Here is a 60,948-nt window from a genome sequence, read left to right as displayed (position 1 = left end):
CATCCATTTCTTCCCCTGACTAACACAACTTGCAGAATTAACTTTTGCTGGCTGTTGGGGCCGAAGGAGCTTCCAATACAGGAAACTTTCAGAGCTTTCTGCAGCTTTAAATAAGGCAGAATCTGCCACTGGCAGCACTGAATTACTTTTAAAATCCTTCACACTCCTATGTCAAAGACTCTTATCCATTAATTTTTATGCTTGACCAGTCATTAAAACACTTCCTATAATTCTGAACAGGGCAATGACATACCAGTCTTCTCATAGTTGTTTTTGATTTGCGCTGGTTTTTTAAAGAAAAAATCAAAGTACAGGGAGGTCTAATGAACAGAGAATTTGTAAAGAATAAGGCAAGATTTAAAGTCTTAAATAATTTCCAGAGTGAGAATTTCTATTTTCTTTGGGATGTGAGAGATGCTTTAGACATATATATATATGAAGAGTATTGCTTGAATGCTGTAAAATATTAGATATTTCATGAGATATTCTTCCAGAGGGGAGATGTAAGTCTATTAGTTCCATGCACTCTGTAACAACTGATATGATCTTTTTGGAATGTAGTACTAGTTTTTAAAGTTTTTACAGCTGGCAAAAGAAATACAGAGTAGCAAAGATTAATTCACTAAGCCTTTATGAAGAAGCTGATAGAAATTTGTAGTGGGGAGAGAAGCATTGTCTTGACTAGTTAAGTTAGTACCTTTTCTTAAGCAGATGTTTGCTGAATTGGAAGTAAAGATTCTGAGGCCTGATTCTGATTCAGTGTTGGTAAATGCTTGTGCAAATGTGGGAGGAATGCTAGTGGTTTAATTAAACCAGAATTTGACAGAGACTACTGAAATTAATTTTTGCACCGATTTAACTGGTTGCTCATATTCCCAAGCTTTCTGTGCATGGTAGTATACTTGGAGGAATTTGCAGCTGTGCCACACAGCTAAAAAAGAATTGAGAGATTTGAATTAGGCCTTACTCAGAAATTATTCAGAGATGAAATGAAACCCTTTCTTTCCCCTAACATTTCTTCAGTTGAAGTTGAAGCCACTCTTGAAGTTTTTGTTAAAGTATGATTGGAGCTTTAATATTAGCACTCCCATGGGTATCTGTGCCCAAAACAATGGATTTGAGGGTCACTGGATATTTGAGGTCTGTGCAAATGAATCTCCCCATCCATAATTAAGAACCCAAGCCCTTGCTATTTGCAGGCAAGTCACAGACACAGCTGACTCAGCTAAACTCTGGTTGTTTTTCTTCTTGCTACACACGGATGTGATTGGCACGGCACTCATCTTGAGGTGGAGACGAAATGGAAGCAACTCAGCTATGAAAATCCTGGTTATCACCTTGAATATTTTTCTGCACATTTGTCTGATACTTTCAAAAATTGTTTGAACTGCTGCTGAGTAAGAGGAAAAGATATTTTCTGCAAATGCATTCTGACCACACCGCAGAGCTGGCAGCACACTGCTTAAGTAGCTTTTTAGTAGATGGCAAGAAGGCCAGAATATGGCCCTTCATTTAGAAACAGCTCTTTAATTTTTATCTCTTTTATTATTACTTATATATATTTCTTTTATTTCTTGTTATTGGCAGGCACTGACCAAAGTTTTAAACTGTGGAAGTGTTTAATATATTTCAATTTTTATCTCAGCTGTTCAACACTTAATGAGAGGAGGGAGAAATCAAGCTGTTATGCTATTTAACACTAAAATATAATGGAACTTTAAATAGAATTTCAGTATCTAAAACTCCTTATTTCTTTTCCATTCTAATAAAAATAAATGGTCCTCAGGAAAGACTGAAGCTGGTCTTTATGTAGATAGAAAGTGGTGTCACAGAAAGAGAGGACACAAACATTTCAGTGTAAAGCTCATTTTTCCCTGACGAAAGAGGCCTCTTCTACAATAAAATCCATAGAAATGGTAAATTAAAAAATATAGTGGCAGTTTCACTCACTTTTTTTTTTGTTTTGGAAGAGACACCTTCAACTATCCGAGGTGCTCCAGACCTGGCTTCCAAGGATGGGGCAGCCACAGATTCTCTGGGCAAGCTGTGCCAGGGTCTGGTTTTGGATAGAAATTGTCATGCATTTTATGTTGTTTGATTATTTATTTTAGTTCCTCAGCAATTGAATCCATTGGTATATACCTATTTTTATGGGGAAAATTGCAACTGAATATGAGTTGAATATAGCCAATTACTGAGTGGCTATTATTAATATCAGTCCTGGTCTTCATGCAGTATTAGCAAAACTAATGGCTGTGTATGGACAGGTTTTTAAATTTAGTTTTTTGTTTATAATAGGGAGAAAGGACTTAGCAGGGCACATGCAACCCAGTTTTTTTCCCCTCCTATGCCTTCTGCCTCATGCCACCTGCGCTAACACAAACTGGCGCTGGGTTTACGGTTTGTCATTCTGTGCCTTTAAAAGAAATAATTTGAGATTTTTGTCGGAGTTTCTTTAGTTCAGATGCAGAGTGGGCTGGCCCTCTCGCAAGGCTGTGCTTCGATGGCGGGGGCTGAGGGCATTGCCCGAGCCTGAGGGCATTCCCTGAGCTTGTGGGCATTGCCCAAGCCTAAGGGCATTCCCTGAGCCTGAGGGTACTCCTGTGGGCATCGCCCGAGCCTGCATGGCATTGCCCGAGCCTGAGGGCACTCTCTGAGCCTGTGGGCATTGCCTGAGCCTGAGGGTATTCCTGTGGGCATCGCCCGAGCCTGCATGGCATTGCCTGAGCCTGAGGGCACTCTCTGAGCCTGAGGGCATTGCCCGAGCCCGCAGCCGGCCTCGCCAGCCTCCCCTCGCCTCCCCGGGCACGGCTCCGCTGCTCCCCGCCTTCCGCCCTCCTCTGCCCCTTCAGCCCCATCCCGGGCCCGGCCCGCCCTCAGGGCTGCCCGCGCCGCCCCGCAGGAAGTGATGGCGGCCGAGGGAGGAGGAAGAGCCGTCGCGGGTAAGAGGGAGGAGGCGGCTCGGGGAGGCCACGGGCGGCCGCGACGCCGCGAAACACTCGGGGCTGTGCAGGGAAGCTCTGCCCGGTCGCCTGCGGCCATGCCCCGGTGGGGCCGAGCCCCTCACGGCCGCGCTCCCGGCAGCGCCTGGGGGAGGCGGACAGCCCGAGCCCTACGCGCAGGGTCACCCACAGCAGGTGCTGCAGGGTTTATTTTCCCATTTCCCGGCGTCCAGGTGACTTTTCCAGGTGTTCGGCTGGTCCGAGCCGGCCTCATGCTTCCTGCCCGCTGTGGTTCGGCAGGTGATGCTGGGGAGAGGATGATCCCCGAGCTCCTGTTTGGGGTCTCAGCACAGGTGGATCAGATCCACCTGTAGCTCAGTACATCTCAAGTACTCAGCCATTAAGGAGCATTGGGAACACTGCATAAAAATACCCATTTTCAAAAGTACATCAGCAGTTGTTTACCCAAACTGAGCAAAAATCAGGGTTTAACAAAAGCAGCAGGGTTTAACAGGGACAAAGGAGCAGTAAAAACGTTGGTTCTTGACCATACAAAAATAGTTGGACTGGTTTGGTGTTGAGATGTAAAAGGCTTTGTATACTGCAAAGTAGTGTACAAAGTCTAGTATACAAATATATTACTCTATACGTATACTATATAATACCCTTGCTTTTAAAAGTATTCATTTGCTATTGACGAGGTGACTACAACAAGAAGCACATGGACATAGAGGATGAACTTCTTTGTTAAAAAGCCACTCTCCCCTCATCTCCTTTCAGCAGGAGTTGATTTGCTGATGTTTCTGGTAGTGGGTGAAGAGCTGCTCTGCCCAGCAGAACTCAGCCCTTCAGTACCTGGTGGATTTACAGTGCTTTGAAATGAACAGACATTGTGTCACTTCCCAAATGGCCAAGCTCCCAGTGCTTGGTAAGGAACGTGATTTTAGCATAGGTGGATCTCCTGTACATGCTCCACCGTGGATTTGCAGAGGAGTCTGGCATGTGCAATGTTCTGGGTTTGTGTTTGGCTAGGAGGACTTCCAACAATCTCTGTTCATGCACTTGTTTGGATAAGGGCCCATTGCATCACCTCAGTTAGCTTTTGCACTGCTTTCCCTCCTGCTCTGTTTTTATACTCTTCTTTCTTAATTTGTCACGCTAGCAGGTAAATGGAGAGAAAGTGAATTTATCTTCTGAAACACATTTTAAGTTGCTGCCATTTATCTAAAGCACCTACTTCATCCCCTTCAGTAAAATAATGATGTTGTTCATTAGTTCCTCTAGCTGCTCATGGCTAAATGCACTGCAGTCAGATTGCTCTATTTTTCCCCTCCTATCAACCACTTATGGAAGTCAAACAATTGTAATAATGCTGTTTTTTTGGGGGAGTGAGGAAAGATTCTCAGTTCTACTAATTTTCTTAAATAAAATATCTCTAGATGAATAGAATTTGGGTTTTCATGTCCAAGGAAGCATTGCAGTGTTGGGCAGTTCGATTAATGTCTACATTTTTCCCTTTTTCATCACCCTCAGATTGAATGTTTAGAATAGTTGTTCTTCCATCCCCTTCCTTTTTGGGACAGCTGATGTTGTTTTTAGGTGTTGTCTGAGTTTTGGTGAGGTTATGTAATTGCATAGATTATGTTTAAAATAATTATGGAGCAGTTGTCAATAAGCAGGTTGAATATGCAGTACACTTTAAGAGTGCATAGAGTCAGCCATTAGCTCTTGTGCAAATATTGCTTTTCGGTTCATGTTGTGCTGTGATTGAGATGCTACAACTCGGTCTTGATTGCTGTTCCTGTAACTGTTTTTCACAGGGAAAGAATGTTTACACTTCCAGGTTTCTAAACCCCTTTACAGGTCTCAGGCAAACCTCGCTGTTGAGAAGCAGGCCAGCTGTTGACCTAGAACTTGAGGTACTTGTTTTATTCAGCCTTCTTGCAAATTCATTTTGATTATAGAACACCTTGAAAGGCAGATTTGTATGTGAACCACCTAACAGAAACAGTGAACAACCACGAATATGCAGCTCTGGAGCCTGAGAAATAGTGGATGAGAAACCTGTATGTCTAGTTTGGCAATTGCATTAATGAAGCCTTAAATTTCCATCTGTCTCTCTAGGAAGATGGAAATCTCCCTGCCCTCCACGAAATCCGTGTTAATCAGTTTATAGGAAGGAGGTCAACAGCCTGGAAGGTGGAAACACAAAATTCAGGTAGTACATAGGCACTGTCAGGAATGTGGCCTCTGCAACTAAAAAAGCTTCTCAGAGCTCTAAGGTGAGACTGATTAACAGCCAGACTAAAATCTCCTGTATGGAACAGGTAGAATTTTACTCAGACTGTGTGTACATAAGAGGTAAGGGCTGCCATAACATTGCCACAGCTAAGGCAAGTTGTTGAAACCTTGCTGCCTTTAACATAAATATGTAGTTAAGGTCTAGAAAGAAAAGAAATCAGGAAACAAAATCCAAAATACTTCCCTCAAAGGAAAATTACAGCCCAAGCCCAGCAAACAAACCAGAGTCCCTTTCCATAGCAGCATTTCAGTGCACACACTCCTTCCCTTGAGGGGAAGTTTGGGAAAACAAACAGCAGAGGAGAAAGTCTGGCCGGTTTCAGTTTGCAAGTGGGAGGTGTGCAGGCATTATGGCTGCGAGCGCGTTGTGGGATCCTACGTGATGGGGCTGGTATGCGTTTGCCACATTGTGTAAAGGTTGCGTACTGAGAGACTTCCAAACGCCTCGCCTGGCAATTCCCAGCTCGGGCGTGTTGTCTTTGCTGAATGATTGGCAGACCCTCAGGTTGCACATATCTCTGAAGGAAACTGTGTCCTGCTCACTTACCCAGAGGTCTGTGGATGCTTGAAAAGGTTGTGTTTGTAACCTTTGAAACTGCTGTCTGGTGGCTGGGCTTTATGGTATTACTGACAACAGATGGCAAATGGCTCCGCTGATGTAATTCTTGCTGGTGTTTCATTCCTGTGAAGTTGCACAGTTTCAAAATCTCAGAAAGTGCCTCCATATTTTTCCTGCATAATGATTTCAAGCCAAATGAAATAAAAACATTTTCTATTATTCAGATTCCAGTGGTGTCATGTGACATTGTGGTAACGATTGCCTTGCAGCAGTTTCAGATAAATGCACGTTTGGTAGCAATTTTAAGGCCTGTGTCCTTTAAGTAATGCTTATTAGGACGTAACAGATGCCGTTTAGAAACATTATGCCTTTTAATAGGCTCTGCTTTTAGCCTGCATGTTCCCATTGCAGGCAGACTGTGGATAAGGCAGGCTTGGAGGTATGCTGTCGTTTATGCAAAGCCTAAGTCAATTTTCTGCTCTGAAGTCGAGCCATGTGTTTTTCCTTGTTTCTTCCATTCTGGTCATAGCTGCCTTGCTGTGTTTTTCCCCCTAGTCATATCTTTGGCTGATTGTCAAGCAATTGCAATCAAAACCTTTTGCATTTTTAACCACCAGCAGTGGTTTCTTTTGTCCTTACAGAAGAGCCTGTGTAAACTGAATTTGAACACACTGAGCCTCACTATCAAGAGCACAGCAAGCACAGAGTTACCCCTCTGTTGCCAGCCTGTCTTTCCTTCTCTGCTTTTTCCTCCTCCCAAAAGGAGAAAAAGGGAAAAGCAGAGCCATGCTGATTTTGGAGCACCTTCAAAGACGTGTAGAATAGCTGACACAATGGCACAGAGAAACAAGAGCGATGTTTACATATTTCCTCCACTACTGGCAGCTGTTTATTAAAGCAAGTTCTGAGACAGCCTTGTGATAGCTGGTGCAGGTGATGTATTAATTTGCAGCCATGTAATAAATTTAGCAAAGTGGAAATTAGTGGGGGAAGGGATTTTGGATTTTGTTTCTTTCCTTCTCCCCCCCCAACCCAAATTAATTGTTTTATTTTGAAATTATTCTGGCTGTGCAAATTGGTCCTTGCAAGTAATTTGGAGAAAGGCTGCTAGGCTTTCTCAGGCAGACTTATGCTCTCTGCTGGTGGGAGCAGTAGGCCTGTCAGATGTAAAGCATTTGCAGCTCAAATTATGTGGTATTTGAAGCTGGTATCTCTGAAAATCCAGACAGTTATCTCATATTTTCATCACTACTTTTTGCTTGGGGAATATTGTCCTTTCTGATTGCAAAGCAGGGCTTTCAGGTACTCCTGGTGTGCCACATTCTGCTGTGGTTTGTATGAGGTGATGTTAAGGGCTGTGTGTGGCATGGCTTTAGGTTTCTCACACTTCCTTTGGATGATGGTAGTAAAGGGGAAATGTATTTGATGTGGTACTTAAATCCTAGCCCTGGTGCCAGGTTGCAACTGTGTGTGTTCCAGTAATAACTTTTAATTATTCAAACACAGCCATTTTCTGAAAGTGTCCTGTCAGTCTGCCTGGCTTCTCCCTGTGGGATGAATTCATCTCCCTGCTGGACCATTTGTCAAACTCAGTTGTCATTTCCTGCCATTTCACCATTCTGTGCTCATCACAATGGGAGTCATTGTTTTCCTCCTTTCCCTCAAGTTACAGGAGGACTTTGGAGTGATGCATCCTCCTTTCTGCCTTCCATCTTTGTAGAGGATTGAATTGCCACTATCTGCATTTGCACTTGTGCTTCATAAAAGATCTGCTGCTGTTCACAGAACCTTTCCTGCCATTCTCCTTCAAATCAGCCTCTTTCCAGTTGTTCTGGAGAGCTTGTGTATTTTACTTTGTTTAGGGGATAAGCAAATAATTAAGTTGACAAATTCTTGCCATTTGAGTATTTGCTTCCATATGCAAGAAAAGACAAGTTTGACACCAGAGAAGCTTTGGCTGCCCCATCCCTGGAAGCCTCCAAGGCCAATTTAGACCAGGCTTGGAGCAACCTGGGATAGTGGAAGGTTCCCATGGCAGGGAATTGATGATCTTTAAGGTCCCTTTCCACCTGAATAATTTTATAATTCCAAAATCCATACCTCTGCCTTCAGTAGTCAAAGTGAGACTTTTCCAGGAGCTCTTTTGCCCATTTCTTGATTGTTTGAAAACCAGTGTTTATTAAGAACTCGATGCTGATGTTCACAAATTCAGAGGTATTAGCAGCAATCACCCTGAATCATTAGAATTTTCTTTGGGAAACGTGATGTGAACATGAACTTCATGTTCAACCTGAATTAATGGCAGTCCTGAATCTCCTTTTTCTCCAGCACTGCATTTTCCCCTGAATTATTCTGTAAGCTGCCTCTTTCTTTTTTACATCTAAGCTGTGTGAAAAACAAAGTTAAATGTGCAGAAGTATGAATTCTGATATGTCATAGCTATAGCTGGTAGCACTTCCATGGTTTAACAGTATGCTGCAGTTTTTATTTGTGAAGTCTGTTTCTGGGCTGTAATACCTCAGCTTTTTTCAATTACATTGGGTTCAAACTTTTGTGCTAAACATGCCAGTCCAGATGTGCACTGTGTGTGTAATAGGACAGGGGTAGCCTGTTTACACAGATGTATTTTAGTTTATTTGTACTATGAGTTGGATGGGGATTTACATTTGTGAGTGTAACACTGCTAAAGAGCCATCTGAGAAGAAACAGAGTTGGAACCTATTTGCTGGAACTTTCATTATGGGACTAGTGCAGGTTAGAGTGGAGGAAATATCCCTTCAGTATGCAGTCACCATTACATGATTCCCCTCAATATGCACTTGCTTTTCTAGCCTTCAAAACATTTTAATTAATGTGGTTTTAGCTAAGTATTTTTATTTAAAAAGCTAAATAATTAAATCAATTATTTAATTTCCTCGTCTAATTTTTTTTTCATTTCAGAAATTGTGGATTACCTTAAGTTTTTGGGAAATGAAAAGCATGTGTTTTATAGACCTGGTAATAGAAGGTTTGGAAGGCCTTCAGAGCTTATGGAAGAGTGTGAAAATTGAAGGTGTTTTCCTTTGTCTCATCTATGTTCAACTAAAAATATGTATATACCTAAAGCTTTTTTCTTCTCTTTTCTGAAATCAGTAGTGAAAATGTGTTTGTGGGAATGGCATGGCTGGTGGGATAGCAGCCTGTGTTTGCAATGCCTGGGATTTGGTCTGCCCTCCATTTGAGTGACAAAATTTGTGGTAATGACATATATAGCTGAATTCATCTATTTAATCAAACAGGTTTCTTGATTGAGAGTGGGATTTGGATTATTTTTTCCCCTCTGCCTTAAGTTATTAATTCCACAGTTGAAGATTGTTTACAGACAGACTTTTATTAGTTTGTGTCCTGAAGCCCTTCCGGCCGTTTGAGTTGTGATAGATAGTAAGTGATACATGAATGGAAGTTTGGGATTGAAACCTACAACCCTGAATCCTACATCCTGAATATTCCAGGAGTTCTTGTTCTGTTGGAAAAGGGGGAAAGCAGAGCAGTGGGAAGGACACTGTTTTCATGGATGATGTGCAGCACGTGGTGCAGAGCTGCCTTGCTGTGCTGGACAGATACCACAGCACTGCTTTCACCCGCTGGCTCAGCTGCCACCACACGCTGTTCTGATCCTGCAGTTTCACTTCCACCAGAATTTGGGTTTTTGGCATGTATTTGCTCAGTTAAATTCAGGATGTGGGAGTCAGGTTCTGCGTGTACTCCCGGGAGCGTGCCAGAGACCTCTTCCTTCCTTTGAAAGGTTAAACAAATATGGTTGTCTAACGATAACCACATGCCTGGAGCTGTTCAGGCTCATGGGCAGGGAAGGAGAAGAGTTGATGTGAAGCCCCTGCTGTTCATCACAGAGCTCCTGCTCCTATGAGAGGGTGAGAGACAGCACTTCAGTCACGTGTGTATGGTTCAGAAGGGCAAAAAAAAGTAGTTATTCAATCCTGGACACTGTCCTGGGCGTGCTTCTGTAGCATGGCAGTGGCAGCCCATGGAGAACTGAGAACAATTTATGTTATGTGACTTCTTGGTCTTTTCACATCGTGGCTTCAGAGGCACTGATAAGGAAAACATCACACCCTTTGAAGTGGTAGATAAGACACACTTAACTGATAAGGAACCAGTCAGAAGATGCAGTGATTTGTTAGGAGCCACAAAAACACACCTGTGTTAAGAATAAATCTTAGGACTTCTAGTCTCAGTTGCATGGTTTAATTACAACACTCCCTCCTAAATATTGACCTGATATACTGTCATTTTGTTTTGCTGCATGTTTGTCTCATATTGCAAATTGGTTTTTGAAATGAAAAAAAAGGAAAATATTTCTTGGACAGAACCCCTCAGAACATCATTAGAAACACTTTAAAACCTGCTGAAGTTGTTTTTTTGGGTTTTTCTTTCTTTTTTTCCCCTCTTTTGTTATTGTGAAATGTATTGGCATGAAAATAAAGCCAATAAACAAAGCCAGTGCTGCAATTGCAAGCATTAGAAATGGCAAAACTGAATTAAAAAATAATGAAACTTGAAAATTAGAAATGTTAAGTTCTTTTTATCTCTCTTGTTCCTACACCACTAGAAATCTGACTGAGGTATTTTTCATATTTTTACATGTAAAATTATTCACAAATTTGCCCAAATGTACAAAATCCAGATACAAGTCCTGTGGTGACTGATGGCTCTTCTGTAAACACACAGCTCTTAATGGATGCATGTAGTATCCTTCTCTGTGTTTGTAGAACATGAAAAAGTAGTTGTAGGATAAATGATTAATTCACTTCAGACATAACACTTTTCATGCTTCATCTACGGTGAGGTTGATGTATTTTGCTTTACAATCTGGCTGCATCCTAAATGCCCTTACTCTGAAATGGGCATTTCAACAAGTCTGACTTTCCTGGAAGGACCAGCAGTACCTCAGTGCATCTTAATCAGGCCAGTGGTGTGTCTGGTCTGGGAAAAAACTGCATCACCCAATTGTTGGCTTGAGGGAACAGTATTAATTACCTACAAGTGAATGCAGGAATAGAAGATTCTTAACAATTCAAGCAAATACCCCCAATCCCTGGAAGTGTCCAAGGCCATGGACAGGGCTTAGTGGAAGGTGTCCCTGCCCATGGCAGGGGGTTGGAATGAGATGATCTTTACAGTCACTTTCCCAAACCATTCCCTGGTTCTAGGAAATATCTCTTGTTTAGTAAATTGTGTATTGGCTTCATGGTCAGGAATAAATCAGATACTTCAGAGTATGTGATTAGATGGAAGGATGTCCTTTACCTTTGGACATTACAACAGTCTGCAGTTTCACTTCTGGAATTTCACATATGACTGCATGCACCATGTGTTTTCTGTTGTGTTGAGAATAAATTCTTTTGCCCGTGGAAAAATATTTCCTGCTTACTTTAACTGGTAGAACTAAATCTTCCTGAATCTGTAGTGATGGGGGTCTGTCTCTAATCCATAAAAATTAATTCTATGTTAGGGTAGAATATTGTCTCCCATTTTGTGATTCCATTTATGTACCTGATGCAGAACATGTGTGTGCTGGTGAGATATATCTGGATTCCCACACATTGATCTTTTTGGGTACGAAGTGAAGTAAAATTTTTCTGACTTTTACCTTTCAAGGAGGATATTTGCCCACTTGGTGAAACGCCCATGAAATTAGGTTCTCTCTTCTGGAGGAGACAAGGGGTAGAATAGCAGTGGGAGTAGAAAAAGCTGAGTTTAGGGGTCTAGACTGAAGCAGGGGCCTTGGTCTATTTCTTTTTGGCAGAGTTGGACAACGTTTTAGGCTGAGGTTTTAGAGGGTAGAATCTCCTAAAGATGACTGAGTTGTATGGGCAGTGCCTGCTGATATTTATAGCTGGTTTTAGCTGTAGCTTTTCACTTCAAAAAATCAGATTCTTAGTGCAAATTGATGACAGATCACCAGAGTGAGAGGAGATGTACTTGCACATCCTCGCTTGAGAATGTGGCCCAGACTGCTCCATGGAAACAAAAGAGAGAAGCAGATGCGCTGCTAGTTTTTGCTTTAAAATCTCTTCTGCACGCCTGAAATGGAAATGTGCTCGTTGGGTTTCTCATTTATTTGCCTCTAGATAATTTTTCCCTGTGCAATTGCAAAGCTTCCATGTCCTTTGCCCTGAAAGCAGGTGCCATGCAGACAAAGGCTGGTGCCTGTCTGTCACCCCCTCCCTGTCATTGCTGCTGCACCGTCCACCTCGAGGATGCCTTGACCTCGTTGAGCAGCTCTGGCTGTTTAAGGTGTCAGCCCCAATGTCAGGAATCTCTCTGGTGCAGGAGGCCTCTCCTTCTAAATTTCCTTTGTGGTCTCTCCTCTGTGGCTGCAGCAGGAGCCCCTCGGGTCCCCCTTTGTGCACAGAGCCCCTCGCAGGAGCTGCTGGCAAGGTCCTGGCAGGCTGGCTGCCTCCATGTGCTCTTTTGTTGCTGCTAGGTAAGCCCAAATCCAAATAAAATCCTGAAATTCCAATTAGGTCAACAGGCTGTCCTTGGAACGTTGTAATTTTGGTATCCCGAGATGCTGATTGGGCCTCAGACTGAAGTACTCCTGAGGGAACAGCACTACTTTTATTCTAAAGCAAAGTTATTTTGCATTTGTTTTAGCAACCTTTATAACACCCTGTTAGCCAGCAATAATTATGGCTTTAGTTGAATGCCTAGTAACAATAGTTATGGACAGACTTTGAGGGTTTTTTCTTGTGCCTGTGTACAAAAGAAGTGTAAAAGGGACATGTACAGAAGGGTAAATGTTATTTTGTCACTTTATACTGGGAAAAACTGGGAAACACATTAGTTAACATAAAAAGAAATTCAGGTGACACTTCTGTTCCATATTGTTCCTAAACAGCCTGAGTCTTTCTCCCCTGCTGACAGTTTTCTTCTTCACAAGAAATTTTTTGGTTCTGTTTGTATAGGAACATGTGCTCCTAACTCACTTGGGCCTTTTCAGTGTATTGCACAGGAAAGCCAAGTTCACTGGAAATCTAAAAGCATTTTTTAAAGGAAAAGATTACTTCTGTGCAAAGCTGTATTGATGGAAAGTTGATCAGAAGTTTTCTTCTAATGCCTCATTATTTAATCTGTGACCTTATTTTGTCCTTGGAGTGGTCCTTGTTACCTTAGAGTACAAGCATATTGTGTAGCAGAAATTTAATTGCTTTGTTCAGTGAGGAGAGAACATGACTGTGCTGTTAAGTTGCATTGGCTGCACCGTGCCAGGAGGGACCCTTGTAAGCAGCACCTCATGAACAGTATTTATTAGCATGGCAAATATTTTTCTTTGTGCTAAACTCAAGTCTTACACGCTGCTCTTTTGTAAAGGATTAATTTACTAGCAAATTTGCTTTTGTGAATTACCAAAGTTTTGAATAATAATCTTTAATTTCTCTCCTGACATAAGTTCTTTGCTCAATGGTGTTTAAGTTCTGCCTGGGATTTTATAATATGACTTGCCAGTGCTGCAATGCTCTTTTTCTCTCCCATTTTGTCACATACAAACATGCTAGAAACCCATCTACAGAGCAGCTTCTCTTCAGCATTCTGAGTACACAGCTCTGCTGCCAAGCCTCAGGATGGAAGCTGGTTGCCTGCAAAGGGCAGAAAAATAGTGTTTCAAGCATTTTAAGCATTTTAAATTTCTTATCCTTTTGCTGAGGAATCAGATGCTGATCGCTGCTGGAGGGAGAGTGGAGGCACCGTGGGTGAGTAGTCTGAGCTGGTACTACAAATCCCATACTCCTGCTTTTATGTGGAAAGGTATCACTTTCAATATGGTACCTATGTGATTCATGGTTTGTTAATCTTAGCATAGACAGGTCTTGCATTGGTCCTTTTAAGACTTCTTGTCTCAGCCATTTACTGTCAGTGCAGTTATTTCACATTTAATTTACCAAGGGAGGTGCCATGTGAGACCAAACCATCATTAAAAAGGAGGATTCAGAGCTAAGATACCAACAACAGCTCTGGGTAGAAGATTTGGACCTCACTTGGGCTTACAAGGGTTGCAGGTGTAGGTTGTTGATTGAAAGCCTCTTTAATTGAAGCTATTTTATTCCTGTGATAGAACAGTGGCTGGACACCATTTGGTTTACTTACACATTTCCTGTCATGTTCTTTTTCTTGGTGATGAGCCACCAGAAAGTCTGGTCTGTTATATCAGAAGGAGGTTATTGCTCCTTCAGGAACACCAAGTTGGACTTTGCATTTAGGTTACAGGCATCAGATATATATAATTTTTGTTTGCATGCAATTAACAAATACCCTCCAGCACTGAGTCACATGGATTCAGAGTTATGTTGCATAAAAGATGATGTTTCTATTTTGGAAAGACTTGTGTAGGTAAATTTTTTACATTATTTCATTGTTGTGAAAGTGCCCAACTGATGTTAGTCAAAAAAGAGAAGGAAAAAGTTAATGACAGTAAACAGTAAAAGTAAAAAAACCCAAAACAGTAAAATTGTTTACAAAAGTAAACAACAGATCCTAGACTGACCCAAAAAGGGGCAGTCTTCCAAGAAAGCATGGAAGCTTTGGAATTCTTTCCCTGTTATATTTTTGGACAGTGCTAAACTCAGGCTGTGTTTTGAAAATTTTTTTTTAATGTTCTTCCAGCTTTAAAGCAATTTTCTTACACCTAGAGAAATTTGAGACTGTGCTTGTTGAATTCAAAGGAGACAAATGTGAATTGATGCTGTCATGGTTCTGCTTTGTAAAGTTGCATGTCAAGAGGTAAATAACATACAGAAAATAACATACAGGCAGGTTTTTACCAGCCTTACTATTTTAGACTAGGCTTATACAAAAGGCTCTAATGAGATCATTAAGGGCCCAGCCACACCAAGCAGCTGCTGGGGAAATGGAGGTTTTAAGACTTAAGTTTTTTATTTAGTATAAAAAGTAAAAATATCTTGTGTTTTATTTTAATCACAGGTCGACTTTACTTGGTTGATACAATAACAGGAGATCCAGAGGTTCTGCAAGCAGATGCTGAAACATACTATGAAAAACTCTTGAAGAAGTCACTGTCCACTCCTGATGTCTTTTCCATCCCTGGAAGAGGAGAGGTAGGAGGCTGATGTTTCTCATGCTGCAAGTTAGATACTTGCAGATTAGTTTGTTGGTTGTGCTCATGTATGCTAATAGGGGTAAACTGGTATGGCTGGATTGCAGAAAAAAATCAGTAAATCCTGCATTATTCAAATAATTTGCATGCTGTAAATGAGAGATAAGCTTAAACTCCAATTCTGACTGTGGAAAAGGGTTTGAAGTTCTTTGGTGGACTTTGCATCTTGATCTGCCTCCTGACAGGACTGAATCAAAAGCAAATTTTATAGAGATTTACACCATGGTTCTGCTCTGTATTCTGCCTCTGCTGTGCAGTTTACACAGGCATTGTGATACAGCCTCTCTTTTGTTTCCATTCTTTCCAGTACTTATATTGGTAATTTTGAGTGTGGATTTTCCCAAAGGAATTCTGTTCCTAAGACACCTGGGTGGAATAGAGATGACTGAACAGGCCTATTAAACATTTTTACTGCAGTCAACCTATGAAACCTTTACATCTGGCATTTTGTTCATCATAAATGGTGTGCTGAGGTACCTGTTATTGTGCTATCAAAGCAGAAATTGGATTAGTTAAAATGAATGTTTGGAATACAGTAGCTTTTCTGCAATTTAAGAAAATAATATGCAGTAGTTTCCAGAAAAATGCTGTTCCAGGTGGGATCAGCTTCGGCTTTGAGCTGGGAGTGTAACGGGGTTGAAATACTCTTTTAATGCCCTCTAGTGGAGCCTGTGGGGCTAAATACAGAGTGAACATGCAAAGATCCCCCAGTTTAGGGCTTCTGTGTCCTTGCCTTCCATGCCTGCTTGTACTTGCAGAGGTTCATTTGCTGTTCCAGTAGGAGGAGGAGGAGGTTAAAATCCCAGGCAGTGCTCTGTGTATTCCTGCAAAAGCCACACACTGAGATCAGTTAAAGGTGGACTTCTGGCTTTTGATTCACAACTGTCTTGATTTTGTGGCTTGTCACCAGCCCTTAAATATATCACATGACTGATTTGAGTCTCATAGCAACACATTTCTCTTTGCATTCATTTAATTCAGGTCTAATCGAATCTGCAGTCAGCCAGTCAAGGGCATAAGTAATGGTAGTGTTCTTGCTGTATTGTCTCTTTCCTTAGAGTCTATAATAAATAGCTCAAAGAATGTTGATGTTTTGTAATTTAAAATAATTCAAATGTAATAAGGCAAAACTCCCATTCCCCAGTGAACATCCCAGCTAACAGTGTCTATTATAGACCCAGAACCTGAGGGATGAGGGGTTTGGTGTTTGAATAATGGCTGCATTACCAAACGTTTTTTCCCCTTCTGAATTAAAGCAGGTTTGAAGTGGCAGGACTGGCAACAGTGAATAATTATTTAGCAGGAGTTAAGTGGCTGTCAGCCCCTTTGCTGGGGTCACAGAACTTCTTTTTGGTATGGCTTGGTCAAGCATTCAGGCCACAAATAGCAAGGATTACTGCAAGTCAGGATGAGAGCCCCACAGGCTGGCAGCAGCCACACACAAAGCTGTGCTTGGCTCATGCTGCTCTTGTTAACACCTGTGAAAGTGCACATTAGCTTATCAAACAAAATAACAATCATGGCAGTATTGGAAGTAGTCCTGGCCTCTTCATTATGGAAATGCTCCCAGGTGCTGTAATGACATTGATGCTGTTATGTTTGAAGCATGCAAAGAACAACTGAATCCCCAGATTTAGGCAAGCTCATGAATACAGATTTCAAGCAGTTTTCAAGTTGTTTTTTTTTTTTTTCCTGGAGTCCAGTGTTTGCATAGATGCTTCCAGGATTCTGGCACTCATCAACTACTGAACACTGGTTTCAGCTTAGAGTTGTTATCCAGAATAATCCATATTCATATTTCTTCCATGTACCAAGAAATATTAAATGTAACACGTGACTGATTTGAGTTTCATAGCAAACTGACAAATGGGTGCAATTAGAGAGAGAGGCACACCCACACATACACAATGGACCAGATTTTGGAAAGTACAGTACATACTGTGCTAAGTCATGCACGCTCTTCGCCTGTACCTAAACTTACATGACAGCATTTGCAATATTCATATGGAAATCGTCATTTCTATGCATATAGAGCTGTTTGAGCACAGTAATTTTGTGTTTGTGTCACATCATTTAAAAGTTTAGTCTAAGAGCAGAAGCTTGAGAGCTGCATTTTGATTTTAGCTTTGCCTTCAGCTTAACCACCTTGTGCCAATTATCTGCCCTCGCTGTGCCTGGAAGATAAACTGCCCAGGCACTGCCCTAATGCTTTGATACTCCCTGTACCCTGAGGCTTAATTCATTGTTTGCAAAACACCACAAATACTCAGCTGGAGGATGCTGTAAGAAGTGCAAGTTGTATTTGTTTTCATTTGATGTGTCTGGTCTTTCATAACACCATTTGTCTGCGTGTGACAGTGCTCAAAGCCAGGTTATGTACTAACCAGGGCAAGTCAGCATTAAGGTCTTCACTAACTTCAGTAGCTTGATTTTTTAAAAATTAACTTTCCTTATGGATAATATTAGAATATTATATGTATTTCAGTGCCTTGAAGTTGAGGATTGAGAGGGTGTTGTGCTAAGCTTGTACCATGCATGTCAGCAAAACGTCATAAGTGCATCTGATATGTGAAGTGCTTGTTGTGAGCTTTGCAGTACAAAGAGCTACAGGGCTTGTTTGTTTTTTAGGTTAAACTTGAAGATTCCTGTGTGTCTTTTGTCCCTCTCTACCGAAATAATCCTACTTGCAAACTGTTGCTGTTAACTGATCCAAAGGATAAAAAGACAGGTTAGAATTGGTCAAAATGTTTTGAAATTTGAGTAGTTGTAATTTCTTTACCTTTAAGATGGTCTGTTTGTTTATGTATTTAAATATTCTGGGTTTTGTTTTGAATATGAAGTGGTTTCAGTTTATCTGTCAAGGATTTTTGTCAGTGGGCTGCTGATTAGATGGAAGAATTGATAATCAGGGCTTTTAAATTCTATGCATAAATTCTCTGCTGATAGCTGAAAAATCTCCTTGGGTAAATCTGTTATTCTTTCTGAATTTATTCAACAGGATAATATTTTTCTAATTCAGAATGATGTGAAATTTAAACACATTATGGTTTGGATAGAATCCTGAAATCCTTAAACAATAAAATACAGGTATGAAATTGTATTGCTTCTTACTGATTCTTATTAATATTATTTTTTATTTTGTTTTATGATTTTTTTTCAGTCCTAGGTTTAATTGACTTTTATTTCCAGTACTGGTGTGTGAGGACTATCAACTGGTGTGTAGATTAGGTGAGAAGTGTTGGTGTTGTTGTGAAGCAATGGGCTGTAGAGTTTTTGGAATATCTGCAATGAGGACATGAACTTTTGCATTGACTCACTGTGTCACTTAGGAAATACAGAACACATGAAACCTCTTTAGCTCCCAGCTTCCAAATGTGGCGGCCAGTTAATGACATCTGTCATTAGAAGTGTCCTTTTTTTTAAAGGATAAGCTATAAATTATACCTGAAAGGCTTTAATAGCCAGTATTCTTAATAATACAGCAAAGGCAGAGCAAAATCCTCTGTTCAGTTCCAAATGTGGCAGGTAATGATCTTGCACTCCTAGAACAGGTTCTGTTAGTGCAAGTGTTCATTGTTCAGTCCTACCCTGTGACCAGGAAATTTCTTCAGAAGAACAAAAAGCAGATTAGGATCACCTGTGGTTAGAGGTGAACTCTGCAGTTTCCCAGCTCCTTCTGCACAGGATTTCAGTTGGGCCTTTGCTAATGGGCTGTGGTTCACAGGACAAGGTGGGAGACTTCCCAAGTTCCAGCTGTACTCAAAGGACTTCCTGGTCCCTCTACAACTATTGATGTAGAATTACTCTTCTGACACTAATTTATATATCCCATTAATGTTTTTCTGAAGAGAGAAACACACTGGTGTGATAAAGGGGAGAAGCATCTACACCTGAGGCCAGACTGGCTCTTGGTGCAGTTGTGCTCATCTCCTGACTCATGTTCAAAGGAACATGGCTGAAAACAGCACTGAGTTAGTTTAGGCTTCACAAGAGGAATTGGGATCTGTAACTACAGTGCAGAAACAAAGGATTACTAAATAGATGCAGGTGAAAGTGCATTTAGCACAGCTCTTCAGTGAAATGATCTCATTTAGTATTAGGAACAAGAAGTATTAATGAGATACAAGCACACAAGGAAAAATGATTTCTCACAGGAACAAGTCAAACAAGTCCAATTGGAGCCTAAATTACCTGATAGCTATCTTCATTAAAAGCTTAAACCTACCTGAATAAACACCTTATTATATTATAAACAACAGCCTGACTGACTGCTGTGACCCCCCCTTGCAAAATTTCAGCTCCAGTTACCAGTCCAGAGTCAGAGGAACAGAGAGATCTCTAAGCCTGCTGCATCACCTGGCTTTTGATATTTCCTTCCAAAAGTTCTGGAAGTTCTTTGTTTCTGGATTTTATATCCTATAAACATGTGGCCAGTCTTCCTGCACACATCAGGTTTGACTGATGTGATTTTTTTTTTTCAGATGAGTGTTAATAAATTTTCATTAGTTCTTTAAAGCCTGCTGGGATGTGTGTGCATACCTATACAGATGGGTATATACATTTGAAGTATTTTGTCCTAATTTTTTTCCAACAGCTCAGCAGATTTGGAATTGACTCTTAGGGTGGCAGACTGTGCTAATGGGGAAACTCCACCTGGGTTTGCTCACCTGCATGACCTTTTGTTCTGACCAGTGAGCAGCTCCAATTAATTCAGAGCCAATTCCTTCAGAGAAAGGCAATATATTTTAACTTAGTCTTTGTTACTTTAAGGACATTTGACTTTAGGGGCAGAAAATGAAAACATTTAACAAGTTACATAATTTTCTTTTCCTGACTTGAGCTTTACACTTTTCTTGTGAAACAAGTTTCATCCAGATGGAAGGGGGAAACAATCTTGCTGTGGTTAATATCTTGTCTTCCTCTACCTGTCCTCTACCTCTGCATTTTAGTTTTCTTCCACAGCAGGAGCACTCTTAGAAGCAAATTTCCTGGTTGTCCCCAGATACTGTGTTTCAGTTTGATGGTATTTAATTCTTGAAAATTGGTTTTAAGAGAGGTGGATTCCACCACTGAGATTTATTTCTGATCATCTTTATAAGATGGGTTGTCCAGAAGCAATGAATAGCTTGTGGTTTGAAATGATCTGCATATTTCAAAGAGAAAATGAGAATGGCAGCTTTTCTGTAGGACTTGGTCTTGGTTGGAAGCATTTTAAATTTATTTTTGATGGGCTGAGTGTTGTGTTCTGTTAGTATATCTGTACAGATATTTTTATGAGAATGTAAATTGCATTGTAAGGGCTTACAGAGCATAACATGGGTGATTAACATCTTTATAACACTAAATAAACATACCTTATTGTGGCATTTTCTGTATGCTGCATGTAATAATTCACAATAACTGTGAGATGCCTTGGAACATTTATCACAAGACATTTGCAACAAATCACTGAGTGAAGCCTGAACAGTAGAAGAAAATGTAACTGGTAACAGGAAAGATCTATCTGAGAAACTTGAATGGCTGCCATTCCAGCAGGAATCTGCCTGCCTCCCAAACTTTAATATATTTGTTTTGATAAAATTCCTAGAAAAGAGTGAGAAATGCTCTTATTCCATTTTAAAGACAGGGAACTGTGGGACCCAGCTAGTTCAGGGTATGTCAGTGCTGCAGAATGCAGTTCAGAGTAGGATTTCTGACCTTGCTCCAGTATCAGAGTATTTCCACAGTGGAAGTCTTACAAAAGTGACCTCTTTAAGTGTGTCACCAATCTGAAAGAGTGACAGGATTAAGGTAAAGATGACTTTACAGAAAGTGCCACTACTTTATCTTAGATATTAATTAACTCTAATTACATCTCTCATATGTAACATCACCTTTATTTAGTTTGTAACTGAGGGATGTCTTTCAGCAATTCAGATAAGGCAGGGGAAAAAGAAGAGCCAAGCTGGATGTTGCTTTATTTTTTCTTCTTTGCTCTGTGTGTAGAATCCTGATGTGCACATTTCATTTAAATAGTTGCACACCAGTGTGGGAACATTTGGCCAGCATAGCCTAGGAAGTAAAAATATAATCCAGGCCTGAGCTGGGAAGGGATCCATGTTTGCCCAGCAAAAGTAGACATTTCATAATCACAATTGCATTATGCTTGGTGCCTGATTCAGTTCGGTCCTGGATTTCAGACACCCTGTGCTGTGGAATCCTGTGCTCCACTGCCTGTCAGCTTCTTGCAACACTCTGTGTTTGTCTGAGTGCAGGTGATGAAAGTACTGAGGTTTAGCAAGCTGGTGCTCACAGGGCAAGCCACCCACCTGAGCATGTGTAAACCCCATTAATTGTGACCTGAAATGCATTTCACCTGGGCTTGCAACTGCACAATCAAGCACCTCAGGTTTTGCAGCTGCAAGGTCTCTGCAGTCACACACATCCTGATTCACAGGGTGCAGGTGATGTGTGCTGGCAGTAACTCCATCTCCTGTGATCAGGTGAACTTGACTGAATGTTTTGGAAAGGATAACAAGACTGGGAAGGGAGAGAGAGGGAACATGTGGTCTCACAAATCATGTTTGCATTTGAAGTAGTGTTCCTCAAAGTTGATTATAAAATGAAAATGAGAGTATGGGGAAGCATGGATGGATTTAACTGCAGACCAGATGTTGACTTGAAAAATGATAACAAAAAGCAAAGTACATATGTTTGTGTGAAATCTGGAGAAATGTTTTTTCCTTCAAGGAAGGCATCCATATAGATAAGGTTGCTCAAGTAATGTGATGTGACAGTTGCTATGTCAACTAGTGTTCCCTTCCACACATTTAAATTATTGAATAGCACAGTAAATGTTCTATAAAAGCAACTCCTTCCAACGTGGTTATGCATCTTCCTGTTTTCCTCAAAGCTTTTAAAAACTTTTCTGACCTTTACTATGTGTCTTGTATGTCTGAACTGTGTGCCAAACCTCTTTGCAGCTCTTATTAAAGTCAGCATTTGGCCCATTATGTCCCCTTTGTGTGACTCAGCTCCCTTTGTAGCTGCATGTTTCATGGATGTGTAATGGAGCAGTGGCTGCTGCATTTGAAAGCAGAGGGAAGGGTTTGAGGGAACAGATTGAATCCATCACAGAAAGAGTATGAAAATCCCATGCAAGTAAGTGCATAATATTTAATGAATTGAGTCTGCTGCTATAAACAGGCATCTGCCCTTGCGTGCAATACTTCCTTGTTAACCCAGCACACAAAGTGTAATGCTTTTTGGCACATGCTTTAATAATTTATTGGAAATATAAGTTAGCTAAGCTGAATCTCCAGCCTTAAAACCAGGAGGAGTGATAGAGGCTGAAGCAAAAAGGGGAATTAACCTGTGTGCATCAGTGACAATCATATAACCTGAGGCTAAAACAGGTAAATGATGAATCCTGTCCTTAAAGTCATTTCATTTCCTCGTGTGTGAATTTATTTCTAACTCACAGATGGTTTTGAACTTTCTTATATTTGTCCCTAACTGGGTAGGTTAGAGCCAGTTGTTGGAGCACTCTTTTAGGACTCAAACATGTGAACTCTGTGCTGTTCTTTGCAACATTCTTCCTCTATTATATTCTATCTTTCTATATAAAAATGGACATGGTAGGTGCCCTGTTTGGTGTTCTTGAGCAATCCTGAAATCATAGCCATGTACTTTAGGTGAATGTCACCAGTACATGGATACTAAGAATTCTTTTGGCTGAAATATTTGCTGTTTGATGTGTTTGTGGTCATAAATGATCAGATTTCTGTGTTTATTCCAAAACCTCATCTAAATCCTTGAAATTTATTCTCTATCCTTTGAAATGACCCCATGTCAAAACTTTTCTTTCTGAACAAGGCTTGGAAGTAATTTCAGTGTCATTGTTGCTGCTTCAAGTCTTTTCCTTGTAAATCTATTGGCAGGCAATGAATTCTGTAGATGAACATGTAGGAGTAGGGTTTAAATACTTGTTCCTGCAAATGTGAAAAATTGAGGAAGGATGGGAAGAAGTGGGGTGCAAGTTTTACATCACACCTACATGAGGACTTGACTTACGTGGGTTGCTGATACACTTTGCCCTGAAGCAAAAGTGTATCTTATTATGCATGTCTATGTCTGTCTTTTGTTGATAGGAACCTCTCAGTGTGCATTTGAACCTCAGAAAATATCTGTCCTGTAGAAATTTAGGAGTCTGTACTCTAAAGCTACCCATAGATAGAAATTCAATCACAGAGAGAGCTGAAAAGCTGTTTGATAAGCAGATATGAGAATTTTCATGTTTGACTTGCATGAGTGCAAATATGTGCACTTAAATATATGCAAATATATATGTGTAGGTAGGGGAAAGTTTGAAAGAAACTTGAAAACTGTAACCTTTATCCAGGTAGCTCCACTGTCCCAAATGCCACTCAAACCTACTCTGCTACTGAACTTAGTATTAAGCAGGAAGTGCTTTATTCACATGGAACACAGGCTGTCACACCAAAGTCACATCAATTCCTGAGAAAAATTACCTTCACTTGATGCCTCGTGCAGTACTGAAAATTGGATATCAAGGGACGCGGAGGTGAAATTGAAATACAATTGTTGTTCTTCTGTCTCACAGCAGAACAGACTGGAGTCAGCTGGAGGGAGAAGTAGGTCTGAGGCTGCCTGTGGAAAAATTGAGAACCTGCTTTGTATTTGTTGGTAACGTGCTCCCCTGTTTTTGTTTCTGTAGTTTTGGCAGTTTATTTGAGCCAGCGCTGGTGGCCTGTGGAAGATGTTGTGAAGACAGCTGATCCTGCTAGAGATGGGCTCATTTTGGTGAGGATGCTATTTTGAACAGTTGCCTTTACCCTGGAGCTTCCCAGCCAGAGCAATTATATGGAATTGTCTTTGGTCTCCAGCAGCTCCTGCTCTGAACCTGTGGGATCTGGGCTCTGTGGTTCACCAAGCGCTTCACGTCTCCAGGACACAGTGACATGCACATTAGCCCTCTCTAAACAATTCTGTGCATGCAGCTTATGATTCATCTGTGGGATTTGTTTTCTTTTGGTTTTTAGTTTACCTTCACTGCCTACTAAAGGAATAATCATAAACTGAATTACTACATTAGCAATAATTTCTCACATTAACTGTCTGGTGGGAGGTGTTACTACCCTTTGGAACAATGTCTTATCTAGCTAGTTATGATTTTTTCCCCTTGGATAATGTTTATATTGTATTCATTTTATGAAATGGTTGCTATTTAGTCATTTCTATATCCATAAGTCTTTTTCAAAATAAATTATCTTGGTAAGATAGAACTACTTTTTCATAATTGGAAAGATTTGGGTACCCTGGAGTCTGTTTGCAACCAAAAAGTCAGATGCCTGCTGCCTATGAGCTGTGTTGTCATGAGGTTATTAAGTCAGTTCTTTTTCCCTACATAACTCTCAGTATTTTTGGTCCTTAATGATTCCATTCCTTTATCATTTTTTCCTGTCATACATAGTGTTTAATTATTTGCAGAATTAAGTAGGCTTTTTATGGGTAACAGAACTGGAGGGATTTTGAGATACCAATCCTTGCAGGATAGAACTTGGAGCAGGGACACAGGCCTTCAGGCTTTCAAACATCTCTGTATCAACAGAGAATGAAAAATAATGTCTGACAATAGAAATCTTACCCCCTCTAGCTCATTGCTGAAAGGTAAATTGCCATTATATGTGGAAACTCTCATTTCTTTTTCAGCATTCATAAGAAGCTTGTTGGCAGCAGTTTTTACCTTGATGATCAACATAATCCTGTGCCTTTAGATTGTGTCCTGTCAGTTGTCTCCTAAGAATTCAGCACAGAATGATTGTTCATGTTACACCTAGATTACAGCTGGTTGGGACAGACCATTCTCTGTTTTATATAGTGTCTAACTCAGTAAGGTCCTGGCCCACGAAGTTATTAGATTCTGTGAGAACACAGGTAATAGAGGAGAGGTGACCAGGCCCACAGTGTGAATCCAGTCTTCATTTCACTTTTGAGCAGGATTAGATTGCCTTGATCCTGGTTCCAAATCTGTGACTGCAATCAAGATACTTCTGCTGCTTTAGAATTCCTCTCTGTGACAACAAGATATATGTCAAGCTTTATAAATAGGTACTAAATTATTCTGTGCCCGCTGGATAGAGGGTGAAACACTAGGAAAAGCTGTTTTTGTTATTGTAGCTGAACCAACTCAGGAGGTATTTTCCCCAAATTAAGTGTATGTGTTTCCTGACCTCCTCCTTCCCAGCCTCTTTTGATTTTGAAACCTTTTATGAGATGCAAAATACTATTCTCTGCCTCATTTTTCTTTGGTCTGTTTTTGTTTGTTCTCTTAGGTCCAGACATTTGGAGAAAGGATTGTCCTCTTTGTTCTGAACTGCATTATTTTTGGAATGCTGGAAGGGAGTTCAGCTAATGATGCATTCTTTCTACCTCACTCTGCCACCGAGCGTGCCAAGATACTCTGGAGGAACGGCGAGGCTGCTGCCTTTTACTCGGTCAAGATGAAAGGTAAGGTCATTTTAGAGACACATTTCCACTGGTTCCTAATGGCTAGAAATGTAATCCTTTTGTTTGTCTTTCAGTATAAATAATCCTGGCTCTCATTTACATTTTTATATGAAATCTCCCTCAGAATTAATCTGGGGAACAAACCTTCCCAGAATTTGGAAGGCATCCATGTTATTTTCATTTAAACATGATAGTTCCAAGCCCCATTCTGATCTGAGGTACTGGCTTACTCCAATAAAATGTGCTTAATGCAGCCAAGTAGGAGGTTGTACATCTAGGAACAAAGAATGTAGGGCCTATCCACAGGATGGAGAATTGCATCCTGGAAAGAATGATACCTGAAAAAGAAGTGCAGTTCCCAGTGGATAAACATATTGGGAATTGGTGGTGCCAAGAAGAGGAAGGATCTTTGGATGTGTGAGGAGCAGTGGCTGGGTTGTGTAGAGGAAAGTGTGTGCACTGGATCACTCCTGGAATGCTTTATGCAGTTGTGGTACTCCCACTTTAAAGGATGATGATTAATTGATTTCATAATTAATTGATTAAGTAGCATAGAAAAGAAAATGTGTTTTAATTCTTTAGGGATACTTTATTAACTTTAGTAAAGGTCTTATTAAACACAGAGTCTGTATTAATGCAAATAATTGCTGTCAACCAGTCTGGAGTGGAAGAGGCTTAATTGGAATAATTCCAGTTTTGCAGTTGAGCCTGTGCCCCCATGTGGGAGCTGGTTACCAGCCTGTGCTTAAGTTTCATGGGAATCACTTTGATACCAGCAGTTTAAACACAGAGAAGGTGTGATCTTTGGAAGTAAGATATTGCCCAAGTCAGGACTCGATAGCCCTCCATCCAAAATGGGAGAAAAAAGCCCAGCTTGAGAGATGGGTTGTTTTGGATTCCAGAGGACACTGTGAAGGTGCCTCTCTGCTGCAGTCCCAAAGGCCAGCAACAAGAGATGTTCTGCTCCTTGGGATGGAAAAATCCTGATACACACAGAGGTGTAGCTTGTACAGCACCGTGCTGGTGCTGCTGCACCGTCAGTGAGGAATCAGGACTCAGCCTCTGATCAAGGAGCCCTGTCTGTGTCTCTGATTATGCTCATGAACTGGTTTGTAATGCCAAACACAAGTGCATTTTCCTTTAAGTCCATAAATATTCCTGAGCAAAGCTTTTGGAAAGAAACACTTGTAGGGGCTGTAATGATTCATGCTCCAGTGAAATGAATGTGCACAGTAGTCTGTTATGGGTGGAGTATTAGCCAAGTTGAAACTGTTTCTGAGTAAGTTGAGAGTCACAGTTTGGTTTTAAACCAGGTCCACATAAAATACAAATCCTTCAAGTCCAGCTTTGTCAGCATCTGCCTTTTCTTGCCAGTGTTTTTTTTCTCTGGGCAGTTATATTTGTTAGTTGTTGGCCTGTGTCACAAATTGCTGCAGTCTTTTGCCAAAGCCTTTTCGGGAAGCTTGAAGCTGATTGTTTTTGCTGCTTTTTGCTATTTGATGTACGCATTTAGAAAATAATTCCTCTTTCTGAAGTTCTGTGATTTCGATTTCATACCAACCATGCTGTGGCTGATTCTATTCTCTCTCCTTTTTAGAAGAGCCCTGGATTTATTAGGCCCAAAACAGACTAAGATAAATATCTTCACTCAGAAGCTATATTTCACAAGATTGTTTTACATATTTTCATAATTAATTTTTTAAAATCATAAGTTCTTTTTACTTTTGCTGTCCTGGTCAGAACATTTAGTAGAGGCAGCTTAACTACAGGACTTTATATTGTGCTGGACCTCTGTCCTAGGAAAAGAATATTTTCCTTTGTGCCCACCATGTGATTCTGATTCCCTTTATTTCCATGCCCTGCAATTGCCTGACCATTCTTTCCAGTATGATTTTTTCACTGGATAATTGAGATTCTCATATTGATGTTGTATTCAACTGTATTTCTCATCTGTGAATTTTTCATTATCTATAGCATGACAAAAAACATGCTTCAGTGGAGGCAAATAAGCCAGAAAAGGTCTGTGGAGCATGGCTCTTTCAAACATAAGTCTTCTGGGTGAATCACAGAAGTGGTGACCAAGGAGCAGTGAGTCTGTTCTATCTTTGCTACAGATTTAATGTGTCGTTATGCAAACTAAATTTTCAATGGACTTCAGTGATTCCAATTAACTATCTTGGCAATACTGTAATGTCATTTCCATTTGCCAATTCCTAGGTGGCCTGTACAAAGTGAACTCGGTAATTTTGGTTCAGTTCCATGCTTCCATCCATCTTATGACCACCCTTAGCTGGATCTCTTTTAATAGTCCAGCTAAAGAGGCACAGATGGTCTCGAGCACCCTCCTTGCTCAGAGATGCAGTAACTGCTGCAAGTCAAGGTTTTGAGACAATTTGGCCACTTCTGGCACTGGCCACCCTGCACCTGTTGTATAGATAAACAGAAGTCTCATTCTTCAAGGCTATCACTTTTCCTGAGCATTAGACACCTTTATTAAAGCAAAATTTATTCATGACTGCACAGATCATCAACTTGGCCTCTCTGGAATGTGCCTATTCCTGTCCAATGACAGGCATGCAGCATTTACCACTGGGTATACTAAAGATTGATGAGATGTACTAAGCCACTAATGAGGCTGATAAGACACTTTGTCACGTGCCAAGATAAATGTCTCCAATTTTATCTATGTCAGCGGCTTCCATATCAGACAGCGGAGCAGTTAGACCTCACTAAATGGAGCTACTTAAAGGTACAATGGGAAACGACAGTTCCCTCTTCCTGTACCTTCCTCCACAGGCAGCAACCTGAAAATGAAATATTTTGCAGAAAGCCTTCATGTTGATACTTGGGGTTTGAGATCTGTTTTATGTTGTTTAAAGTGTTTATTTCATGCTATGTGTGAAAACCTCAGAAAGAATGTGTTCTGTGTAGTGATGTAGGATTAATTACCACGGTTACTGACACTTGTTTCTTGTGCAGTGAGACCATGTAATTCCCTGAAAGTTTTTCCTTTCTTATTTACTGAGGACTAATAATTACTGAAAATGGACTTTACCACCTTCACATAAATGCCAGGAGAATGTAGGAGATTCATGATGCAAATAAATCAACAAGAAAGTTGGAGGATGCAGTGAGCCAGGAGTGTCTTAGTGCTTTTAAGAACAAACCAGAACAAAATCCCTTTTTTATAGACCTTCTTTTTTCCCTACTGTTATGTATTACTGTCTCTGTAACACACATGAGCTGCCCAGCTGCAGACCAAGCTGTCTGCGGTATGAAAAACAAAAGAGTCAGATTGTCAAAGCTTGTCCCTTCCCTCCTGACAAATCTTAGTAGTAAAAGTCTGGAGTGATGTGAATCAAACCAGCCTTAACCAAACAGAGTCCTCTGAGAAGGCTGTAAAACATACAGGTGTATCAGGAGTGAGTGCATTGTTGGCTTCTCATTCATTCTTTAGAAATGCTCCACAAGTCACAGTTTGGGAACACCTGACTGCAAAAACTCTTAAGCAGACATGGATTAGGCAAAAAAGCATCCCTGGCTCTATCTCTGCTTTTTTCCTACACTAGAGCCTTAGAGATGGTCCTTGGAAGTGGCTTCCTGAGCTCAAATTCATTTCATACCTTTCTTCATACAAGCCTTTGGAAATGTCTTTTGGTACTGGTGGCCCAGGTACTATCCTGTAGAAAGAGATCCTTAAAAACATAACAGGATTTGATTTTTTCATCAATTACATCAATTTCTTTTAGAAAAAAAAAAATCGGCATTGAATATAACCTGACAGACAATTAGCTGAAATCTTGTTGAATAATTGCTTTTGTCTCCCTCTGTTTGCTAGCAATAATATTTTTAATGTGCATTTCTGAGGCGGATTGAAGGTTCTGGCTGTAATGAAAATGAAATGACTACATACCAGTCCAGACATGAATTCATTTAATTTTATTGAAGCCAGAACCTTTGTTCGCCTTCTCACATACAAACTCACACAATGGGTTGACCTTGGGTTCTGCTCTGCAGAAATATTCCCCACCCTTTACACAAGTGCTCAGGCCTGTCCAAACATGTGTGTGCCAAGCCAAGTTGTTCAGCAGGGAAATAGTCAGTGTGCACAACCTTGTTTTGTTTGGGTCTGTTGGATGTGGGGACCGGATTGTTTTTTTTTTCTGGTTTGTGGCTCTTTGGGAATGCTAATGGCTGTCTGCTTTCCTGCCCTTGTAATATCTGTTTGCCATTTTGCTGGCTCCTAAGTTGGTCATTTGGCACTCGTGACCTAACCAAGCAGATCAAAGGCTTTCAGAGGGCAGGCTGCATGAATGCTTCCCTCTCCATCACCAATGCCCTTATTTTCCCTGTCTCCTCCTTCACCTCAAAACTTTGTCTGTGTGTTCCAACCAAATGTGTGAGGGCCCAGTGGCCACCTCCGGGCCACCATGAGCTAACAGTAACCTTGTGCTATTTCATGGGAAACAGGGACAAAGTGGCCTTTGTTCCAAAGGTTGGTTTGTTTGTTTATTTTATTTCAAATGCCTGTGGGCTGTGACTCTCCTAATGTGTTTCCCAGGGACAAGGTGAAGAATGGCTTCATGGTTTCTTTATTTACAGTGCCTTTAGACATGACAAGTTTTTGTCATCTTCTCAACACAAAATTAGGAGCTCAGACATAAATCACTCAGCTCCTGGGATTGCTGCACAGCACTCTCCTCAGGATTTATAGGAGACAGACTATATGAGATAATAATATACTTAAAAGAACACTTGCAACATGCAGGGATTCTTAAAGACCTCATGAGAAAAATTTTATCCCTTAGAACGTATGGTGCAATTCTGCTGGAATTTGACATCTCTGTTGGGTTGGCAGCTAACAATGGGACCGGGGATATACTCAATTTTTTGGCTCATGACAAAAAGAGTAACTACCCATCATGTGTTACAAATATTGAAAGGTTATAAACACCACCACAACCCACCCTCTTCCAACAATGTGCTGGAACATGTGTTTGAAGTTAAGCATGCACTTTGGTTAAGCAGGAGTGAACCAAGCTTAATCAAGATGTGAATGGGTGGTTATGTAGCTACACACTTTTGTTGTATGGCTCAGTCTGTCAGACGTGGATTCTTGCTAAATGGTGAGCTTGACAAAGCAGGGTCTAGAATTAAAAATAGTCATGTATGCTGTGCTGGATTGGCATCCAGAAAAGAGAGTAGTAAAAGTCAGGCCTGTCCAGTATCAGTGAAAGGTGCTGGGCACCAACCGGAGGAGCAGAAATAGACCCCAGTTTAAGACAGTTGTGGGAATGTGAAAAAAAAAATAAATAAAAGGATCTGTTAAGTAGAAGTCTTTTGTTGGAATTTAGGAACAGGCATTCAACAGGACATTGATAAAACTGTGAAATAGGTCTTAGTCAGGTGATGAAAGCTTCACATCTCAAAACACTGAAAACTAGACTGAGTCAGGTCCACTAGGAAGTAGTAAGAAAGATAAACTGAGAAGTCTTGATGAGACTTAAGCAACAAAGTATGAAAATCTAACCATTTTCTGTTATAAAGGTCTGGATACCCATTTTTATTTAACCTGCCATGTGCTCAAAAGCAGCATAAAATCTTCATAAATATTTTCTAGAAATGAAAATAAATCCATGAGGTTTTTCTATGGAGACCCTCTCCTATATGTAGGTGGTTGGGGAACTGATGTTGGTTATTAATTTCAGATCTGAGTGCTTATGCTGTAAAGTAGTTTGAAGTTCTATTTTTAGGGTATTCTGCATGCAGCAATAGGACCCTAGGTTGATTAGGGTGAACATCAAAATTTTGGATGCTGAATGTCTGTTCTTAATCAATTCTCTCTTGACTCCAGTTTGAGTTTGTGATTGCAAAATAAATCCTTTCATTCTGTGTTTTGGGGTTATTTTGGACAATTTTCACTGAGAACTAGTTTTAATACTTTGGAGGCTTATGCTTGTGTCTGTATTTTGTCCACATGTAGAGCATTATGTCATGACCCCGTGATTTCAGTTAACTGACTTAATGTGTTTGTTAGCAAGGACTGTCCTTGAGTGAAACCCCTGGTTTAACACTGATAGTGGCAGTTCAAGTGATGGAATAGAAGCACCTACATGTGTGATAAATTATCACTCAGTAGAAATGGAGTGACTTACAAAGGATCTCTAACAGTGCTTTCTTAAAATGCACAACTCAGTTGTTTTTTTTTAAGGGAGTATACTGACATTACATTCAGAATATTTATATCTCTTTGGTTTTAGACCATTTAAATCTTTGCAGTGAGCTTTCCTATATGCATTGCCTGTGTACCAAGATAGTGTGATGAAGAATCAGACTCTGGAAAAGACTCTGGTGAGAGCCACGTTAGGCAGGTCCTCTCCATTTCATGGAAAAATCATCCTCCTGGAAAGTGTTTTACTGTCTGTGCAAATACACTTCAGCTGGGATCATCCTCACAGCCTGTGGAAAGGTACCAGTGTTGGGTATGTGGCTGAAATCACACAGCAGTTAGTGCAGCAATACCAATTTTGTTTGTAAATGGATGTGTTTTTCCCTGTCTGTTTTCAGGGAGCCTGTGTGGTGGTACAACCAGTCAGTGTTACCTGCTGCCAGTTTTGGATACTATATTTGTCCAGAGAAAGTACAGAAGAGGTGGCCTAGGGATGAAAATGTTGCATGATTTCTGTCAGTCTTTCCTGGCTGAGGATGCCTTGGGGATCAGCTGCCCTATTTCTGCTGCCATGTATCAAGGTAAATCCTTTGATGTGGACACGTTAGGTGAGGGTCATGTATAATGTATAATTTTCAATATGGTCTTGGGAAGATTGTCCTCACTGTGTAAGAGTTCAGTGCCCTTGTCTGAACTGAAGCGTTGTTTGCCTGCAAATGGTTCTTTTCTGGAGCCATCTGGAATTTCCTGTGGAAAGGTAGGCCAATATTTATGTAAGACAACAAGAAGCACAAAACTCATGGTGCCTGTTTGACAGTTTGTGTTCCTAGAACTGCTCTCTCTCAGAACTATGTCATTGCCCTAGACAGGGACTTACACATTTTATTTGACACCACAGGGAAAAGACTCATAAGATCTTGACAAGCCCACACTGTGCACATAATGCTCTGGTAGATCTTGCATGTTTAAGAAATTACATTTAATAATCCAAATACCCAGGCTCTACTCAGTCATACAGTTACATCAATACTTGTTTCAACTGTCTTTGAACATTTGTCACTTTTAAAAGATCACAAAGTAGTCATATATCTTCTCTGTCTTCAGGTCAAAACTCTGGTTTTGCTAGTAAAATTCACAGAAAAAAATCCGTGCTCATGTTATTTATAAAAGTGTCTTCTTTAGAAAAGTACTTTTTTTCTGAAGTTGCTCTTTGTGTGGTGCAGTCTTCACCATCATTTTTGGGGAGATGTTTTGATTGACTTACAGCTTTCCAGTTATTTTCTAGTAAGTGTCAACAAAATTTTGGCCCCATTTGCTCTCTCTCTTGGTTATTGTGTGCCCTTGAATGTATTCAAAAGCACCCGAGCAGGTACTGCTACTTGTGATTTCAGGAGGGAATGGTATTGACAGCATTCCTTCTCTTCTCCCAATAATATCCATTTTTCCTTTGGCAGACCTCAGGGCTTTAGAAAGCATGGAGGAGAAAGCTGCATTTCTTATGTGTTAACACCAGCAATATGTTGGAAGACTCTGCTTTTGTCTCAATTAAGTTTAGAGCTAGTAGTGAATAAATTTGACTTGCATCATGTTTTAATTAGGTTTACTTTTATAAAAATACCAATACTCTTAGTTAAATTTTGAGCGTATTGAAGTCACTGTCTGTTTTTAATTTCATTGGAACCACATTTTCATGCTTTGACAAATGAATGCAACCTTTAAATCTCTGTACTGAAATCTCTGAAGCTGTGGACAGTTTATTTAACATGGACATGATATTTAAGCTGCTGTAGAGGCGTAGAAGGAAGGAAAAAGCTGTGTGGCAGTTACCTGGATTCTAGTATATATGTTAGTTTTAGTAGCTTTTATTGGAATGAATAATTTGGTCTGGATATCCTTGGATAAAATTAATGTCTTCGATCTGCTCATTAGTGTAAGGCAAATGTTTACATACCAGAATTAGGGTTTTTGTTTCGACATCCCATTGTTAAGCTCAACTGAATGTAGAAGATAAATGACCCATTCTGTAGTATGATGAACTACAATGGACTGAGAACGACAGTAATTTCGTTGTTTACAGATCACTATCTTAGAGCAGTTGATGCAACTGATAACTGATAACTGATAACATAGTGGTTGAGGGAAGTTGAAAAATGCCCTGTAAAAGTTTTGAACTGTTTGTTCTACAGCGTGGGCCTCCTCTTGACACTGCACACATCCTAAGGATACCATTAAATAGAACATACTTCAGTTTGATAACATAAGCAGACTTAAATTTTTGGATGGTCAGTGTGTGTAATGACAGTGGTAGGCATCTGTGGCAATATGGTTTTTAAAGGTGATTGTACACCTGTCACATGTATCCTGTAATTTTTCCCTTGGTTCTTCCCATTTCTTCTTTTTCCACATCCAAAGAAATAAATGAACCTAACAATGGGGCCTAGGGTAGCAGTAGTGAAAAGGAGGGTGACTTTGGCCCAAAACCAAACTGAAGCAAGAGCTTTTCTTTATAAACAGAAATTGAAGTAGCATTCTCAATGGCCAAAGCTGGAAGATAGAGGAGCCCCTCTCCTTTCAGAGTAGTGAGGGTAAAAAACCCCACACTGCTGTGAAATCCACTGATTGTCTGCACATTGTTCTGTGCTGCAGTGCCAGTAGAAGGTGCTCAGCAAATCATTTCAAGTCTTATTTCTGCACTCACAAAGAAATAATCTAGATTGAAGCAGATGTAGGATGCACTCATGAGTGTTTAGGCCATTTCAAATAGACTTTTCGTAAAAGTCCCAGCTAAAACAAAGAGGAGGAAGACGAGAAGGGAGAAGAAAGATTTCTGAAGGAACTAATGAAAGTAGGTCTGAGAGAATTTCCGGGATAGAACATGCTCCCTCTTCCAATATACTTTTCACTCATTCATACTTTTACCCCTTGGTTTCTTCTTTCAGTATGCCAGAAATTCCTGCAGGCTCATCCTGAGGAGCAGAAGCGACTGTGGGAAGTGGAAGCACCAGGAGATTGGAGCCAGCGACTGAATATCTGGTTAAAAATTCAGATGGAGTCATCCCCTTCAGGAAGTGAGTTAAAACAAGCAGTGTGAACTTGTCTGTGTTATAGTTTCTAAAGATAAGAAATGTAACCAAGGGTTAGGTAGTGATCATGGAGAGGTGATGTCTCTGTTGTTTGCACATGGAGGCACTACTGAGTGTGCAGGCCAGTTTCCTCATCTTTTCACAGTAAACAGGACAATTCTTAGAAATTACGAGGTAATGAAATGGAACCACAGAGCATCTGAGAGATCCTGAACAAAGCACAGCCTTGGCATAAAAAGGCTGGAATTCCTGTTGCAGTGTGCTTAGAGCAGGGTAGAAGTTAGCCCAAAAAATCCCTGTTGCACAACACATTGTCTGGGTTATAGACAGGGGTTTGTTTCTCTGAAATTGTTATAAAGAAAAAATTTGTATGGCCAGTGGGCAGTGTGTTTAATTACCTTCAGTTGCTGCCAATACCATTCTTGGATGGAAACACAAAGGTTTTCATTATGGGCTTTGGAAGATTCCAAGTACTCTCCTACAGGGTAAATCCTTTTTGCTTGGGAGCATTTTCTGCCTGCTTCACAGAAGATAGCGACACAATGGGGAAACCTTTTCATGGTTCATATGGGAATCTTGTTGATGTAATCTGTTCAGGTGGCTGGAGGACCCAGGCAGGCCCCTCTGCTGCATGCCCACAAGCTGTGATAAGCACTGGGTTCCAAAAAAAGGGCACACATTGTCTCTTTCTGGAAGTGCAGCAAATTTCTCCCATGCCTTCCCACATCCATCCTGCTCTGTTTTGGCTCGGGAACCTTCTGTTGAGACACCACGTTTCATCTTGTCTGCAGCAGCCACAGGAGAGTTCAGTCAGACTTTAGCCCTAGGCTGGGTTCCTCTGAAGCCATTATATCTGTGTTCCTTGTGCTTTAAACCAGCTAAACCTTTAATCTTGCTAAGTGAAGTTTATTAATGGCAACTGAACAGAACTACGATCAGATCAAAACTCAGCAGATCCTGGGGGAGAAGATGCTTTCTTTTTTCTTTCTTCTTTTTGCCATCTTCTAGAAAAACAAATAGATGAATGACCCAAAGAATGGGGAAATATCATTCCACCAGAATTGCTGTCAGTAAAAAATACACATGAGGCTGGGGAACTGCCTTGACTGCAGCTTTCCACTGCCTAAAGAGGGACCCTAAGAAAGGTGGGGATAAAGATTTTAGCTGGACCTGTTGCAACAAGACATGGGATAATGATTTTAAACTAGAAGAGGATAGATTTAGGCTAGATATGAGGAAATAAATTTTTGCTATGAGGGTGTTGAGGCCCTGGTACAGGGTGCCCAGAGAAGCTGTGACAGCCCCATCACTGGAAGTGTCCAAGGTCAGGTTGGATGGGGCTTGGAGCAACGTGGTCTTGTAGAAGATGTCCCTGCTTGTTGCTGGGGATTGCATTAGATGACCTTTAAAAGTCTCTTCCAATCCAAACTATTCTATGATGCTATGATTCTATCTTTAGGGATGTCTCTTGGGAATAAGGTCTTCATTCCTACTTTCTCTGTTATGCAGAAAGCAAAACACAATGTAATTCAATATTGTCAGCTCCAATCAGGATCTATGGCAACAACTGTGAAAATAGACAAGTCTTATTCTGCTCTGATTTCTTAGATTCCTGTTGACATTTGCAATGCTGTGCAATGCTGTGTTTTGGAACAAAATTACTGAGAAGAAAAATTGAATATTTTGCTCATATTATGTATTTTTTTCCCCACACCAGTACTCAGGATTGAATACCATTTATGTTCTTGTAGGAATTCTACAGTCATACATATTCCAAAACAGGTTTCTGTAATCTTGAGGTCAGAATATTCAATTTTGCAAGGTGGTGTGGCTGCATCTAGTGGCAGTTCATATAAACTGCAGCCCTCTGCTGCAGCTGGTACTTCAGTTTGGATGTGCACAGATACACATGAAGGCATGTACACACACACACACACATTTCTGTCTGTACATATATCTATAAAAATCAACCTTTTTAGCATGTTGTCACACATGGCTGCAGTCATTCATTCTGAATTAATTCTTATTGTTTGAAAAATGTAGGAGATTCAGTTTCATCAAATAGTCTCAGCAACAGGAACATAATGACATTTCTCTTCTGGGGCTGATTGGAGGAACAGAAATCATTTCACATGGTTTGGTTGTGGTTGCTAAATCTACCAGGCAGTGAACAGAGCTGTTTGGAAGTAGTTTAGTAATATGCATAAAGCATGTAAATGTGAAGCTAATGCAGAACCAAGCAGGCTGAGAAGAATTAAAATAAATTTCAAGTGATTGCATGTAATTCTTTATCAGAATTGGTCAGAGTACCTATATTTTCTGGAGAAAGGGATATGGGTTTTCTAGGTGTAAGAGGAGAACAGATTATCTATTTAGCAGCACTTTCAAGATCCACAGACAGTTTGTTTTTAGTGTAGTTGTTCAGCTTAGGTTTTTGTGGTAGTGTCATGGTGCCATCTGATTTGGTTAATTAACAAAAACAAGGCAAGAGGGATTGTAGGTGAGAGTCAGGTGGCTTTTTCTGGTGGTTTTTTTAAATGGAAATAGCTGTGCAAATATGATAATATTTTTCTTTTTTAATCTCTTTCTGTGGCAAAATATTCCCCCAACTTCTCCAGAAGCTGAAGTGGGCTCTTGTATGGAGAAGACTCCAACTACTAAACCCAGACAATTAGACCAGATGAATAAGGTACAGTAACTAATATGCCATCTTATGACCTTGTTTTCCCTTGGTGCCTTTCTCCCTTTCTAAACAGTAATGTACCTGTGACAGTAAAATGAAACAAAGGAAAACACCTTACAATCAACAACAGCAATAATGTAAAATCATCACTGACTCTTCTGTCTTATCTATGGAAGATAAAACAGCAGAGATTGTAACAAGCAATACAATCTTTGACAAAATCAAGGATGAACACACTGTATCTTCTTTATCCACAAACAGGTGTTTGTCATTGTTTCATCACAGCTGTTTTATTGGAGTTGTTTTATCTCTTAAAAGAAAACAACTATATATCTTACAACATAGAAAAGTAGAATTTAACTGTCTTAGATTGCACTGCAAGATGTAACCAGGTGTATTCTATCAACATCTGTTAAAACCAGGTAGGACAGTTTTTCTTTATCTCTTCCATGACCCATCCTCCCTCCAGGAGATATCTTCTGTTAATGGCCCATTTAGCCTCCCCGCATGACTGATAAGATTACACCATCCCATTGGGAGATGCTCTGCCCAGGGGGAGGAGCCAGGCATTCCCACCTGGATATAATCTGAGCCCTGGAGTACCACAGGCAGCCTTTTTCCACTGGATTCCCAGAGGAGGACTGGACACTTCTACGCCACCACTGGATCTTCAGAGGGAAACTTCACCCATCTACAGGATCAGTGCTACAACAGAACCACACCTGTCACTCCTGGAGAGCTGCAGCCACCATTTATTTGGACTGCTGCCAGCACCCTGACCCACAAGGTGTCAGTTTGTATTCTGCCTTTGTCTGCTTGAGCAGTAATTTTTTTTTTTTTTTTGTGAGTGAATTATTTCTAAACTTTAAAGAACTGCTGCAGTTAAGATTATAGGATCTAGTTAAGAACTTAAAATTAATTGCTGCAAATAATCTTGTGAGAAGAGGAGAGCTACAGGCCAGGGTAGCAAGATGGCATCTATGGAGCCTGGGAAGCAGCACATCCCCAGAGTGGCAAAGGTGAAAAACAAGGCACCTGCTGAAGTTCAAATCACAGCAGAGCAGCTTCTGAGAGAGGCAAAGGAGAGGGAACTCGAGCTTCTCCCACCACCTCCGCAGCAGATGATCACAGATGTTGAAGAGCTAAATGATTATAAACTCAGGAAGAGGAAGGCTTTTGAAGATAACATAAGAAAGAACAGGACTGTTATCAGTAACTGGATAAAGTATGCACAATGGGAGGAAAGCCTGAAGGAAATCCAGAGAGCCCGTTCCATTTACGAGCGTGCCCTGGATGTGGACTACAGGAGTGTCACCCTCTGGCTGAAGTATGCTGAGATGGAGATGAAGAACCGCCAGGTCAACCACGCCAGGAACATCTGGGACCGGGCCATCACCACCCTGCCCAGGGTGAGCCAGTTCTGGTACAAGTACACGTACATGGAGGAGATGCTGGGGAATGTTGCTGGGTCACGCCAGGTGTTTGAACAGTGGATAGAGTGGCAGCCAGAGGAGCAAGCCTGGCATTCCTACATCAACTTCGAGCTCAGATACAAAGAGGTGGACAGAGCACGAAGCATTTATGAGAGATTTGTCCTTGTTCACCCCAGTGTGAAGAACTGGATCAAGTATGCCCGCTTTGAGGAGAAGCACAGCTACTTAGCCCATGCCAGGAAGGTGTATGAGAGGGCAGTGGAGTTCTTTGGGGAGGAGCACATGGATGAGCACTTGTATGTGGCATTTGCCAAGTTTGAGGAGAACCAGAAAGAATTTGAAAGAGTGAGGATTATCTACAAGTATGCCTTGGATAGAATTCCAAAGCAGGATGTCCAGTATCTCCTCAAGAATTACACCATCTTTGAGAAGAAGTTTGGAGACAGGAGGGGAATTGAGGACACCATTGTCAGCAAGAGGAGATTCCAGTATGAGGAGGAGGTGAAGGCAAACCCCCACAACTACGACGCGTGGTTCGACTACCTGCGACTGGTGGAGAGCGACATGGATGCCGAGACCGTGCGGGAGGTGTACGAGAGAGCCATCGCCAACATGCCCCCCATCCAGGAGAAACGCCTCTGGAAGAGGTACATCTACCTCTGGATTAACTATGCACTCTATGAGGAACTGGAGGCAAAGGATGCAGAGCGAACCAGACAGGTGTACCAAGCATGCCTTGAGCTCGTGCCCCACGAGAGGTTTACACTTGCCAAGATGTGGCTGCTGTATGCACAGTTTGAAATTCGCCAGAAAAACCTCCTGCTTGCCAGAAGGGCTTTGGGGACATCCATAGGTAAATGTCCAAAAACCAAACTGTTTAAAGGTTACATTGAGCTGGAGTTACAGCTGCGTGAATTTGACCGTTGCCGAAAGTTGTATGAAAAATTCCTGCAGTTTGCACCAGAAAACTGCACGTCCTGGATTAAGTTTGCTGAGCTAGAAACCATCCTTGGGGACATTGACCGTGCCAGGGCCATCTACGAGCTGGCTATCGACCAGCCCCGCCTGGACATGCCGGAGGTGCTTTGGAAATCCTACATTGACTTTGAGATGGAGCAAGAGGAGTATGAGAGGATCAGGAGGCTTTACCGGCGGCTGCTGCAGCGCACACAGCACAGCAAGGTGTGGATCAGCCTGGCCCAGTTTGAGCTGTTGGTGGGTCAGGAGGAGAGGCTGCAGCGCTGCCGGCAGGTCTACAAGGAGGCCAACGAGGCCATGGGCAGCTGCAAGGACAAGGAGGAGAGGATTGTGCTGCTCGAGTCCTGGAGGAGCTTCGAGGAGGAGCATGGCACCCCTGCCACTAAGGAGAGGATACATAAACTGATGCCTGAGAGAATAAAGAAGAGGAGAAAGCTGCAGGCTGAAGATGGGTCTGATGCTGGATGGGAGGAGTACTATGATTATATTTTCCCAGAAGATGCTGCCAATCAGCCCAACCTCAAACTCCTGGCTATGGCAAAGCTCTGGAAGAAGCAGCAGCAGGAGAGCGAAGTGGCAGCCATGGATCCCGACAAGGACATTGATGAAAGCCAGACTTAATAGCTTGTTTTTTTCCCACCCCTTTCCTGGGCCATGGTATAGTATTTTCATTGGTGATAAGTAAATGTATTTGGAGAGGCTTTTGTTTGTTTTTTTTTTGTTTGGTTTTTGGTTTTGTTTTGTTTACTAAAAACCAAAAAAAAAAAAAAAAAAAAAAAAAAAAAAAAAAAAAAAACCTAAACCCAAAAAGAAAAAACCCAAAAAAAACCCCCAGAACCACGGTGGCCAAACTGTACCAAGGCTTGAGTCCTGCATTTTGGCCCCAATAACCCTGCAATGCTATAGGCTGGGTACGGTGTGGCTGGACAGTGCCCAGGCAGAAAGGGACCTGGGGGTACTGGTCAACAGCTGACTGAATACGAGCCAGCAGAGTGCCCTGGTGGCCAAGAAGGCCAATGGTTCCTGGCCTGTACCAGGAATGGTGTGGCCAGCAGGAGCAGAGAGGTCGTTCTGCCCCTGTGCTTGGCACTGGTGAGGGCACACCTTGAGTGCTGTGTCCAGCTCTGGGCCCCTCAGTTTGGGAAGGACGTTGAGGCACTCAACCACGTCCAGAGGGGGCAACAAGGCTGTGGAGAAGGGCTGGGAACACAAACCCTGTGAGGAACAACTGAGGGAGCTGGGGGTGTTCAGCCTGGAGAAGAGGAGACTCAGAGGTGACCTTATCACTCTCTACAACTTCCTGAAAGGTGGCTGTGGTCAGGTGGGGGTTGGTCTCTTTCTCCAAACATCAACTGACAGAACTAGAGGACACAGGCTTGAGCTGCATCAAGGGATATACAGGTTGGATATTAGGAAAAAGTTTTTCACAGAAAGAGTGATAAATTTCTGGAATGGCCTGCCTGGGGAGGTGGTGTAGTCACCACCCCTGGATGTCTTTAAAAAAAGACTGGATGTGGCACTGGATGCCAGGGTTTAGTTGAGGTGTTGGGGCTGGGTTGGACTTGATGATCTTGAAGGTCTCTTCCAACCTAGTGAGTCTGTGAATTCTGTGTTTGCATATGGAAGGACTTTCTGAACTCCACTTGTGATCTTTTCTGTGCAGGAGCTTGAGTGTTGCTTCAGAATGAATAGGTCTAACCCTTTATTGTCCTAATTATTTCATCTCACTGCTGAGCTGCAGATCTGGCCATGTTTAGCTTTTTTTAGCACTTAGGCCTAAAACAGACAGTGAGGTTTAGATGAAGCCTAAGCCATGTGTCTGAGAAAACAAATCACAGGAATGAAGCTTTTTGAAGTAATAAAGAAAACGGCGAGATGAGTGGAAGCAAAACAGAAAGCTGCAGGGGTTGTTTGCCCAGCACATTTTGGTTGCCACACAATTAAATCAGTTTGTTTCCCTCAGCCCTGAGTGTCCCAGGGGAGCTGTGGTGGCTCCAGCCCCTGTGGTGCACGCTCTTGTTGTGTGCTGTGGCCATGGCTCCAGAGCCCACCCAGCCAGATCAAGGCTCCCTGTGCTCCCAGTTTTCCTTATGCTGACACTTTGGGAAGGCAGGCAGAGCAGCAGGAATGAAGCTGTTCTAGACAAAAAGTGCAGCTGAGTTTCGTGCCTTGCACGTTTATGGCAGCCATGGCCAACAGAAAATGTTTGATGTCAGGATCAAGTCACTGTTTATTTTGTTTGTGTATAATTTGCTGATCATTCTGTCTTGGCTCTAATTTCAGGGTGTTGACTGCTTTCCTGGAGTTGGGCAAGTGGCAGGAGATGCCATGGAGAAAGAAGATGACAAAACAGCAGCAGGGACTCTCAACTCACAAGGTCCTCAAGAGGAGAACTTGGAAAAAAGTGCAGGTGATACTCAGCAACGTAAAGGACTCAGGAAAAGAGAAGGTCCTGGGGACTTAGATGGAGAAAAGGCCACCAAACAATTTAAAATGACACCGTAATTGCAAATTCAGAAACCAGCAAAATTCAGTATGATCTTAAAAGTTGTAATTGACTGTTCTTAAGTTGTAACAATGGAGAAATTTTTCCAGGTATGATGAATTTTTTTTTGCAGTACATGTTCTCCATTTTATGTTTTGTTTTAAATAAAGCTTTTGTTTACTAAGTGTGCTTTTCTTTTTCTTCTCACCAAGTAATTAAGTAGTAGCTGAGCCTAGTTATTTCCCTGCTCTGAAAAGATTTTATTGGATTGCATGAGGTGTCCAAAGGGGAATAATTGGAGGGCTTGTAGGTACTGATGTAAGAAGATATTTCTATGGAAACCACATCCTGCATTATGGAAGGGAGATACCACAACACACGTTGGTATCAGAATGACAGTTGTAACCTTCCTTTCAGAGCGAACAATTGATCTTGAATTGCTTTCATTTGAGCTTTCCTAGCAGAAAAATCTGCCTTAAACCCTGTGGTGGACAGGATGGCACACAAAGGCCATTCATGCAGAAAAAGTTTGGTGCAGAGAAGAAGAGTGAACAAGCTACAGGCATTAAACTGCCTTTCAGTTCAGGCACTGTGATAATTCTGTGTGCAAGCTCAGGGTGTAGAACTTCATGTAGATTCTATATTGCATGTTTCATTTCCTGTAGGCTCTTTCCTTATGTTTTGCAATCAATTAACTTGGAAATATACTTCACTAGATTACCATGCTGTGGCTTGGTAAAGAAATTTTGCTCTTTTACCACAGGCTGGTTCTGTGTTAGAATATTTTTTTTTTCTAGTGGGGTATTTCAAAAGCCCGAGTGTTGTGTTAATGAATTTCAGGTGAAACTTGTAAGGATCAGATCTTTATTCCAGTGGCAGAGAAGGCTTTGCAAAGAGGTGAACAGCAGGAGGGTCCTGATAATCCTGAACAGATCCAGCAACCTGTAATTCTTAAGTGGCTGCCTTGGAACAAGGAGAGGTAGTTGTTTCTTTCCAGAAACTAATCCAGCATTTCCAGGGAGACAGATCTGTGGGCAGGCATTGTAGGTACACTGCAGAGATGTATATTTTTTCCCTGTACAGCATAATTGCTCACACATAGCCCCATCACCCTGTTTTTGTTTAAGGTTGTGATTTAATGTAGCATTTATTCATGTATCCAAGTAACTCCTTCCCTGTTGAGCTGCTCTGTAAACCATATGCCTGAGACACAGTGAAATCAGACCTTCCTAAGCATCTCTTGAAAAAAAAAAGAAAAAGAAATGCTATAATTGGAACTTACAAGTTTTTGCCAAGAGAATTAAAACACTGGATCGTGTGCCAGCCTTAATCATGTTGCTATGGTTCTCTTGTTGCAAAGAAAGTGCATTTAGGACTAACTTTAAAGTCAGTTGATCTTAAGGTTGTTAAAAAGTCACCAAGATTGTGCTGTGAAGACTCCTAGAAACTTCATGTCCTCCTGTGGAACAGCCTATATTCTTATTAAAGGTATGGTCAAGTACATGCTTTAAAAAAAAAAAAAATTGTGAAGAGTTACAATACCAGTTGCTTTGAAATATGATAAAAATTATTATATCTCTGCTCATGAAAGTTGATCTGGGCTTGCAGTGCCCTGGCAAACTGAACTCATGTCCAGTTTGCTCATTATATTATAATGGCAGAGTAAGGAAAACTGGGGTTGTTCCAGCAAGTGAGGAACATTAAGAATTTTAATCTGAATTAAGTCTTTCAATAACATTTTATTTAAGAAGGCCCCAGAAACTAAATGAATTTATATGAGAATAAAGGAGAAATATAAGGTACTGTCTGGACTGGGCAGATGACTAATTAGATTAAATCCATTCTGTATCTGGAGACACTTTTATTTAGAGAGTAAAAACATCAATTTTTCAAAATTCCCCATATGAATTTCTGTTTCACCTATTGGCCAGTGATCCACAGCTACGTTAGCAACCACTTCTGGCTGTTCTCACAGAGAAGTTGCTTCTTTCCTCTGTGCACTAACTTCCTTCCTTGATTTTATTAGGTTTTTGTTTTCTGAGTATCTCTCTGTGTTCCAAGTGTCAGGAATTCTCATGATGACAGCTGAGGTGAGTGAAGGTGCATTTGCTGAGGTTGTGGTGGCAGGTGCTTGGTTCTCTCTAATCACACAGAGATCATCCTTCTCATCAAAACTTGCGACAATTAGAGCCAGGAATTCTGAGCTCCTGCTTAACTGTACTAAATTCCATGGCTACAGGTTCCAGGAGGGCAGAGGCTTGTTTCATGTTGTTTCTGAAATGCTGATTTACAGAACAATTAGTCTGAATATTGATTTTTTTTTTGTTATATTAGTGCCTTAAGGTATCTGATTAATGCAGAAGCTTGGACCTTCAACTCATTCTTAGCAGTCTAAAGCACTGCTTGATGAGATCAGAGGAATCCTAAAAGGGTCAGAATCAGAAACAAATCCAATATTTTCACTGTCTCAATAGAACAGAGTAGAAAAACCACACCTAATAGCACAAACACATTTTTTTCTTTCAGTGGAAGATATTTTATTTAAAACAAATCTGCATTTACATGGGGATAGGATTGTTTCAGTGTGCTGAAAAAGCTGGCAAAGGCTTGAAAGAGCATTCCAGTTTTTGGGGAAAAGTTTTCAAAACTCAGATTTATTGTCTTTCTGAATCTACACTTTGGATGTGATGAGACACGGTGATGGTTCTGCTCAGGAGACAAGGAGGTGAGTGAGAGAGGGGAGGCAGATCTGCAGAGGGGGAGTTTGTGTCTATGGTTCTTACAAGCAGAGACACTGAAGTCTGGCCTGAAAATAAGATGTTAAACATCAGAATTAACGTTAGCAGTCATCTGGTGGGTGTGTGCCAACTGAAAAAAGGATTTGATTTGCTCTCAAGACAAGTAAACATATGGATTTTAAGGCTAGAAATTTCATTAGGGTAATCTGTCATGTTTCACATAATGTAAGCCAGACAATTTCGTGCATGGTTTCTCTGTCAAAAATCATTGGTTTTGGTTGAAACAATCCATTTTTTGGAGGAATTGTTTTGATTTGGCAGTTTTGATTTTCAGATGTGGCAGATTTCCCACTGCCCAACGTTTGTTGGCAAGTTGTTCTAAAGTTTTGTCTTTACAAGTGCATCCAGTTTCTTTAGTCTGAATTAATTTTGTTTCAGCCTCCTGTGATAGATTTTGGTTTTCTGTTTAACTCTGAGCTGTGGCTCTGGTACTGTCAAGATGCTTTCAAGTGCGGGGATGGAGACCTTGTGGTCTGTCATGACATCAGTGAACAGCCCTGGATTTTGGATCTGCCTCTGTGAGGCAGCTTTTCCTGACCTTGCTGCATGCTTTCTGTGCTTTCAGATAGATTTTCAATTTTTCAGATTCCTTTTAGAAGCAGAAACATCAGCAGAGCCCCTGTCTTGGTCCCGGTCACGCTGAGCAATGCGGGGCTGCTGTGACCTGTGGTTGTAAATCATCACTGAATTCTCCTTTGGATGGCCAAGCCCTTGGTAAGGTCATAACTGGTAAAACTTAACCAGTGTGTTTTGATGCCTGGTCTGTGGTATGTGCACTGAAAATGCAGCCTTTCAGTGTCCCCTGTCTCAGTACCACGAGATGGCACCATTACACAGCGGAACTTTGGCGTCATCTCTCAGGGCTGGAGACCCTGCCCGGGGTTTGAATGCATCCCCGGCTGGCTTGGCTTCCTCGGGGAGGAGGATGGGGGCGTGGTAAAGCTTGTCTTGTGTTTGGCATTAGGGTCATTTGTCTTCAGTGGGCTCCAGGATGATTTTTTTCAAATATTTGTGAAGTCAAGGTGAGGTCAGAGTAGCACAAAATGCAAATTGCACCCAGTTTTTGCCCCTTTATATGCTTATCACATCAGGAACCCTGGGTGTGATTTTCTGTGTTTTATCTCATTGTTTCCCAGCAGAAGATTCTGGCTCATTTGTGCAAAATTTTTAGATGTTTGGGAATAGAAATGAACACTCAATAACCGCTTTGACTTGTGTGACTTGATTCTGAGAAGTGAGCCATCCAAAAGTCTGCCAAACAAGTGGGTGCCAAAGTAGAAAAGAATCACGGATGTTCAGATTCACATTTTAGTGCCCTTTCCTATGGATGAAGGGAGGGAACAATGTAAACTTCATCTACCTGGATACTTCTTAATATTTGCATAATAAGCGTGTTGCAGAAAAAAGGAAAAGTAACATGTCCAAATTAAATTTCTGCTTTGTCAACTTTGTTGCTCAACTGCATAAACAAAGAATGCATCCCTCTGTAGTTCATTGTTTGTTACTGCCTATGTCCTTTATATATTTCTTGTTACAGATGAGCATGCAATATAATTAAAGTAGAGGGGTAGAGGGGAAACCAAATTAGGAGTTTGTAATTAGCCTGCTTTGCTATTTGTTTCCTCTTTCAGTCCAGCTTGATGGTAAAGTCACAGTTTAATTTCCTCTATTTGCATTAGGCTTTATTGACTTTATCTCTTTTGAAGGTTGTTGTTTTTTGGTTTGGTTTTTTTTGGTTTTTTTTTTTGGTTTTTTTTTTTGGTGTTTTTTTAAGAAGTCTTTTTGGTTTTAATTTAAACTGAAGGCTCCATTTTTGGAAGATCAATAAACTCCATCTGGAAGAATTCTTTTCTCCCAGCCACCTGACACTTAGATGAAGTTGAACTTTTTCTTTTTTGTTTTTTTGCATTCTCAGGGAGGAGATCAGAGGTTGCGTTCACCATGATGAGAGCATTTGGGGATGTCGGCATTCATTCACCAACACTGGATTTGTAAATTAATAGCTCAGCCTCTCTGGGCTGTGGTATGTTAAAGGTCAGTGACCATGAGAGGAGAAACACTTCAGAGCTGTGTGTGCCCTCTGGTCAGCACAGTGCCCTTGGCTTAATGGCTTTAATTTCATGCTGCTTTTAAAAGATACAGATGTGCAGCATACCTTCAATCCTCCTATCTGGAACCAGTAATCCTGTCCCAGCTTTCTGCAAGGAGTGGGGAGGGAGAACACAGAAACCCTTCCTAAAAGGATTAGTTGAACTGACTAATTTTCTGAGTTTCTCCTTGCTTGGCATGTCCCCTCTCATCCAAGGATTTGATAAGTATCTTAACCAAGATGCCTTTTGGTAAATGCTGTCTTCAAGCCTCATGATATAAAAGAGCCTTCTGATTCCCCCGCCCTCTCCAGATCTTGGGGCTGGTTCAATCTTTTTTAAAGCTATTTCTCTTGTGCTGCATGCAGAGCCCATCTGCTGTAATACAGACTGAAATGCTGCTTTTATCCTTGTTTGCGTAGAAGGTTGATGGGTAAATCAATTGGAGTGAAAGACGCATTGTCCCTCTTTGCTCTATGTCACAGGCACAAATATCTTCCTTTTAAAGTGTCTCTTGGCAGAAGCCAAAGCCTTTGGCACAAGCCACCTCTGCTAGTTTGACCCCTTTTGTGCATCTGGGATGGAGGAGCAGCTCTGAGAAGCACAGAACAAAACCAGCAAAATAGCAAGAGAAAAGGTCAAGAAGGGGTCTTGCTCCCTGTAGACATCAGAAGTTTCTGCAAGATGATATTTAGCATGTCCTGCCTGAACAGTTAAGGCATCAAAGACACGAGCACTTGGATAGGTAATATCCTCATGAGTTGTCAAATAGATTGCAAAGCACGTTGCTCTGCCATGCTGGGCATGGGAGGGAGGGACCTTATGTCTTTCTAGTCATTGAGGTAACTGAGACTGAGAGCTTCAGAGAGCCTTTGCTTCCACAGATGGATATTCCATGCTGTGCTCTGTCCTTGCCTGGCTTTTGACTTACAGGCCTAAGCTCACGGAGTGGTGCTGTGGGCCTACAGAGGAAGGGGAAGGCAGGTTTCTACCAAAGACAGAGCTGACATCAGTTCCCAGCAATAGAAGTGCTTGATTTTTGCCTCTGTATTTTTGCCTGCTTGCAGCCTTGCACTGACTTACTCTCAGACCAGTCAGTCTCTTTGATGCAGTGTAATTACAGTGGCAGAGATGATTCCAGCAATGGGATCTGAAGGGGAGGTAGCACATATGTGGATAGTTCACCTCTCAACATAGCAGGGTCAGGACAACCAATATTGCCTGTCCTAGTCAAGGGAAAAGGTCATTGGTATTAGAAATCTAGGAGGCAGACAGAATCCTCTTGCTCAGGACTGGAAATGCAGGGAAATACAAGCCTGGCGGCTTTGATACTGGATTATTCCCTGTATTTGTGGCAGTGGATTGATGTAACTGATCAGAAAGAATCCTCTCTGCCAAATCCCGTGGTTGAACCCCTGCCCAGGACAAAGAGCTCATATGGTGGTGGCATGGGCTGAGCTGTGTTCTTCACTGTTGTTACAGATTTTTCACAGCCCCCTGGTTTTGTCTGCAGTTTTTGCTGCTCAGGCACGGTTCTGCTCTCCCCTCCTGTATCCTGCTCAGGAGTTACACAGATCCTTAGAGCAGGCTGCTTTCCCTCACAGAATCATCTGCAGTCAATTCAAAATGACTTACCCGGGATTCACTTGTCCTGAAACATAAGCAAGGACTGACAGCTTTTATATATAAAGCCTGAAAAAAAGAAAGAAAACAAGGAAGCACAGAAGAGAGCCCTGTTGGTACAGGGACACACGACATAGTGCCAGTTTGGCTGAAGTGTTTTCCTGAATGCTGGAGCTCATCCAGGGTGAAAGTCACAGTGTTGCTGTGACTGATGCTGACCTTGCTTGTTCAGCAGCCATAGCAGGACACATCAGTCCTGGCTGCTTGATCACAGCCTCTGGGTGGTTTGAGCCTCACCATGTCCTGGCAGTGGATATTCCTGAGAGCCAGCATCCCACACCTTGCACTGCTGCCAAGGGAGCAGTTTGAACCCAGGGGTGCTCAGGCTACCCTCAGTAGCCATCTAATAGCACCACTTGTTGAGAAATACCAGTTGAATCTGTGGCTTCTGGTGCTGAGGGGTGAACTGACTGGGAGGGAAAATTAGCCAGGGTGTATTTTAATTGCATTTATTAAATTCCCTTAAAGCTTCCAAGTGATTTGCAGAGGCATGGGTGAGAACTTCAGTGAGATGGTAGGTTAAGGAAGAGAATGAGAATGTTGGCTTGGAGAAAAGGGGGTGAGGAATTACAGTGCCTTTGTGTAAGTAAGTCTCTTTCTGCATCAAACTGTAGTTTTTGACCTTCCTAATTAATGTTGTTGTTTTTCTTCTTACTGCAGTGCAAGCGGTCCCAGGCTGACCTGTTGGTTCACAAGATAAAAGGGGTTAACTCATCAGAATGGAGATCCCCTCTATTGGCTTATCCAAATCTTTACTAAAAGTGTGATATCCGTGAGCACAATAGAAAAATGCATCCAAGAATTATGGATGTGGGAGTTAAAAGGAGGGAGTGAAAAAAGGAAAAAAGTCTGTGTTGCTTTGAGGTTATTTTAAAAACTGAAACTGAATAGGTCAATACCCCTTAAGCTTTTTGGTCTTTAATTCTCTTAATGGTATGGCAGAAATCATTAATTGTATTATTAAAAAAGCTTTGAAGACTGTATTAATGTAATGTGACCTCGGATCAGTCAAGATCACATTTTCATTATGATTAAAAGATTCCTTGTCCTGAAACATTGATCTCATCTCCAGCTGGCTGTGTCAGCCAGAGAGGGGCTGGCTGCATGGCAGGGCAGTAGATGGCAATATTGCATTTCATTCTGCAGCTGCTCTGCGAGAAATGCTCACCTCAGAAAGGGGCCATGAACTTTTCCCCTCAGCTTCCAAGAGCACGTTTGCACTTACAGGCTGCATTAGGTATTCCAGAAGGGAAATTATTCAAAACCCCATTTTGAACCCAAATTTCTTTAGTGACTGGAGTCAAGTGCCTGAGCTGCAAACTGCAGGACCCAACCAGTCCTGATCCTGATTGTCCGCTCTGAGAATGGGCATTTGCATGTTAGGGACCATCAGCATTGTCTGTCCTGTGGCAGGGATTCAATGAGGCGGTATCTGACCCCTGGAAGGAGCATCTCCCACCTGGTTACTGTCATTTGTCTAGATTATTCATACATTTTCAACCTTTTAATATTTTTTTTCATCCTCCTTTTTGGTGACTTTCCCACCTTTCCAGTGAATTTTTCACCTTTGCATCAAGGGACTGAAAGCTGAATCAACTCTTTTAGTTTATATCATAACTGAGGAAGGTCAGAGAGGCTCATAGCTCACATGTTGTTTTCCTTTCAGCGGGAATATTTGGCCAGACCTTGCAGCAGGTCTTGGAGAGGAAGATAAGAGCCACTTAGCAAAGAGCCAGGATGGGGGAAGGTGTGTGTTCCAGGGTCTTACACGGGTTGTGCTGTGCCCTAATGTGCTGTGCTGCTCAGTGGGCAGACAAGGATTTCAGAACGCGGGTGACATCCGGGGTCAGGGATTTATGAAAATGAAATTTGCTGTGGCAGCTCCAAGCTATGGTGTGTGTAAAGTGCTACTCCTTCCCTGTCCTGTGGGCATATGCCATGTGTCTCCACAGTCCTGACAGGTTCCAAGGTAAATGCCTTACCCTCCCCACCACGCAGGGTGTTGCAGGATGCTGGTGCTCACTCCGAGTGATGGGAAGCAGAGGGGTGTGCTGGCTGGTGTTAAAGCCTCAGTGCTGCTGCCTTTTCTATAAATAACTGCTGTCTGCTGTAATTGGTCATATCACAGCCCATGGTGATCTTTTATATTATTGCTGGCTGCTGGAAAACTCCTGGAGGCGTAAAATAGATACCAGGAACTTCCTGCACCCAGCACTGCTTTTCCCCATGCAGCACAACAGGCTAGAACAGAAATAGTGTTTATCAGGAGCAGATGAAGAATTTTCTGCAGCAGGAAGGATGGGAAAAAAAAATAAAAAAGAAGAGATTGCACCTCTAAAATGATAGCAGCAGGTCATCTCTCCTGCAGGATATTGCTAGGTCTGTTGGAAAGAGAAAATCTTCGTAGGGTTTCTAGTGTGGAGCTGAATGAGTATTATTATTTGTCTGCAACTTGGGGGTATTTTTCAGCTCTCTATAAAATAACAGTGTCTTGCAAGAGATTGAAAACTAGAGAAAAATATCAGTAGTTGACTTGTGTAGTGTGTGTGTGTTTATGTTTAAAATGTGTAGTGTGTTCCATCCTGAAGGATTCAGAAACCTTTGCAGACCAGGGATGCTCTGTGCCACCCTCCCTTAAATTCAGCCAGCTGAATTCAGTATTTGATGTGAAGCACAACACTGAGGTGAAGCTGCCCAGCATCAGGAATTGATGTTTTTATTAAAGAAGGACAGGAAATGGTTGGAGTGGGAAGGTTTGAATTGCCAAGCTCAGCAGTGACCAGTTGCAATAGCAAGCGGCTCTATGGCCACTTAGAGTGTGGGTTGTGTGTTCCCCACTCTCTTAATTTCTACCTCTGTCTTAATCTGCATTTGCCCCTCAACAGCAGTGTTGTACCCTGCATGCATTACAAAATTTATGCTTCACTGGCCTACTAAAAAACTCTGCTCATGTTGACAAAGAGTTTATTGGAACTGAAACCTTTCCAGCGTTGCACAGAAGCTGGCACAGAGAACAGGACTGTGGAGGAACTTGTCAACAGCCTCTCAATTGACTTTTGCTGACTGATACTTCAAGACTGCATGCTATTGTAGGACATTAATGTAAGAAAGGATTGTTGTGAGGTCTTAATGTCAGTCCTGGTTGTTTGCTATTGGTGGGAACTCCTTGGTTCCAGCAGTTTGGTTCTTTGTGATGTGGAATAAGCATTGAAAGTCCACATAGCTTTGGGTCAGAAATGTATTTTTCCTTGAAGATTTGCCAAGAAAGTGTCAATGTGACAGAAGCAGGGCAAAAAGGCTACAGGGAAGAGAGCAGCAGGATGCCTTCTGTGGCCTCAAACAGCTCCACCAAGTGAGTGCTGGGGCCTGGCTTGAAAGCAAACTGTAAGGAGTCATTGCTGATGGAAGTCTCAGCCATTCTGTTGGATACTCCAAAGCAGTGAGGAGTCGCCCTTGTGCAGCAGAGCACTCCAGTAACATCAGGCTAGGCCAGGACTTACTCCTGCTGCTCTTCAGCCTCACTGTCAGCCCTGCTGTGTGAGTATATCAGTTTTTGTGGGTGAAAATGCACACCCAGAGCCTGATTCAGACCACTTGATCATGCTTAACTTTTCCTAGTTCCCCTTCTTCCAGCCACAATCTCCTAACTCTCTACAGAGTCGTCTCAGTTGTTCATTATGCTCATGTCTGCATTTATCTTAGGTGTCTTCATTAGCAGCCTGCATGTGGCCTGTGTGTATGGTTTGATCTTAAAATACTGCATTATCAATTTAAGGGCTAAAAAGCCAAACAAAATAGAAAAAATGACAGAGGCAATTGGCAATTGATAGAATACTCTGGAGAAATTGGAGGACAATCTTTATTGATACCTGCAAATTCAGGTGGAGAGTTTCAGATGGTTGCCTTCATTTGAATAATACATGGATAGGAATTCAGCACTGAGACTCCTCAAACTAAAAGGGAACAATGCTTAGTGGAGACTACACACATTCAGAAACAGCAAAACGAACTGTGGGAGGAAGGAAAGCTCTGGGAGTGTAAAATCCCAGCTAAAACCAAGGCTGCAGTCAAGGAAATGAGCACATCTGGCTCCTTGAGTCCCAGCAGTGATCCTGAGTGACCATTTTGTGCTGGGAGAAGACACAGTGAAACAAAGAGTTACGCTTGGAGAAGACTCTGGTCTGCAAACTGCAGTACAAAAGCTTTTCTCACCACCTGCTTTTGAGGACTGCACACCAGGAAGGAGCCCCTCCAGCCCAGTTTTCTGAAGGCAAACTGGTGCTTTCTACACTGCTCTGTGCACCCCTGGCACCTTGCAGAGAGATAGAGGTAAGCTGGTGAGACACCTTCTGCCTCTTTCTCTTATTCTAGCAGTTATTTCTCCTTCAGATGACTTAGTTTTCGTATGAGGAACTAAATTCATGAGGGAAGGGGAAATTCAGCTCTTAAGATTGTTGGTGGGGAGTTAGATTTTTGTTTCACTGGCAGGTTTGTTTTTTTTTCTCCAAGTCTTAGGGTTCCAGAGAAAAATATGAACAAACCTGTCTGACACTAGTTCTCACCATGACAGTAATTTGAGTGGAAACAGCTTTGCCAGCAAATAAATAAATAAATATTATATGAAAAGCTTTGGATGGAGCTGCCATGTTCATTCTTGTTTCTAAAGCCCCCACAGGCCATGTCACATATGTGGGTCATGGGGTCTATTGATTATGTGTCAGACCCTTAGGTGTCAGTAATCAATAACACTAACCTGCAGAAAATGCAGCAGAGGTTTGCTAAACCAACTCTTCACATTGTTCTTTTTCTTGTATTTAAGTTTTCTGTGCCTCACTAACAATAACAGAATTCATAGCAGCAAAGGCAGGGCAGACAAAAACCTCATTTGGCTGCCAACTCATTTGCTGTCCGTTTTCATCTGGTTCTGCATGGTTCTTGGTGAGAAGGCAGGATGAGGAGGGGCAAGACAGGAAAGGGTATTTCCAATTGAATGGCTTCTGAGAAGTAGAAATGAAAGTGATTGAGTCGGGAGGACCTAAACATTTTGACCCCGACAGCTTATTAATATTTAACAAGGTGCCAGATTTTTCTTTGACACTGGAAATTGTTGCGACTGTCTGTCTCCAGCAGCCTGAGCCTGCTTTCCCAGTCCACCATATCTAATGTACCTGCTTCCAGCCATGAATAGTCCTTATTCACAAATGCTTGCCTTTATTTGCTATTTCTGAGAATAAAGAGGGTAGCTTGGCAGATTAAGTTGTGAATTTTTTTTTCATTCAAACTTCATATCTCTGTATGTTCTCAATGGGTCACTGAGCAGACTGTGGTTTTCTTGTGTTGATTGTGGTTTTTAGAATCATTCCTCAAATAACTTTTAACAAAACATTTATTTGCCTTTTTCGTTTGCAGATTGCTTGTGAGCTGTTCACTGTGACAGTTACGTCTTTTAAATGTAAGCAGCTCTGATGAGATAAATACAACAATTTGGAATTCAGATTCTTACTTTTATTTGTATTAATGCAATTTTCCAGGATGGTTTATGAAATGGGGATCCTGTTGGGGGTGGGAGAGAAGTCTCTGCCATAAAGATAATGCAGCATCGAACGAGCAATGCTCAATAGAGCAGATGAGGAGTAGAAGAAAAAAATATGTTTATGTATTATTTAGGTGGTCTGCATCCCCACTCTTTTGGTGCCTGCCTCTGTCTCTCTGCATTGTCTAGGTGGATTAGCTGCCTAATGTGGATGTGCAGACCTGAATGATTTTGCCAAGGTCACACAGAATGTCCATGACAAAGCTGGATATTGAATTGGTCTTTTTTTCCTTTTAAAAAAAAACCCACTCACACACACACACATTAAAATATTTTTAAACACCTATATGTATTTATTGTTCTCTACTCCCAATTAATTAAAAAAAAAATCCCCTTTGCTAAGAATTAGCTTAGTGTCAAATTGAGAGAGAAGATCCCCGGACCAGAGAGATGCTTGGTTTGGCTTTAGGAATTTCTAGTTAAGACTATGAGTTCCCAATGCTATTTTAGTTAATTCCCCACAACGTGGGTGTAAATTTTGAGATCTCAGTAAGTATTTGGGGTTTTCTTTTGAAGGTGCTTGTCTGTCTACTTTGGTAATGTTTTCATTGCACCCCAAGATTGATGTCAAGGAACTTCTGTCTTTTTGGCTTGTTTGAAGAGTAGCCCAGAATATATTTTAAAATTTTATTTTATTTTTTATTGCTCCAGCTGCTCTGTTAAGTCTGATTCTGATAATTCATCTGTTCCCCTTAATAGAACTAGGCAAACATTTGGTGATGTGAGTTTACAATGTGTATTTATGCCTTGCCATTGGGGAATCAGCTTCCATTTTTGCAGTTAGAAAGTTTTAAAATGAAACCTGAAAATATTTTCCCTCTCTTTACAATGTTTAAATTGCAAAGCACCCTGTTGCTGCCTTGAGCTTTCTGCATTGGGCATAATCAGTAATTTCCATGATAATCCACTTACAACTGTGCTCAATTACCCACTTGGGCTGTGAGCTGCCAAGTATTTGCCTACTTGCAGAGGATAAAACCCATTTGGAAAAAAACAGGTAAAAAGTGAAAGCCAGGATGGGGTAAACCTGGAGGGAAAGGCTACCAGGGGAGGGGGAATGCTTGGGGTTGAGAGCAGAGGCACTGGAGGAGAGGGAAGAAAAGTGGTAAATGCTGAAAAGGCAGAGGATCATGAGAGGGAAAAAAAATTAAGAAGAGGGAATATGCAAACAATGTGGCTTGGTGGATGAGATCTGGTCTAGCAGATGGAGGAGGAGATTTATGGCCAGCTTTGCACATGAACTTCTGGGTGACCGTGGACCATCTGCATCACCTCCTTGGCCTCAGCCTCACCCTCTGGAAAAGGGGTCCTGTGGCACCTACCCTCCTCTGAGGTGTGTGGATGAGAGGGAATGGACAGAGCTACAGCAGCACTGGGTATCCTGATTTATTGCTTTTCCTTTGCTGTTTAGCCAATGGCACTCTGCTCTTTCACGTGCAGGAGAGCCAGAAGCCTAAAGAAAGAAAACCACACTGCTCCTCAGCTCTGTTTCAGGAAAGGAGGGAGGCTTTTAATTATTTAAGCATCTCCTTTTCATGTTGCTTCTGGTTTTTGAATCGTTATCATTATAGTTGTTAAGGTTATAGGCTCTACATAAATCATTTAAATAATAAATAAGTCATATCATTAAGTAATACACTGGTATTATTTATTATTATATTATTATATTATTTATGGCTGGGAGAGGGTAAGAATACACTGGATAAAATTGTGTTTAAAATGAAAAGGAGCCTTTGTAAGGACCATTTCAAACATTGCCTTTTGGAATTATGGCATTGGCTTTTGGAAATTGTCCTGGGAGTTGGATTTGGATGTTCCATCCCTGGAAGTGTTCAAATGAGCAACCTGGCGTAGTGAGTGGCATCCCTGCCCATGGCAGAGGGCTAGAACTGGGTTATCTTTAAGGGTCCTTCCAATCCAAACCATTCTGTGATTCCATTATTTGCTCTGAAAAAATTAGCACCAAATTGTCTGTCTCAGATCCTTTCTCCCTCAGTAAAACCAGAAGCAGTTATTTGAAACTGGAATATATATACATATATTTATAATATGTAAACAAAGTTAGGAAGGTGTCACTTGAAAAATCTTATTTATGAAGTGAGAAATCAATTTAATTTTTAATGTATTGCAGTTAGAGAGTGTTCTAGTTTACTTTTGCTCTGAATTTTTGTTCATCTGTTTTTTTCTCCTTGGCTGAATTTTCCACACAATTTGAGTATTTGAAAGAAAAAAAATTGTCCCAGCTAATCTTCCTTGTGGTTCATCATTGCCAAGTGGCTGGGAACACATCAGTTCTGTAATTTGGTAAAAATAAGCAAGACAGTTGTGGAAGAATTATCAGTGGGTGATGAGAAGGATAATGTTAATAATAATTATGTTTCTGTGCAGGGTGATAAGACTTTCCTTCCCCTGAGGAATATAGTTTGTCACCGGCATGTCCTATCTGAAGGGTCTATAAACACAATTTCCTGGTCTCTGCTTTTGAATTACCTTGGTGGACCTGGGTGCAATGGGGTGGAAAAATGGAAGTTTCCTTTGCCCTGGGGCAGGATCCACCCAACTCTTTGCCAGTGAGAAATGCCATCGAGCCTGCATGGCCAGCATTGGGAACTTGCTGCTGTCCTTGCTGGGACAATCCCAGCACTGGCAGGCAGAGGTTCAGGGCACAAAAGCAGTAAGTGCATTTAGCCAGCACTTTCTGATCCCTCACCCAGCCCCACCAATCACTGATGCAGCTTCCTCCTGCTTGCTCTAAATTGGCTTTAATTTTCCTTTAAATAATTCTTAAGTGTGACTTTTTCAGTGCAAGACTGGGAACTATGACTAATTATAAAATCATTACATGATTAAACTCAATTAACTTCAAATAACCCTTGAAATTTGCTTAATGTCAGCCCTTGGCCCTGCTTGAACCAATAAATATTGCTCACCTTTTGTAATGGGGATGGAAAGAGGTGGCTGCAGAGCAGGCTTGTTTGGAGTCAGGGAGCAGCCTTACAGGACTGGGTTAAACTGGTCCCACAGACTGGAACCCTGCCACTCTGAGAAGGGGGACAGGGTTTTCTGCTCCTAACAGGGATATTTTTTCTCCCAATATTTTTCCTCTCAAGTAATAAAGCTTTGAAAATTCCATTCAGCCCTTCCATTCAATGGTCCCAATCTGCTTTGCAAATGTTAATAAGGGTTAAACCTCACAAAACCACCACGGCATGGGAAAGTGCTGTCACCCTCATTTAGACAAGGGATACCAAGGCACAGATGAGGCAAGTGAATCAAGGATCAGCAACAGGAACAAAATCCTAAGAGTTCTGGTGTCCTATTTTATATTTTATCTGTTTATTGCATGATGCTGCAAGTTTCATGCAGCTGTATGACAGGAATGACTTTTTTCTCAATTAGCTGCCCCATCTGGTCAAATGGGGATTTTTGCTGTGGGTTTGTTTGTTTGTTTGTTTGTTTGTTTGTTTTTCACCTTACTGGTCCCAGTGTGTGTTACAGCTAGATCCTGGCAAGAGAGCTGGCAGGAGTGTGCAGAAGAATCCCAGCAGCTGCATTTCTGTGCTGAGTTCCTGGGAGGACAGGAGGGGATAACGTCATTATTGCTGCTGTTCCTGGCACTCTGCTCTGACTGGCAAGAGGGACTGGGCTGTTGTGTTGTTCTCACGGAAGGTAGGCGGGGGATGATGGATGGAATTTTTCTAAAAGGTAATTAGATGGGCATGGTAACTAGACAGTCATAAAGATGCCTGATCATCTACTCACAAATGTCCCTTGCGTGGTGTGCTGGCCATGAAATGTTCTCCAAATTTTATAGATTTCAAGCCCTTCACCTTGAAAAATCTCTGTGTTCTTGGTGAGTCCTGCCTGAAAAATGGATTTAGAGGGTCTTGGGGAAAAGATTTCATTCTCCCCCTCCCTGTTTTTTTTTTCCTCCTGGAGACAGCAGATATTTCTGCAGTTGCTGTTGAAATACCAGTTTTTGTGAGCAGGCCTTTAAGGAAGCAGGAGAACAGGTGATTAATGCACCCATATTCATTAATGAGCAGCTTATTTGGTCTTCAGAATTTTAGACACTTGATTTTTTGGGCATTTATGATGAATGCGAATGGTTCACTGGTGTGGACTGTTAACAGAATATCCTTTTTCTTTGGATTGCTGGAACTCATATAGCTCATGTTGGACTCTTGAACAATATCATATGAGGTCTGAACACATTTATTAAACAATAGCAGTAGTGAGAGGGACAGGATGTAAACTCTCATCCCTAAACATGAGCATTTATGTCCCCACTTGCTGTTTGAGGCTGGTTTCATGGCTGGGAGTGCCCTCAGGTCATCATTGAGCAGCTTGCTGGACTGTGACTCCTGAATGATGAATGTCTCCTCTTAAATTACAGATCACTGCCCCGTAACAAAAATCAGCACAATTATTGGCCTCTGCAGGGGCACCAAAGGGTGACTGGGCAGTGGTGGAGGGCTTCACCTGCTACAGCACTGCTCTCTCCCTGGCAGAAAATGGGGATTTGTCAACAGCCTGGTTGGTGTGTTGGGGAAATTTGGCTCAGCTCTTGATGTTCTGTCTTCTACTACAGAGTTTTCCTGACTGTGGTACTGCCCAGCAAATTAGTTAGGGTCAAAAGCTGAATACTTGGGTTTTTGACCTTTGAGTGAACCTTACAAAAAATTGAGGCAAGGAAATCAGTTCTGCAGTGCTTTGTCCAGGCCTTGAGGATGGATTTGAACATCAAAGGATGGGTAGTTCAGAAAGACAGAGATGTAGTTGTGCTCCTGAAATCAGAAGAGTGTAAAAATTCCCCTCATCAATTTTGGGGGGAAAACCTCCCCCATCAATCTTGCTCATGTTTGCTGTTTTTCTTGTGTTGTTCCTTTTGCCATGAAAAGTTCTGATAAAAACAATTTAACAGAAACAAATTAGGGTCCAAGATGGCTGGGAAGTGAAAGGGCCATCGTGTTTCATTACTTCCATTAAAACAATTTATAGACTGGAATTAGTTCGGGAACATCTGTCTCCCTGTTTGGATAAACAAAGACTTGGTTGTCATAGCTGATTGTTTGTGGTTTACCTACTGGGAGCTAAGTGAAGCTCTGTTTCCCGTCAAAGATGAGCTGGGGCAGCACAAGCAGCGATGGTGGGAGTGCAGGGCAAGTTTGGGCTGTTCTGGAAGCGCTGCAGAGTTGAGGCAGAGGTTTGGCTGTAATTTCCTGCCAGCAGCCTGTGGAGCCCCCTGTGCTGGTCAGACGAGAGCCCGTTGCAGTGGTAATACCTCCCTGCTGCCCCTGACAGATTGATTCTGACCCTTAACTTCCCCTTGCACCTGCTAATTACTTGGTCATGTTCCCTCCCAAAGCCCTTTCCACCTGGCAGTTGCCTGATTTTGTCATTCTTCAGTTCTGCTGTTGCCCTCTCCACCTCTTGGCTATTTAATCTTAAAATGCTCCCCTCCTCACTACCTTTCTCCCATTACTGGTCATCCAAGGGTCATCATTAATATCCAAAAATCTTTGTTTATTTTGCTACCCCAATTTCCCCATTTATTTATTTTTTTTTTAATTTTGCTGATGCCCAGCATTTTGATCTCTAATGCCTCCTGGTTGATAGAGGAGGGGGTGTGAAAATCAGGGTTTTCCCTTTTAATTTGTGCTTTGTCACTGCTGGTTTGACCTTTAATCAGGTGTCTGGCTGTTGTTTGCTTGCCGATGGTTGTTACAGAATGGTCCCTTGTAAATATATACAGAAAGGGCAGGAGAGTAACTGGAGATTGTAACCACTCTTTTATTTCCTGGGAGCCTATTAAAGATGGTTTCAAGTTTATCCATCCGTCTCTTTGTCAAGCTGCCTCCTGTGTCCATCCACTTGTGCATTTATTTAGGGGTATATTAGGTACTGTATCATCCTCCAGGATGGTAACAGTGTGTTTGAGAATAAAGCCAGAGATACAAAGTGCACTGAACCCATTATAAAAAAATAAAAGGGCTTTCCTTGATGGCATTTAGCTCAATAAACACAGTTTGTCAGAGATGTCTTTATCTCCTTACATGTAAGCGATTAAATGTTGGTAAAAATAGCTTCAGAAATAAAACATGAAGAGAGCTTCTGGCAAAGCCCTGTCCAGTTTAATTCATACATTAAATATTTGCTAGTAGGGTCAAAAGCTGAATGCTTAGATATTTTGCCCTTTGAATGAACCTAGCTAAAATAAAGACAAGGAAATCGGTTCTGCAGAAGCTGTCCCCAGAATACCAGGATCAATTTAAACATCAAAGGATGGAGAAATCATACAGACAGTCAGCCATATTATTCTCCACAATTAATACTCAGAGAGGTGTTTCCTGAATTTGGAATGTTGTGCAGGGAAGATAATGTGAACATTTCAAATTTTTAATTATGTGAAAGACAGTCATTGATCCTTCGCTCTTGAACACCAGAGCAGTTTATTTTGCATTAATGAA

At 41.5% G+C, this 60,948-nt stretch overlaps 2 protein-coding genes across 4 annotated transcripts; both read left to right on the top strand.

Moving 5' to 3' along the window:
- Positions 1 to 2,884: 2,884 nt before the first annotated feature.
- LOC135452172 (protein FAM169B-like) lies at positions 2,885 to 42,500 on the top strand. Of its 3 annotated transcripts, none has more exons than XM_064722024.1 (9): positions 2,885 to 2,942; positions 14,785 to 14,918; positions 17,606 to 17,705; positions 23,694 to 23,779; positions 25,312 to 25,486; positions 32,054 to 32,236; positions 34,595 to 34,723; positions 37,357 to 37,427; positions 42,116 to 42,500. In XM_064722024.1, exons 1-9 carry the CDS (start codon positions 2,909 to 2,911, stop codon positions 42,335 to 42,337), a joined length of 1,134 nt encoding a protein of 377 aa, XP_064578094.1. In that variant the 5' UTR covers positions 2,885 to 2,908; the 3' UTR covers positions 42,338 to 42,500. The 3 variants fall into 3 exon arrangements, with proteins under 3 accessions (XP_064578094.1, XP_064578092.1, XP_064578093.1); XM_064722022.1 differs by lacking the exon at positions 2,885 to 2,942 and adding an exon at positions 2,977 to 3,137 and having other exon boundaries at positions 42,116 to 42,499; XM_064722023.1 differs by lacking the exon at positions 2,885 to 2,942 and adding an exon at positions 3,834 to 3,870 and having other exon boundaries at positions 42,116 to 42,499.
- On the top strand, positions 38,393 to 40,453 carry LOC135452307 (crooked neck-like protein 1). Its single transcript, XM_064722275.1, has one exon. It carries the CDS (start codon positions 38,393 to 38,395, stop codon positions 40,451 to 40,453), a length of 2,061 nt encoding a protein of 686 aa, XP_064578345.1.
- Positions 42,501 to 60,948: the final 18,448 nt, after the last annotated feature.

Source organism: Zonotrichia leucophrys, chromosome 10, assembly GCF_028769735.1.
Source record: "Zonotrichia leucophrys gambelii isolate GWCS_2022_RI chromosome 10, RI_Zleu_2.0, whole genome shotgun sequence".
NCBI classification, from domain to species: Eukaryota; Metazoa; Chordata; class Aves; order Passeriformes; family Passerellidae; genus Zonotrichia; species Zonotrichia leucophrys.
The sequence above is the reverse complement of the archived record's forward strand: the minus strand, read 5'-3'. Positions and strand labels throughout refer to the sequence as shown.

Excerpts from the sequence above, each read along its gene's own strand:
- LOC135452307 (XM_064722275.1), top strand. The coding sequence starts at position 38,393 with ATGGCATCTATGGAGCCTGGGAAGCAGCACATCCCCAGAGTGGCAAAG.
- LOC135452172 (XM_064722022.1), top strand. The coding sequence starts at position 3,041 with ATGCCCCGGTGGGGCCGAGCCCCTCACGGCCGCGCTCCCGGCAGCGCC. Across the intron at positions 14,919-17,605 it reads CCATCCCTGGAAGAGGAGAG|GTTAAACTTGAAGATTCCTG; the intron begins GTAGGAGGCTGA and ends TTTGTTTTTTAG. Across the intron at positions 32,237-34,594 it reads TTCTGCTGCCATGTATCAAG|TATGCCAGAAATTCCTGCAG; the intron begins GTAAATCCTTTG and ends TTCTTCTTTCAG.